Source organism: Uranotaenia lowii, chromosome 1, assembly GCF_029784155.1.
Source record: "Uranotaenia lowii strain MFRU-FL chromosome 1, ASM2978415v1, whole genome shotgun sequence".
In the NCBI taxonomy this organism is placed as follows: Eukaryota; Metazoa; Arthropoda; class Insecta; order Diptera; family Culicidae; genus Uranotaenia; species Uranotaenia lowii.
In genome coordinates, this window is record NC_073691.1 from 94,592,107 (window position 1) to 94,664,195 (window position 72,089).

Consider the following 72,089-nt stretch of genomic DNA (forward strand, 5'->3'; position numbering starts at 1 on the left):
AATAAATATGGTTTAAATATAGGTACCTATGTCTTTTTTGTTGCAAGGTAGATTGCTACAAACGGAATGAAACCTTTACATCTCCAAAGGAGAATTGGGCAAAATGAGGCGTTTAAAGTAATTTTATCAGAAAGCGGTGTATACCATTCGATTCCTCGTGTTTTTTTATTGCATAAGAAATTATCGTCTTCCAGAATTTAGTACAGTTCACGCGATCGTCACAAGAATAGGTAATCAGACTCGACTTGTCGGAGAGGTAATCAGAAGACTTGAGCTCGATTCCTGGTAGAGGCGATTTTTTATTCATATTTTCCGTATACCTAGCCATGCGGGCGATTCCTTCAGTCTGCTCTAGGAAGGCAGATTTCGAAGTATGACCCGAAGAGCCATGTATTTTGTTAGATCTAAGTTCTCCCGGGGGTTGTGGAGCTCGTGTTGCTGTTGACTCGCTTGCTAAAAACATTTGAACATCCGGTTCAATTCCGATTTCTTTTAGTAAATTCGGATAACGTTGCTACATTTTTTGTTTTTGAAAAACCTCATAAAAAGCATACAACGTGATTGTTGAGGTTTTAATCTATTAATAGGCATATAAAAAGTGGGCGGTATTGATGATTTTTTTTGAGAAATCACGATGACATAATGAGAAATGTGCGCATCATAACAGCCGGACACGAAAACTACGAATTTATTTCTGTTTTCATTCTTGTACTACGAATAACAGTAATATTTGAGATACTAGGAGTATTCAGTAAAAATGATGATCATGATATCAAAATAAAATTTAAATTCGAATTTGGAAAATCGGTTCAGTAACAAATGAGATACAGCGCTGCAAAGCAAAAATTGAACCTCTTTTAAAAAGTTAGAATATTATTTCCGGTAGTTCCAGGATAGCGCCCAAACGTCCCATGTGACCCTCAAATTTTTATATATGTTTGAAAAGTTTTATTTTTTAAAACTTGCACTAAATCAATCAGAAGATGATATCTTTTTTGATTTTTTTTTTTTCGTTCAGGGCAAAATTCAGACGGTCGGATAAGTATCGTCAATTTAACTTTAATACATTCGGAAACTAGAATTAATAACCTGATCAATACATTTAAAATAACGAAAATCGATTTATATATGTCATCCGGGGAACGCACGCAAACTCTGGGGTCAGATTGACCCGAACGGCAAATGTGTAAGTTTTTTTTCAGCATTTAAGTTGTGGCACTTCCGGTGGTCACCGAAATTTTCTTTTTTTGTAGGGTATGTATCTCGTGGTTTTAGTAATATGTTCCATTTTTTCCGATTTTTTTCAAAAGAGTTATAAAGTTTGCTTCCGGTAATATTGACTCGAACGGCTTGAAAAGGTTAATGTATTTCGCGTAATACGAGGTTTCACTTATCCGAAGGGGTTCTTCTCCGACTACCTCGGATAAGCGAGGTTCTACACCAAAAATAATAAAAAGGTAAAATTTACCGACAAAAAAAGGAATGCTCGTGAAATCCAAAAAAGTTAACTCACAACGAGGTAAAGTTTACCTGAATAGAACTTACAAAAAAGAAGGGATTCACCTAGAAAAAAGATAAATCCAAAAAAGGTACTTCTCGAGTTAAAACTACCTTTTACCGAGGTGAGATTGACCTGGATTGAGCTAAACAAATCTGTATAATTCAGTTAGAAAAAAGGTAACTATTTTCTGAAACGGTTTATTGAGGTTGAGCTGTTATTTCATTGCGGTACAAGTTTTGCATTCGTATGCAAAATGTGAAAATCGGAACAGTACAGTAAATGTAGATTAAATTTAATTTAGGGGTGCTAGTTCTCATAAATTTACTAGATTGGCCCAGTGAGCTTCGAAGTCCTCCAGCTGGCCAGATGAATCAAACGGAGAAGAGAGTGAATGTGCTAACCAATTTAGAAGGATTCGGCGGCCATGGTTGCGTGGGAGGACACGTAGAAGGCAGCGTTGATGTCCGAGAGGAAGAAAAAGTGTATTCATCCGACAAAACGGAACATCAAGGAAAAAAAAAACAAGTTGACCGACCGGATCGTCGAAAAGAAGAACTTTATTTAAAACATAGATCCCAAAACAACAAAAAAAAACTTAAATAAAAATCAAATTTTGAATGAATGTGTGTCTTTGTTTCCTTTTTATTATTCGATGACAAGCCCAAACAGAACCTTTTTTGTCAGTGAACGAGAAACCGATAGAATGTACCTTTTTGTTCAGTGAATCCCAAAATGGTAAAATTTACCTTTTTTGCTAGGTGAATAAAAACAAGGTAAAATTCACCTCTGCTAGGTGTATAAAATAAAAGTAAAATTTAGGGGTGGAAAAAACACCTCTGCCTTTCGGTAAATTTTACTTTTTTTTTATTTTCCGTGTACTGCATTATCAATAAATTTATTAGATTGGCTTAATTCTGTTAGTTTTAAGTAGCAAAAATGCATTGTTGTTCGAACGGGGGTTCGACTATATTAGGTTTTTTAAATTTATTCGTCAAAAATGGAGGATTGTATCACTATTTTAAATCACCACCTCTAAACATGTTTTTTTAGTTGGCCCCATGAAAAATGCAATTTTGGGACACCCCAGTGCGTGGTCTTTTTCCTTGTTTTAAATTTCAACGTAAGTGATGTAACAATTAGTTCTTCTTAAAATCCTGTGTGCGTAACTATCACGGTTTCAAATTATAACAACTGAAATAAGACTGTTAACGAAAGGAAATGGACACTTTTAAAGGCTATGTTTGAAAGAATATAAAATAAGTTCGGATTTTTTTTTCCTTCAAGGGATTCAACGAAATCTGGCCAGATGTCCTCCTTACTCGTACAATAATGAATTGATAAAATCTCTTCAACTCAATAAAATTCCATGAATCGTCATTATATCATACCATATTCGGGCAGGAAATTCAATACGTCCATTCAAGAGCGGGATGTCTATTAGTGGTCATTAGCAACAGTTAGTGTATAAAAGATGAGATCTTCCTACGGATATCTTCCAGTAGTGCAAGGATGAAACTGACGGTAAGCTCACGGAGGATTTTTGTGTCGGCCTTAAAAAGCACAACCCTAGTATATTCCCAGCTCTTGGCGATATGCGTTGCAACGGTGATTCTTCTTCAAAACGCGAACACATCGGTTGCCCGGCTGAAGTTCCCCGTTTCGGCTCCCTTGATCCGAAATGTAGTCCTACCGGAGCAGAAGGACCTTCAATCTATGGCTATGGACGAGGAATTCGGTCCGATGGATACGATAAGTTGTTTTCCGCCGGCGAATCGGCGCCATCGCTACGAGTGGGCCGGTGGTTTTCGTCAGAAACATATCCTAGAAGAGCTGAATTCCGACCACCGCGACCGGCTGTCCGACGACGAGAGTGAACTTGTGTCCAAGGAAGAATCTAACGACAGTGCAACGGTGGATGGATGGGATAATCTGATTGACAAACGGAATGATAAGCATCGGGAAGTGACGGCTGATGTGTACGCCCAATATCCGTCGTCGTGCGCTTGTCAAACAAAGGTATGTTCGAACCCGGGTTGTTCAAAACGAAATGTTTGGAAGCGAGTCTCGAAATGATACAACAAATAAAAAATTAATTCATTAGTATCATTAGGTACATATTGGTAAAAAACAATTTTTAATTCTGATAAAATAAGATGGTTGGAAAGCGAACTTTTTTTGGTGTGCGAAACGGTCATTTATAGCACTAGTTGCCTATAGCCGTATTAACTCTTCATTAATGATTAAAATTTTTTTTTCCGAAAAGTTATCTTGAGTTTGGCGGCTTGTTACTTTATTCTGATGCATCCAAATGAATTTTTTTCGGGGACCCCCAATGAATTCATGAAATCTTTAATTTTGCATAATTACTTTTTTATGCTCCTCCCTGAAAGCCCAGACCAAAAAAAAAAAAACTCCCTAATCAGATCTTGAGTGTTAATTAGAACCTCATTTAAAATCGCTATATCTTTCTTGTTTCTCTATAGATGTAGAAATTTCGTAATGTGACTCAAATATTAGACTCTGGTCAGTTAATATTTAGCTACAATTATTTATTTTTAAGTTAGCGCCGATTTGGTCTAGCGGACAGGCTGGCACAAGTTTCGTTTCGGTATGCCGTTTCGGTCTTGCCCGGTAACGGCAAGAAAACACACGCATTACACTCACTCCATAACAGTTCATACGAAGCCATGGGGTCCGGGTATGATGTTTGCGCTGCATTTGAGATTTGTCAAACTTAGTAATCTGAAAAAATGCATGTGAGCACATACTTAGGCAGAAACTGCGGTGAATCCGTGCACCCATGGTAGATAACCAACATACATACATACATACAACTATTTATTTTTAATTTATTCAAAGTCTAAGATAAAAAATCTGAAAAATATACTTCGGAAAAAAAGACGATAGCCCAAGTAACGTAGACTGTTTTATCAAACCATTCAAAAACTTCTTAGCCCTAAACATACCGACACTTTGTTTAAGTACCTATTTATACCGCCGGAGGTCAGGAGGTTTGGTGACCTATTTTTTCTCGTTAACATTTTTTCTCAAACAATGTACGAAAAAAATCATTTTAAATACTATATGATTGTTCATTATTAAGTTCTTTTACATAGATAGTTTTTCGTGTTAAATGGAAACTTTTGAAAATACATCTTAACCCTCATCCGCATTAGATTTCATTACCCTAACCAGCACTAGGAGTGTCAATTTGACACTCCAAGCTAAAATCATCATAACTCTTTTTATATCTAACCGATTACAATGAAACGCATCATTATTTCGTCTGTCGGCATCGCTCTCTGACCAAATCACCACCCACCGTACCTACTTGGAGAGAAAACAAACACCTTTTGCTGGACGCGCTGCTTGTGGTTCTAGAAATTCAGGAATGATTTTACGTTTATAATTTTCATATTTTTGTGAAATCTCACAGCGTAAATTGTTGCACCTCACTAGAATGTAGATTAAATTTGCTTTCCAATGAATATACATTTTATTGGTCCAAACAAAGTAAAAGCACTGAAAATCCGGGTACAACCTGACGGTGGACCACAAAAACAGATGAAATTTCAACTTGTGAAAAAAAGCGCAAAGTAGTCAACTTTGAAAAATTCCAGTAAACTCAACTTTTGTTGCATGGAAAATCTAAAGACAGCAAAATGTGTAACGTTTTGGCGAGGCATAAATTCGGAAAAAAAATCAAAACTGAACAAGGTTTTAAAAAAAATGTTGACTTAAGCGCCAAATCTCCAACTGCAAATTGAAAATATGCCAACACTCGCGTTTTGCCCGGCGGCTAGCGGGAAGTCGTGGTTCCACACCAGATTTGAAACTCAAAGTTCAGTTTCGATCGATCTAACACCTTTTAATATTTCACAAATGTACAATGATCTTTACAAGTTTCTTAATTGGCCAAGAATTAAACAAAAAAAAATCGCGTGAGATCTCACGGTCCGCCTCAGGAACGGCAGAGTCGGCTGAACCGGAATCCGTCGCTTTGTTTCCCGAAAAAGAGAATTCCAAAAAGGGCCAGTGATTCTGTTGAAGATCACTGCTTTTTCAACATAGCAACATTATTCACTAAGTTGTTTTAACTTACGTGGCCCTTTTGTGAATAGCTGCTTTGGCTGGCAAGAGCGATCGTACGAAGATTGGATCTCTTTCATTATCCAATTTTTTGGCAATGAAAATTGCCGATTCTGCGTAGAGCGGTCTATAAACGGGCGGAACGGGTCGACACCCAGATCGCTCCTGCATCCTCGTCCCGTGCAACGTGCTGAAACCAACACCTTGGTTAGCCATCGGCATGCAATCGTCCCACATAACGATTCTCGAGAATGGCAACACCACATGCAGCACCAAACTAAACGGCAGAACCAAACTAAACGGCAGCGCACTATCGTGGTCACACTCATGACCGCACGGGAGAAGGCCCAAATACTAAGTGAACTCGGCTGTTTTTTTTTTTCCAAGGATTTTTACTCTTTTGAGTAATTCATCCTTTTCCTCCGTTTCAACTGTATGTTTTCTCTTTTTTTTTTTTTAATATTTTTTGTATATATTTTTGTTTTTTTTTTAAATTTTTTTTTTCTTTAAATGTAATTCAAATATGTTCTGTGAGTTTGGTTTCCTTGAGGAACTTTAATATTTTCTCCTCTTCCAAGGGGCAATTTGAAAGCGCCTGACGAAGGCTGTCTGCAATCTCACAATTGGTTCGAGCAAGGTGGTATTGTGGGCAGAATAAAATTATGTGTTTGATAGTGAGGGGGGTATTGCAAGATACACATATGGGTGGATCTTCGCTGTCCATTAGGTGACCATGGGTGAGCCTGGTGTGGCCAATACGCAGGCGTGTTAGTATTCGCCTTTCGTGGAATGTTGGACGATCCTTCCAGGCTTCGGTGGTGTTTTTTATTTCTTTCAGCTTATTGTTCGGTAAATTGTTCCACTCATGGAACCATGCCAACATGATTTGCTTTTTTAGCCATTTTGTGACATCGGGGGATGGTACTGCTTGGTTTGGGGGATTGAGTAGTCCGCCAGCCGCAGCAAGGCGATCGGCCCTCTCGTTGCCAGGGATTCCTGAGTGCCCAGGGATCCAGCACAAAGTGGTGTTTTTTCTGAGGGATGCTGCGGAAAGTTCAGAGACCCAAGGGTGCTTGGCATTTCCGGCAGCGGCCGCTTTCAGGACGCTGGCGGAATCAGAGAAAATGACCGAAGGAGTCGAGGGACAGTGGTCACGAGTTGCTACCAAGAGGGCGAAAGCCTCTGAGCTAAAAACTGAACAAATAGTGGGAAGGGGAAGTGATATGTTGTGGTGATTGCTAAATATACCGCAGCCAACCTGCCCGTCGAGAGTTCTAGAACCGTCAGTATAGAATTTAGGAATGTCCCTGTATTTCCTATTGACGAGGTGATGGAATAGTGATAGGACCTTGGATGGATTATCTCCAGCTCTTATTTTGGAAAGCAAGGAAAGATCAATATTGGGAATTCTTTCGTTCCATTTTTGTATTCTGGGTTCGTTACGAGTGGCAATTTGTGGTAGGGACACGTGGATTTGTTCAAGAAGTCTTTCGGTGCGTAGAACTAAAGGTACCTCATGGGATCGATCGTAGGATAACTACCGTACTGTTTTTGTGGCAATATTTTTGAGTAGCACGTACCTGAAGGGCAATTGGCCACTTTCCGACATAAGCGATGTTATGGGACTACTTTTAAATGCCCCGCTAATTATACGTACGGCCTGATTATAGGCGGGTTCGAGTTTTTTGATGGTATATTCATAACCACGACTAAACAGTCCACAGCCGTGCAGCATCGTTGGCAATAACCAACCATGGAGAAAGAGGAAAAGGGATGTGCGAGATCCCGCACCGTTGGAGCTGCAGATCTTCTTGAGAATGTTGAGCTTTCTGGTGGCTGCCTTTCGGGTTTGATTAACGTGACAAGAGAACCTAAGCTGATCGTCCACCCAGACACCCAAGAGCCGAGAATTTCGTACTAAGGGGATTATTTTGTTCTGCATGATTAGTGGGGGCATTTTAGATAGCTTTTTTCTGTGGGGACCAAAGTGCATTAATTTGGACTTTTCCGGTGCAAAAGAAAAACCAACAGTGGGGGCCCATTGAGCAATTTTGTTTACAGCAGTTTGGAGCTTTTTGCGGGCGAGACGAGTAAAAGGGGATGTGGATATTAGGGTAATGTCATCAGCGTAGGCTAGTGTGTCGATATCATCGGGGAGAATGTCAAACATTGATTGAAGGCCTATCAGAAAGAGAGTAGGGGCAATCACTGACCCTTGCGGGACCCCATTAGGTATTTCGTTGGGAGATGAGTAAGCTCCGTCAATGTAAACTCTAGCTGTTCTGCCAGTCAGAAAGCTCTGAATGAACTTTCCCATTCTACCCGTTATTCCCCAGTTTTTAATTGAGTCTAAAATTTTGTGACGGCTGACCCGATCGAAGGCCTTAGATAGATCAAGTGTGAGACTTTCTGCGTGCCAGTTTCGGGATAGAGCTTTATCTAAGATGCCTTCGAAGGTAGTTAAATGGTCGTCAGTGGAGAGACCTGGGCGGAAGCCGAACTGCCGACAGTTGAGCCTGTTTGTTGATTCTAAAATAGAGACCAACCTTCGCTTAACCATCCGTTCAAGGATTTTCCCTGAACAATCCAGGAGCGTGATAGGCCGATAACTGTTGAGGTGGTGTAAGTTTTGCTGGGGTTTAGGAATGGGAATGATTAGTCCTTCCTTCCACTGGCTGGGGATGTTACCGCTGCCCCATATTCTGTTCAGGATGTTGAGAAAGATCGTTTTACCGATCGGAGGGAGGTTTTTCAATAAGGGATAGCCAATTTCGTCCAACCCGGCGGAACGCCCTTTTACTCTCTCTAGAGCTCTCTCAAGTTCTTTGAGGGAAAAGTCATTGTTATAGTCTAGGTTGAGTTGGGTGGAGAAATCTATAGGTAGGGTTTCAGAGGGGTTTGAATCGGGGGATGATACTGTAGAGAAAGATTGGCAGAAAGAGTCAGCTAGTAGGGAAGGATCATTTGAGTAATCTTGGTTAAGGAGCAGGTGGAAACGGCTATGTCTATTTGTCCCGTTAAGGCGTTTTATCTTATCCCATAGTAGGGAGGACGGGGTAGAAGGATTTATTTCCTCCACGAACTTAATCCAGCTATCTTTTTTGGCCTTTTTTATTGCCGAGCGGGAGGCTGAGTGTGCTATTTTATACTCTTTAAGAGCAACTTCTTTGTGGGGGTCATCATTTTGTAAGCGCCTTAGTAGCCGTAGTTTTTTGCGGCGTAATTTGATAATGTCCCGAACCTCGGAATTCCACCAGGGAACTGAAGGTTTACCTGGCATGCCACTTGTTCGAGGAATATTCTTTTTCGCTGTGTCATACAGCAGTTTTGAAAAAGACTCAATGTTTTGTGGTGGATCGTTGCGCATGCAGAGTTCGATATCTATCTGATATCCAGCCCAATCAGCCTCTTCGTATTTCCATCTAGGTCTGATGGCGGATGATGGAGTGGAGTGCTCTAACGTGATTAGGACGGGGAAATGATCACTACCATGGGAGTCGTCCATAACTTTCCAACTCAATTTAGGGCTTATGTCCCAGGACGCAAGACTGAGATCAATTGCGGACAGATTACCAGTGGAAGGGCAAATTCTGGTGGGGAGGAGGTTATTCAAGATGGTGAGACTGTTGTTGTTGGAAAAATTCTCCAAAAAGGAACCTTTCTTGTCGGTTTTATTTGCCCCCCATTCTGTTGAGTGGGCATTAAAATCTCCCATAATAAGGACTGGTTTGGGTAGTTGTTCAATAATATTTTCCAGTTCTTCAGAGAACACTTGATAGGATAGTTTTGGAGAGATATAGATAGAGACGGCTGAGATTTTTATGGGGGATTCAAGGCGAATGGCAATTACGTCGAGTGAAGAATTTATGGGTAGGGTTGTGTAAGGGAAACCAAGTTTGATAGCAAGGCCGGCGCCTTGTCCTGTCTGATGGAGGTGGAGATTGTAATCTTTAATAAAGGTTTTAGGGATTAGCTGAGGAGGTGCTAGCGTTTCTTGTAGTGCGATGAGAATGGGGGAAAATCTGGTGGAAAGAAGCTGTAGTTCCGAGCCGCGCGCTCTTAGGCCGTTTAGATTCCACTGAATGGCTAAGGGGACTTTGCTTCTGCGAGTTGGAGAATTTCTTTGATGGGGGAGGTTGGGGGGGAATTGGGAGCTAGGGTTTGAGGATATGTTGCTTGTAGGGAGATCTATTTGCGGGGAAAAGCTTTCGTTTGAACTTGAAGCCATTTTAGGATTGGTTTGGTTTTGACTTACCGATTGGTGGTTGTGGGTGGGGACGGCTGTTGTTGGTTTTGGAGGGTTCCGCATTGTTGATCGGATTGACACACTGTTTCTTGGGAGTACCTGTTTTCTTGTCATCTTTGGACCTTCGGTTGCGGCGATTTCGTTTAGATGCTTTGGAGGTGGTGCTGGAATGGCTGCTTTCGGTGACCATGGTGGTGTCTGAGTTGTCCGTCTCGGTTTCAGTTGTTGATTCGGTTTCATGGTTTGCTTGGAGAAGTTGAAGTTGGGCAATGAGCTGCGCTACCTGTTCTTCCAGCTGGCGAATTCTTTGGTCCTTCGTATTTTCTGCTGAGGCCATAGTGAGGCGTTGTTGAATTTTGCTTGGTTGTTGGGAAGTGGCTTGACGACTACGATATTCCTTTGCAGCGGCTCCTTGGGAGATTCCTTGATCCACCCGGATCTTCACTATCTCCTGTTCGTCCCTATGGACTGGACACAATCGACTCATAGCGGGATGGGTGCCGTCGCAGTTGAGGCAATGGGGTTCTTTGTTGCATTTTGGGTGTGCCGGAGATTCACCGCAGTTCAGACATACTTCAGTGTGTTCACATCTAACCTTTGTATGCCCATATTTTCCGCATTTGAGGCAGATGAGGGGCCGTGGGTAATATGGTCGAGTGGGGGTGCGTATATAGCCGAAATAAACAAAATCCGGGGCCACAGTTCCGCTGAATGTGAGGACCATTGAGTTTGTGGGTACCGATTTACCGTCGATCTTCTTGATGAAGCGATATACCTTGACCACTTTTTGATCGGCGAGATTTTCTTGAATTTCCTCGTCTGAAAGTCCCAAGACTTCTCGACAGGAAACTACCCGTTGGCATGTGTTCAGGGTTGGGTGAGGCGCAATGGTAATTTTTGTTCCGTCCAGTAATTCCGTCAGTTTACAGAGCTTGTTCATTTGATCAGTGCTCCTTATTTTCAGAAGGTAGGCTTCTCCATTGTTGATGGAGTTGGCCCCTTCAATTCGACCGACGAACCGGTCAATCGATTTTGAAATGATGAATGGGTTGGTGGGAAGTTGGTTGTCAGCTTGAGGGCGTAGAATCAGGAAGTTTAATTCGCCGTGAAGGCCTTTGGGGTCCATCCATGTTGGGAGAGTTCTTCCAAAATGTTGCTTGGAAGTTTGGGCTTTGTCGGCCCAGGGTGGATTTGCATCCACCATCCTACGGGTCAGCCACTAGAAAACTTTCAGCAGAGTTTTTTGGCCGGCGTAATGAAAAAAAAAAAATACTAAGTACAAAGTATGTCGGAAAGATGTCCGTGTTTTAGAAAGTCTAGCTAACAGACTGAGAGCGCTTAACGGAGCGAAAGTAAATACAACCGTTCGAGAGCGCGGTCAAAACGAGACTGTCTGTGCCAATCCAGAGAAAGTCTGAACTCGGCTGGCTGTAACTTTGTCCTCTTATAACTTCGGAACTCGTGCAGTTTTGCGTTGACGCTCGAGGTTTTCTTTTGTTTCGATTGTTCCCTGCTTGCATAGATATGTAGGTAATGACAAATGGTTTTTTTTTCCGTGCGAGAACTATCTTTGCTTCCAGGGGTGCCCAATCTGAACTGAACTTTGAAATGTTACAAATGTTAGAATTTTAATAGATTTTGAAGTCATATTTTTTTTCAAAAACTCTACCATCGCTCAAACAGTATTTACAAGCAATCGAATGAAAAGTAGGTTTTTCAGACCGCTTTTTGAACTTTTTGCGACCATTTCATTTAAGCAAGTGTTTTAAAAAGCTTATTCTTACAGTTTATATAGAAACACAAGTAAAAAAAAAAGTAATTATTGGTAATATTTTCGGACTTTCGACTTGACGCGTTTCATTAGGTTTTGTACAGGTGATTGATCACACTTCTTGGCCGCAGCATTCCAATTTTTTTTGAAAACCGCCATGGTCATGTTGGCCTTACCATCCTTCTTGAGAACTCTCTTGACGATAGCCCAATATCGTTCTATGGGGCGAAGTTTGGTGGATTAATATAATTCTCAACGAAATCTACATCGTTATCCGCATATAAGAGTGGATTTAGCGTAGTGGGCTGACGTCAAATCCGGCCAGAGCAATGTTGGAGTCGTATGTTTCTTATATAGTGGCAGCAACCTTTTCTGCAAACACTCCTTTTGGTATAGATATCAGCATTTGTTGTTCCTTTTGTAAAGAAACTCGCCGACTTTAATCCGCAGGAGCAGATTGCCTGCAACAGAAGCACTTTTTGGCGAAATTTTTCCACCTCAACGGACTCCTCGTGGAAACACATATCCTCCACAATAGCTGCAGTGTAGAATTGTGGTCTCGGAAGAGTACTGGAATCCTCTTTTACATAAGTTTCATCGTCCATGAGAGTGCATGCATCTGGCTTCAACATAATCCGATGATACAGCTTCCGGGCTCTGGTTTTTGCTCGTGATTTTTGTTCAGCCGTTTGATTGGACACTTTCTGCTTCTTGTATGTCTTCAAGTTGTTCCGCTTCTTGATCCGCTGTGCCATTCCGATCGATGTCCCAGCTTTTTTCGCCAAATCCCGTATGGACATCGATCGATTCCAGTTGATGAGGTTGATTACCTTACGGTTCAGATTTGGGTCTGATAGTCCTGGGTTTCTGCCTCTTCCTGGCGAATCATCGAATGTTCCCCGAACTTGTAAATGATGGATTTTGCGCTCGCCGGATGAATGCCAAAACGTTTCGCCACTTCATTCATCGAGACGCCCTTCTCTCGCATCCAAGTGTACAACACACGAATTTTAACTTTTTTAATTCGCAACATTTTGGGAGAAACGAATGTTTCAAACGTAAACAAAGCGCTTGATAGATCAAGATGCTACATACAGGTTAGCACAGTTGTGCGCGTTCACGCGTTACTAAGTAGAAGGCCCAAATATGTTTATAGTTAATTTTCGATACACTCCTTAGTTAATGACAAGATTTACCGCGCTTGTAAGAGTGGGTGGACCCTACTGTGCTGAGAGTCGTTAATGTTTGACTGGTTAGCATTTAAATATAAGAACAATTTTACTTTATTCTTAAATACGGTAAAGCTAGGTGTAATTTTTATTTCGTTTGGTAACGAGTTGAACATTCTTATAGCTTTGTTCACTACACTGTTTTGAGCAAATGAAGTTCAAATCGTCTAGTAAGGAGATTAACATGAGCCGAACTTCTTGTATAATGTGAACGAATTTCTGATGTAGGTGTAACATCTAGTTGGTGTTTAACACTAAACGTACCGGAGGCGGTCAAATGACGGTTTTTGAATTTTAAACGATGATAACGCCTTATATAATTGTTTTTTCGCAAATTTAACGACAGGACTATTTTTGTTTTTGAAATGCAAGTATTTTTGCGTTTTTAAATTTTTTTTAAGTGTTACGGTTTTTGAATAACGTATGTGGTATACCTATTCATACCGCGAGCGGTCAAATGACGGCAAACACCGTTTTCGCTAAAACTCCCTTGTTTCTCAACCGATTTCTACCAAATTTATAGTTTTGAAAAGCTTATAACTCGACTCAAATGTGTATCTCAGACAATTTTCAGCTACAATCAATAACTTTAAAGTTATTTACAGTACAAGAAAAAATTTATGAAAAAACATGCTTCAGGAAAAAGGTTGTAAATCAGTTATTAAGTGCTCGAAAAAAATTTCACTTAGTGCCTGAGAAAGCTGAAGTTAGAAGCTATATGTTGCACATATGGAAATTTTTTTAAAAAATTTTCTAAGATCATGGCCACAAAAAATCTAAAAAAGTTGTGTAAAACCCGTACTTTTCAATCAATCAACCGCCAAAGCTGTTCCTGTTACAGTAGAAAATTTTAAAAAAGTGAATTGAAAAGTAGACGTAATTTGTCACATTTTGGCATCTTTAGATTTTTGAAATACGAAGTACATAATTTATGACGACTTTTCAAAGGTAGCTGTTTTTCGAACTTTTTATCAATTTGGATTTTCTAAGACAATTCCTACACCTAACTCAGCTTTGCACTGGATTTTGAGTACGTTAACGTAAGGTTTAGGCAATAAAACTATATGCAAAAGAAAGCAAATTTCATACCGGTTCTAGTGGTGTAACTGCATTGGCGGTGCAATGCTTGGCAAAAATATGATAAATAAAACAGTGAACTAGTTTCTGAATTTTGAGAAGTCAGCACCAATTCTTGCTTGGCAGACGGGCGCAGTGGGTGGCAATATCTCAAAGCTATTTTGCACACGAAGACGGATGAAAAGAAACGAAAAAACAAACAAGCATTAGCTCAAATTTTCTAGTTTTACTTTCAGAAATATATTTATTATATTTTTGTAAAGCATTGCACCGCCAATGCAGTTACATCACTAGAACCGGCATGAAATTTGCTTTCTTTTGCATATCTATAGTGTTTTTGCCTAAACTATACGTTAACGTACTCAAAATCCAGTGCAAAGCAGAATTTGGGTGTAGGGATTGTCTCAAAAAATCCAGATTCATAAAAAGTACGCAAAACAACTACCTTTGAAAAGCCGTCAAAAATTATGTATTTAGTATTTTAAAAATCTAAAGATGCCAAAATGTGACAAATTACGTCTACTTTTCTATTCACTTTTTCAAAATTTTCTACTGTAACAGGAACAGCTTTGGCAGTTGATTGATTGAAAAGTACGGGTTTGACACAACTTTTTTACATTTTTTGTGGCCATGATCTTAGAAAATTTTTAAAAAAAATTTCCATATGTGCAACATATAGCTTCTAACTTCAGCTTTCTCAGGCACTAAGTGAAATTTTTTTCGAGCACTTAATAACTGATTTACAACCTTTTTCCTGAAGCATGTTTTTTCATAAAATTGTTCTTGAACTGTAAATAACTTTAAAGTCATTGATTGTAGCTGAAAATTGTCTGAGAAACATATTTGAGTCGAATTATAAGCTTTTCAAAACTATAAATTTGGTAGAAATCGGTTGAGAAACAAGGGAGTTTTAGCGAAAACGGTGTTTGCCGTCATTTGACCGCTCGCGGTATGAATAGGTATATAAAAAGTGTCGGTATGTTTAGTGTTAATAATGTTATTCAAAACATTATATGTACCGTGAACGGCCCTAATTCTGCGCAGTCCCAAACTCTGCGCATTTTCATATTCAAACAGAAATATTTCAAGATGTGATGAATTAAATATTCATGAAAAAAGCTGAATCTCTTCAGTTACTGTTTATCTTCAAAATGCTTCCAATTATTTTGAAAACTGATGAGTTGTTCGCGAGAAATTGAATAAATCAAAATAAATGTAGGAAGCAAACGTTGAAAAATGGCCGGCGTTAGCAGTACAGCTTAAGCGTTAGGAAAACAAAAAGATCAAATGAAACCGTTTTAAACAGAATTTTCTCATTGGAAATGCCTTTACGTGAAAGATAAAATCATTCTGAACATGACTGCAAAAAAATTTTTAGATAAAAATGGTTTTTCAAATCAAAACAATGATTTAAGCAATGCGCAGAATTTGACACCATTTGTTTACTTATGTTCCTAATGCGCAGAATGAAAAGCACCGGAGAGAACTGATGTTTAAGTTGCAAGGAATTGAATGCAGGGAGTTAGGAGACGTTTAATTACAGTTTTCTAATAAGTTTTATGAAGATAGGGTATCCGTAAAGTTGTTGGGAGTTTCTTAGGAATCCCTTCGAATCTACATGTTTTGTTGACAAAAAATAGAAAATCTTGATTTCCGTTCTCTATCGTGTTCGCGTGTTTATCGTTCAGTTCCAACTGTACAGACTGTTCCGACATACACAAGCGGTTCCGGCGGGCCACAAAATCGCCCCAGCTGGGGGAACTACGCGAAGCTTCTCTCGGTTCACCCGCTCACTCGCATTCGTTGACTTACTGATACTGAATGATATTAAACCAAATGAAGCAGCGCGTAGTTCCTCCCCCAGCTGGGGCGATTTTGTGGCCCGCCGGAACTTCTTCTGTATGTCGGAATAGTGTGCACTGCACACCAACGAAACAAGTTAATTTGACCAGATCCGGCGAAGAACGTGATCGATCAACAAATATTGGGTAAGCGAGCTGCAGGAAAAAGCATCTGCAAGTAACATATATCAAGTGTAAGAAATAGTGAAAGAAAGTGTCACACAAGGTTCAAAGATCCAAGGCTTGAATTAGCCCATTTTCATAATTTGCAATACTTTATTAAGCGTAAAACATGTTTTTAAGACTTTTTAATTAAATTCAATGTTTGTCTTATAAGTACGGAATGGTATATTGGTTTTATTTGGGTGCGCAGAATATGGGACATATGCGCAGAATTAGGAACAAATAGAAAATAGTGCGCAGAATAAGGGCCGCTCGCATTTTTTCCAAATGTTGTAAATAATCCACATTTTTGCTCCGAAATTGAGCTCTCATTATTTTTGCCGTTAAATTTGTTAGTTAACCTAACTGTACACGAAATTTTGAGGAAATTCATTGAAAGGTAAATTTTTTATAACTTAAAACATTTGAAAAATCCTTAACTGCGCAGAATTAGGGCCGTTCACGGTACACACTTAATCTTTTCTCCTGTGATCGGAACGATTTCGTCCTGTACATGATGGCTCTAGATATGGTGATCTCATATGCCAAATCGCCATTCCGCCATATTGAAAAAAGTTTTGACAGCTGGCTGTAGTGTTTACGAAAAAAGGGGTCCAGGGATGCCAGGTGTTAGTGATAAAAAATCAGATGGCAAAAAAGTGTGTGTATGTGCAGAAGCCAATCGTAAACGAAAGATCAAAAGATTTAAAACCGTACTGGGGTTCAGTTTATTTTATTATATTTAAATTGAGTTTTCGGAAAAAAGCAATGATATGAGTATATTCAATGAATTAATTTGTATTCTAAACACTTTTTTTTAATAAAATTACAATACAGTTCGGCCTATCCGTATGTTCCGAAAAAGGAAAACTTTTCATTGACCGTTATGATAGAAAGGATCTTAAAGGGTGGAACAAACAACTAAAACCCTAAACTGGATGTTGCTTGCTCCTTATATATTCTTTTTACCTTATCCAAAGAGCTATTTTGTTTCCCTTTAATCGAAAAGTGTTGGATGAAAATAAACGTAAATCGGTTCTGCTAAAGGAATGCTATAAATTCTGCTATTGATAATTTTCATGATTAAATGATAAACGATTTTATGATTCCAAAATTTTATTTTCAAATAACTGTTGCATCATGTAAATACTGCTTAAGCCTTTTTTAATATTAACATATTCAGTTAATCTACCTTCACCACCACCCACGAGCAGCGCTGAGCTGAAGCTTTGCTGCACTTGAGGATGACTAGCAATTGGACAGCATCACCTGCAGAATCCTTCAGGGGCTCAATCCATTCCGGACAATCAACAGTCTGTAGTGGATCGAACTGATTCCCCAACCCACTCATCGGACTTATCGTCATGCTGCTCAGGCGCCTAACGTTGCACATATTTTCCTTTTTTAGCTCATCGGTTCCGTCATTCAAAAGTGCCAAAAACTTCATCTGGTTTTTCCAAATGCTACCCATCAGATCCGGATTACTCGATTGGATCTTCTGGAGCAGCGATGGCAACAGACGGGGGTCCTCCTGAAGCAGCTTTTTCATCTCGATGAAGATCGGATGTTCTTGCAGGAGGGCCAGCCGCTTCTCGGACGATGGAATGTAACGCCTCGCCATTAGAGTGCCCCAAATGACCCGACTTTTGAAAAAGTTATACGCTGCAGGCAAAAATTGATCATTGGCCTAGTACAAGATCTCATGCCAAATTTGGGCCAGATCGGATCACGTTTAGGGGTCGCTCAACGAACCTGAAGTTTGTATGGGATTTTGAAACATTTTGTTCGGGAGAAACATGAAAAACCAGTTTTTCATCAATAACTTTGGTTCCCGTCGGCCGATATCTTTCAAAAACGGGTTTTCGTAAAGCCTAGATTATGAAAAATATTTCATCCGAAGACTGCATTTCAATAAAAGTTAAGATAAAAAAGTTATAAGGCTTCAAAAATGGGCTAACTTTTTTAACGGTGGTATTCAGCACTGTTAATGAGGCGTCAATATGTTCGACCGCCTCAGCTCATTAATAGTGATGAATACCGTCCTTAAAAAAGTTAGCCAATTTTTGAAGCCTTATAGCTTTCTTATCTTAACTCTAATTGAAATGCAGTCTTCGGATGAAATATTTTTCATAATTTAGGCTTTAAGAAAACCCGGTTTTGAAAGAAATCGGCCGACGGGAACCAAAGTTATTGATGAAAAACTGGTTTTTCATGTTTCTCCCGAATAAAATGTCTCAAAATCCCATACAAACTTCAGGCTCGTTGAGCGACCCCTAAACGTGATCCGATCTGGCCCAAATTTGGCATGAGATCTTGTACTAGGCCTAGGATCAATTTTAACCTGCAGCGCATAACATTTCACAGGTTTTGAATTTCCCATACAAATTTGGGGCAGTCTACTCGCCATGTTACCATCCGATTCGATGACTTTCTGCTGCTTCTAGATAGCTCTTCAAAGAAAAAAGTGTTGAATAAGCATAAATTTGTCATAAGTAATGCAAAATTAATGTTACTAACCGCTACCGACAAAGCTGGCACCGTCGTTTATAGGTCCAACTTCTTCCAGCTTTGCTTACTAACCCGGAGCTCAGCCGGAAAATTTTGTTTCGATTCTATGAATTATATTTGCAAAAATCAAGGCGAAATCTTTGTCTAAGCAATATCTTGATGATTGGAAAAACTTCGTGTTTTACAAAAAATCAGAGCACCTGGCATCCCAGCCAGACAGCAGCCAGCCGAACAGCCAGCTGTCAAATTTCGGCTCCTCCTCCGCATCCAACCCTCGTCTACATTTTGCCAAAGTGAGACCACCATATCTAGAGCCATCATGGTCCTGTATTTTCAACAGCTGAAATTACAGGACAAATCTCGGGACAAAAAAAGTGCTCAGGAAAACAACTGTCAGATTGACCTATAGATTCTGAACAATGCTTTCCTGTAATTTTGGGGAGTTTTGGCATATTTCTGGGAGCTCGAAACGGTTCTCTCCTGTAATTGCTACACCCAAAATTCAGCCTCTGTGCCAATGGCGTGTAGTCAATTACATAGCATCATTGGTACAAGAAGATAACGCGACCGGTGCTGATTCGATTTGCTCCCACTGGCATTAATCTCCCAAGTTAACCGAATTGCGTATGTCTGAAAGAAACAAAATAAAAACGTTTGCACGTCCCTCCCTATCGCATCACAAGACGAAGAAGGATGGAAATAAATACCGGCCAACACCAGGCGGCCAGCGAACCGAGCACTGTGCGTGTGAATGTAGCAAAAGCAACAACAAAAATATCCTTCTAATTCAATCCACTGGCACCGGCAAACCACGGCCAAGCTGTGCGTGTGTATGCAGTAAAAGCAACAAAAAAAACATTCCTTCAATTCACCGGCAAACAACCACGCACCGGCCAAGCTGCCCGGCTTTAGCAGCTGTGTATATGAAGCGTGTGTATGTAATAGCAGGCGGTAAGCAAACACAGTTCTCATTCAATGGGTTTCCCGTTTCCTTCACTCCCGTTCCCTTTCCCGTTTCCATAACAAAACAAGCTGCCCGGCTTTGGCAGCAGTGTATATGTAGCGTGTGTATGTAATAGCAGGCAGTAAGCAAAGCACAGTTCTCATTGAATGGGTTTCCCGTTCCTTCACTCCCGTTCCCTTTCCCGTTTCCATCGCAAGACAAAGGAATGCATTGAAAGAAGGCCAAACGCCGGGAAGCCGCCGTTGTGCGTTTTTTTTCGATTGATCGGTGACAGAAAGCCTATGACAAATATCCCTCGTCCTGCATGAAGCTTGAATAGTACACTGGTTAAAATGCCGGTCTGGCAAGACGCTATGATTGGTAATTAGAGTTCGATTCTCACTACGGCGCTGTGGTTTTAATTTTTATTTTTTTTGTTTCTGGGATGAATTATCCAATAGGAATAGGTTTTTCTTGTTTCGCTTGAATGTAGTGGTCATCATTTTGGTTGGGAGCCGAGTCCTTATGCCAGTTACGGTTTTTCAAACATACCGTTTTCGGCACAGTGCACATTTCAGCGCATTATCGGCACAGAGATATGCTAAATAGGCATTGGATTTTTGCAACCTCTTCTATGGGTGTAGTGAATTCTATTGCCCTTTCCCCTGGTTCTTAATTCTTTTTATTTTTCATATAACCCAAATACTTTGATTCAGAAAAAAGAAACACAATTTTCGTTTGAACAAACTTAATATATTTTAAGCATTTTTACATATTACACTATTTTGCACTGTTCAACTTAAACACAGACGAAAACGCTCCTCTGTAAATAAAAGAAACAAAAAATTGATTAATTTTAATATTAAAATACTGGATTACTGCGAAACTTACCGACGCGCCGTGTATAGCATTCAAATCCTTGCGTTCCTTGCCAGGTTTTATCGGCCAAACACAAACCAAAGTTTCCAAGTCGTGTTGATAAAAATCCTGCACTAAAATCAATTTGCCTGTAGAAGAATTTTTCCACAAAGTTCTGTTGCAAATAATGTTGTGCCATTCTCCGCAGGAATCTTCTTAAGTTGCAACTATCCGCTCGACTAAAGACCACCGACAACCAATGTTAACCGCGAAAAAATGGAATTTCAGAAGTTTGGCGGCTTAAAATCTTTTGCACTGGTGAAAAAGAGATAACAAATCTTGTTTTTTTTTCATACAGGAAAACAAAAGAAAGAAAATTTGACCTATTTCACGGTAAACCGTGATTCAGGAGAACACTGTTCTGATATCATGGGGATAGTTCGAGTTCCTGTGCATTCGTAAGTAATTCAACCCCGATTACGGGAGAAACGAAGATTTACGAGGATCAGGATAGATTTCATTCGAATTTCGCGACATTTGAATACCTTTCCTGTGGTTCGGAGAGTCATGGTCCCGAGCGGAGAAAATGCAATCTAAGTGTGTAGATATAGAAACACAATTCGGGCATCATTAGCATATCCAAAGATAGCACTCTGAAATTGTAAAGCTGAAAAGTAGGGTGTAGTATAGGAAGGTTTCCTATAATCTTTATGGCTTGTTTTGCAAGATACGGATTTATACACCAAATTATGCTAGCAGATTGCTGTTGCTACCTCATTTTGGTCTCGACTTGCTGTTAATTAGAAATGACTGAAACCTTAATGATGCCTAATTTAGCTATCATAGAAAAGTCAACAGCACATAATGCTATCACTTTGCTGTTGATACCTAGTTTTGGTCTCATTTTGCTAATGCATTTTGCATTTTGCTTCAAAGTCTACTCGGGTAGGTTACAAATTCATGCTAGCATTGCTACCCCATATGGAGTTCATAGACGCAATACGAGGGTGGATAAAAGCAAAGTATATATTCCAAGCTGTAGTTTCAGTTATAATTGATCGTGTTTTTTTCAGCGCAAATAGATACGGTGTTATTTTAGAGCAAACTTTTTTTGTTTGAATATTCCATTTCATATTTTTGTCTTCAAACAGACCTTAATATTTCACTGTATTAACTTGTTGCAATAGAGATCCTCGTACAGAGATCTGTAGGGTTTGGGTATTCCTCGAAGATTAAATAATATGAAGTTGTTTTTTTTAGGTTCATTTCCATATGATTTGATAGGAAATAGTCGTCTAATATTTCAAGATCATGTTCTATCCTTCGTTTTAATGTAACCAAATCTTCAGAACTGTATAAGATTGTAGCATCATCAGCATAAAGCTGCAGTTTCCCTACTAGAGGCAACGTGAAAATGCTATTGATGTAAATGATAAACAACAATGGACCCAAAACGGATCCTTGAGGAACTTGATAGGCTGTAGAGAACTGGTAATGTTGTTAATTTTTACTGCTTGTTTTCGATTGTTTAGATAGGATTGCATAAAGAGCTGAGCATCATCAGAAAAACCCACATCAGAGAGCTTTTTGACCAGTAACTTAAGCTAAACTCCAGCTTTCTCAAGCACTAAGAGATTTTTTATTTCCAGCACACCGACAAGAATGACCTAAGCTGTTAAACGGTCGTTAAATAAAATAAACAAACAAACAAAATATTTCCAGCTCTCAGTAACTGACTTACAGCCTTTTTCACAAAGCATGTTTAAAAAAATTCTTCGACTTGGAATAACTTTGAATTAAATGATTGTAGCTGAATATTGTCAAAGAATCATATTTGAGTCACGTTACAAGCTCTCCAAAACCCTAAATTTTGTTACAATCGGTTGTGAAACAAGAGAGTTTAGCGCATAAAGTGGTGATTTGTCCTCCGGTGGTATAAATAGGTGTACCAAATACGTTTTTCCAGGGAGAATTAAATAAAATTAAGTATATTTTTTAATTCGATACATCGGTAGAATATTCAACAATTCCATGAGCAAAAGTCAAAGCGTAGAAAATGGGAATTGATTTATTTTTCGTATTTTATTAATTTTCATATATTTTTAATTTTAAGTAACACGATTTTCAGATTTTGTGCAATGTAGATAGTATGCAATGTCGTTGCATGCAAGGTTTTGTGTTTAATTTTGTAGAAAATTTGATTTTATGCCAATTCTTACCTTGAACCACTTGGCCACGTTTCAATAGAACGTATTTATAGAGGATTTCTGCTCGTTTCAGTACGAGCTGCTTGACCTGGGGTACACCCACTTTCCCCGCTACATCGTGAACGCGATTTGCCAGAACCGGAACATCAACAGCCGCAAGTGTTGGCGCGGATCCCGCTGTAAGGAGATTCCCTACAAGGTGCGCGTCCTGACGAAGCGTTCCGAGGTAGAGCCGAGCCCGACCGATGAGGATCAGGATCATCACGCGACGCAGCTGCCGGAACCGCTGAGAGATTTCTGGCGCTTCAAAACGGTCACCATTGCTGCCGCGTGCCAGTGTTCGATCTAGGTTGATTCCTACCTACACGAAAATGTACCATATTGTTTGGATATAAATTTTACGATCGCTTGATGGGATATGATTTTTGTTTTTTTTTTCTTCTCGATGACACCATACTGTACTGAATGTGATAAATTGATCAAAATCAAACACTTTTTAGTGAAAATAACTTTATTTACACAGTTCTGTTCTACTTTTGTAGAAAACTAGAAAAGTATTCCTGCTTTAACAGATGAATCTTTTGATGCAGATCCAGTCGCAGCTTATTTGGTACCATAGAAAAATGATGCTAACACATATAGTTTAGCTACATAATATTGAAATCTACTTGAAGCTGTGAGGATTCTTTCAGTTGCTGGTGCTGCCGCCTGCCAGAGGAGTTTTTTCGGGAGTCAGCGGAACACTGGCGGCATTCCGATCGGGAGTAGCCGTGCCTTGGAGTTTTTTGAACGCTACCGGAATTTCGAGCTCGTCAGAGTCCATCTCGTTCTCCGACAGAGACAGCGAACCGGCAGTGCGCATGATACGCATCGACGCTCCCTTGCTCATCGGTATCGTCGACGGTTCCGATGCGTACCCATCGTAGTAATCATCTTCGCTGGAAGAGTACCCTCTTTCTGGATATGTTTCCGGTACCTTGCATACAATTTGTGCCAGATCAACGAAGGTATACCTGAAAGAAAGAACACGAACAATTATTCTGGAAGGTTGCAATTTTAGAACATAAGACATACTCGTTTAACGAATGTGTAACTTTTTGTGGAACATTGTGTATACTCCACTGGTTGAACCGAGACAGCCGGCCGCACTTGGCCATATCTTCAAAGAACGATTTTCCGTGTTCAAAGCCAACATTCTTGATCTCATCAAAGCTTCCGAACGCTAGAGTTTTGTACGTATCTATAGGAGGTCGGATGTACACGCAATAATCGCTGTTTTTAACTTCCTGTTGAAGAGGAAAAAAAATCGAAAATTAAAAACCAAAAAAAACTAAGTGCAATCACCACTCACCTGAAGTTGCCTCACGCAGGACACATACGCCAGCCGTGACTGGATGTCCGGTAGATTCGGCACCTTGACCGGCGATGTGAACGGATTCCAACGCTTGTACAGCAACCACCAGCCGGAAAGATCGTCGCCGTAGTCGGTGAGGTCCGTATCGTCCTGGGAGCCGACGTCGATGGCAATGATGTGGGCGGCACCCTGCGCACGCATCACATCCGCTGTGGTGTCGGATTGAAAGTTGATATTAGATATGTCCTAGCATTTTTCCGAACGTTTTTTCCTCACTTAGGCTAATAGATCGGGTTTTGAAAAGCGGTTAAGCATTTTTGTAGAGGTTTGAAAAAATACCAAGAAAAGCTACGAATCAAATCACTTCTTTCCACGATATAAGAAGAATATTTTTCTTTCCTTCTTTTAAGCAGCAAACCCATTTTTTTACTCTGTACTGAGCGCCAAAAAATGGGATGTGTGCACTAAAAATAGGAATGCAGTAGAAGCCCAAAAATTCTGTCAAAAATCGCAAGGCCGAGGGCCGTAAGGCCCAATGGGCGATGGAATCGAAAAGTTATTCCTTCTCTCCTTAAGAGAAACACGTAAGATCTATGAAAAGTTGGGTGAAATTTCAGCTGCATCCCACTTGCACTAATGCAAAACCATCACCCAAACTCGGCAGCGCTTCCATCGCCTATTGACAAAAAATGGAAATGGATCCTAAAATCCGTAGGAAATACTGAAATTCGATCGGCATCGATTAATGGCCACGCTGGTCGTAAGGCTGCAGGCTGAGGGTCACCATTTCCTGATTGCAAACCGCTCAAATCCGTACATTCCACAAAAAAACCTTCGATTCGGCGGAGAGTTTTCAGATGACCAGATGCGAAGATGGTTTCGCCAAGACGAAAAATTTCGTACACTACATTAGCACGGCAAACAACGAGACGATACAATCTGTTGCCAGGGGCAACGTCTCCATGGTATTTGAAGAAGGTCCCATCGAAGTACGCGATATTACATGTGGTACATGTCATGCGGGTTACATGTGGTGTTCCGAGCCGGTCGTTGCGAGGTCCTGGTTGAAGATGGTGACGTAATTGCATCTGGATCCGAGAGAGTTGGTCTATACCGGCTGAATCAAGGGGAACCGGTGAAGTCGATTCCGGCGGAAACATCAGAAATGAAATTGTTCAGCGATGTGGTTCCAAATCAGCTTAGAGTCAACCCAAGAACAGACGGTCGAAGTGTGGTTCCGGAGCGCGAGTCAAAAGAAACCCTGCAGGATGATAATCCAGAATCTGGGCTAAGTGTGCCGTAGTCTGATGTTGCGCTCCCGCCGCAACTAAAAACAAGACCAGTTGTTGAGCAGCAAGGGTCGAGGCACAGCGTTTTCCCAGGCAAGTATAAAGACTTTGTTTATTTTAGTCCTGTTACTGGTCCTTTACACTACGAAAAGGAGAACGAACCAATAAACTGCACCTATGCTATGAACGTGCTTGCTGAAAACAGGACCTGGGACCTGGGCAGGACGGCGATTCAAAACAAATGGGTTTCCAAGTGCAAATGAAAATCCGCTGGTCGGTCCGGATGCCGATTGGGGAGGAGATCCAGATACTCGAAAATCCATCACCCGGTTCACTTCAAGACGATAGGAGGAGCGATATCTTGGAAGGCCACGTGTAAAATGAGCCTGGCAAGCGACCCCGGGGGGAATCTGGTGGCAGATTTCAAAAAGGAATCATAGGGTAAGGAGGAATGTTGAGTTTAGATATTTTCTTAGTAACCTATGACTCCGTTGTTAACATAAACAAATTTGTATCCTAGCAATAAGTTTTCTGTCGGGTAAAAAACAAGCTCGGCATACTTCAACCGTGTGTACTTGACTTATCATTTCCACTCCACTTTACAAGTATTAATTTATAAATAAAAAACAAAGTGTTACACTTTTTTTTTAACAATGAAGACCTAACCGAGGATGGCCGTGGAATCCTTCGACAATGGAGCAGCTAAACGACCTTAACCTTGCTGATGATTTAGTTTTGCTCGCCCAAAAACATCCGGATATGCAAAGGAAACTCGACGACCTAACCGAAAAATCCAAGGCAGCAGAGCTCAAAGTCAATGTCGGAAAGACCAAGTCGATGGATGGCAGTGATTGAATTTTGCTGAGCATGAATTGATCAACCTTCTCTCGCTCACTGCTTTACTCGGAAGCAAAGGTTGCTTTGAGGCAGCAAAAACGACAAAACCGATGATGCATACGCTCTCAATATGGCCCGCCTTCAAGGAGCAGTATACATTCGAGGCAGCGAATCCAGAAACGAATGGCTCTCACTCATCACCTGTTACAACCTTGAGGGAACCGAATTCAAAAGGCAGAGCAAACCCGAGTCTCCTCGTTTGTGCCTGGATAGAATGCGTGAGGTTTTTCTGCTATTGCTATTATTGCACAGCAACCGCACGCAGGCAGCTAGTTTTTTCGTTTCTTTTTCCTCCCCCCTCTTTGCACTATACGTTGCGGGCCATGCAACGCAATAAGTTCGGTTGTTTTTGTTGTTGCCTCAACCTTTGCGGCGAGGTTGAAGATGTTCTCCTCAACGACAGCTATCGGCTGGAGTTATTCGAGTTATTCAAATTCAACAACGTAAATGAGTATGTGTGCCTCGTCTTCTTCATGCATCATGTAGCAACCGAACGTTGAGAGAGTTCGTTCGGGGCAGCAAACGAATAGTGTCTCTCAGAGCAGATCCTCCTCATGGGGGGAGGTTTGAATGAATGTATATGTATCGTCTCCTGTATAGCTATGCGAGGCCTCAAAGTGTGTATTTTGAATGCCTCTGATGAGAAAATTGGTGAGGATTTCAATCACTGATGGATGGGCAACAAGTTGATAAAGTGGAGTGCTTTCAGTATTTTGTTAGCCAGATTACTCCTGATGTTGGTATCAGGCGGTATGAGTCTCCGAAACATCTGGTGATCACGCCAAACATCTCCAAGCACGAAAACCCCCCAAGCAACCAAAAGTCTCGTTAAAAAGGTCGAACACAGCTTAATCAGCATAATCAATGTGCTGAAGTTCGTTTTATTCAGCCCAAAATTTAAGTTCTTATTGAAATTTTGAAGTTCCATTACAGATTTGAACGGCCTTCTATTAAGCCGACAAGCAAACGTTTAATCAGCGAAAACAAAAAAATAATGCTCCTCTCCTTTCTTACTTTGGTCACCACCAGCCCATGTGGTGCTGCTGGTTTCTCGGCATCCATCTTTATTTCTCCCATCACCTCCCTCAATTGGTCTTACTACTTAATTGCTTTGTTTTCAACTTTGTTCGACGCATGTCAGCACGCAAGCCAGTTCTGCTACACAATTAATTGATTCGCTTACTCAAGCAATCAAACAACCTAATGGAAAAAATTAGTCCTGGTACAAGATTTGAACCCGATCCTCCGAGATGATAGCCAAACACGCTGCCACGACGCCACGCCTAGATGTTGCCTTACCGGCAGCTAAAATTCGAAGTGGTTATAAGCTTCCTAGAATACCCGCTAGGGCAGCCAGCAGCAGAGACGCATGTTGATTATGACTAAGAAATATTACGAAACGGCGTATAAATCAATCATCCGTTAAAATAATATCGGTTTAAAAAAAATGGAATTCCATGTTTATAACTGTTAAGCTAAAAATTATACAAATTCTTGAGTTTATCTTGGTATTAAATTAATGAATTGCTTCAACTGACTTTCAACGTGGTAAGTAAATACAGTTGGACGAAATTTTACAAAGTCAAAATATTAACTCTTTTCATAAACAATCATTTGCGAGTAACCTTTAAGTTGTTCTAAGTTGAAGTTTCAATATAAATTATTCATTTCAACAATTTCCAAGCTCCCAAAAATGATTTATTTATTATATGCCCTTTTGTGATGTTCGTTCACTTTTTATATTCATGAAATGGCGGAAATGTCTCAAAAAGGCTGTTTGAGGAACTTTTTGGAACTTCGAGGCTATAGAAGGCTATTTGAGACCCAATTTGTAACTTTTATTCTGATTAATGCGATTGACATGTCACAAAAAAGGCTATTTGAGGAACTTCTTGGAACTTGAAGTTCACAGAAGGCTATTTGAGGATCTTCTTGGAACTTGAAGTTCACAGAAGGCTAATTGAGACCTAATTTGTAACTTTTATACTGTGTGGGTGCGAATGACATGTCACAAAAAGGCTATTTGAGAAACTTCTTGGAACCTGAAGTCCACAGAAGGCTATTTGAGACCTCATTTGTAACTTTTATACTGTGTGGATACGATTGACATGTCACATGTCACAGCATGTTAATATCATTACAGAACAGGGTGAACAATAAAGGGCCCAAATTATTTCCTTGTGCACTGAAGTCGGAATGAAATCGGGAAATTCAGAAGATCCGATTTTTACAGCGAGACGACGATTAGTTAAGTAGCTTCTGATCCAGGCGCATAATCTCTCAGATAACCCCAGGAGTTTTAATTTTGAAAGTGAAATCAAGTGATTTACTGAATCAAATGCCGCAGTGATGTCCGTATAAATTGCGTCGACTTGTTTGCCACAATCCATATTGGATATGCAGAATGATGTAAATACTTCCAGGTTTGATGTAACCGAGCGTTTCGGGAAAAAAACCGTGTTGATTGTTCGAAATCCAGTTCCGGCAAGCTGAAAACATTACATCGTTGACAATTCTCTCTAAGACCTTCGAGCAGGTAGCTAGCGATGTGACACCTCGATAATTGCGCACCTCTTGCTTATCACCTTTTTTAAAGATTGGGCTCATGAAGGATGTTTTCCAGGAGACAGGAAACTGCTGTTGTTGTAAGGACTTATTGAAAATACCAGTAAGGGGCTTTACAAGTAAAGTGCAACACTTTTTTAACACACACGCAGGAATTCCATCCTGTCCAGCTGATGTAAAATATTTCAAATTTTTTATAGCATCGAAAACCATTTCCTCGGTAACAACAAACCCGTCGATATTTAAAACATCGGTGGGCAATCGTGTGACAGCTGCGCTAATTTGATCTCCAGTTGGCGATTGATTTGAAAATACACTGGAGAAATGCTTTGCAAAAAGAACACATTTGTCAGCAGGTGATTTAGCAACTCTGTCATCTAAGCGTACCTCCGCAGGTAGACCGGATTTCTTCCGTTTGTTGTTCACGAAATTCCAAAACTTTTTCGGGTTCCGACGAAGCTCACTTTGAGTACGATTTACATAACGGCGATAGCATAATCGGTTGTAGATTCGATATTGTCTGGTAGCATAGTTAAGTTTCATTTTAATGTACGGGCATCTAGAATTACTAAATGTTCGTAGAAATTTCGAGCGCAGCTGTTTCAACCGTTTTAAACGAGAATTGGTCCAAGGAGGTCTGAGTGGAGGGCGAGCCATGGGCACTGATTTGTCAAACACATCGTCCAATATTGCGCAGAATGAATTCACGGCTACATCCACACTAGTACATCGTTGAAGATTTGTCCAGTCCACTTCAGATAGAACTATGTTCATGAGATCGAAATCGGCCCTACGGAAGTCACGTGCAGATGGGTCGAAAGCCTCTACAAAAGCGACCGGATTCGGGAATGAAATGATGAACTCAAGCGGAGGATGGTACACGTCAATTGGTACAACGGCATCACTTGCTTCAATAACTGGGCTGTTCAAGATTGATTCGTCCGTGAAAACCAAATCCAACGTCCGATTTTGAAGGTTTTGTACACCATTCCGTTGATGAAGGTCATTCAATACAGTGCCGTCCAAAAAAGTAGCACTAGCCATATTGAGTACTGATGCAGAATCGACCACCAATTTGTTGCTATGACTTGGAACCCACAATAATTGTGGTTGATTAAAATCACCAAGAAAAATAATACCGCATGACGGCTCTTTCAATCTAGCTTCTGATAAAGTCTCAACATGCAAATTTAACACTGAGCTAACCTGACTTCTTTCAGGTGGGATATACGATAAACCGATTAAAAATGAACTTTGTTCATAGGAAACTTTTGCCCATAAATTTTCTATACTACTGCTATTACAAAAAGTGACTATGGACGAGCTAAACTTACTTGACACGGCTATGAGCACTCCCCCGCCCCGACTACGACAGCTATTAGAGCCATTTCTATCGCATCGAAACACGGTGTAGTCCGGACAGAAAAGTTGACTGGATGGTACTGTTGCGTCAAGCCAGGTTTCGGTGAAAGCGTAGATGTCATAACCGAGCTCTGATGTGGAGACGAAACATTCAGAGATTTTCGATTTTAAGCCACGAACGTTCTGATAGTAGAGGCGGAGTAGTGATAGTAGAAGTGGAGCCTTTATTCAGCAAAATTCGAACTTTGGAGGCACGAGTTTAAGTAGATATGAGACTTTTGGTTGCTTGGGCCGACTCTTCAAAACGTCAAATCTGTATTGTTGTAGGGGTGCAAAACTTGGTGCACATATGCGGCGACGACGTGAAAACTGCAAGTAATTGAGTATCGCTGCCTGCGGCGTATCTTCCACGCTTGGTGCCCTGGCTAATTGATCTCACACCACTCACACGTGGAACTTCATCGCCCGTGTCATTGAAAGACGCTAAAAATAGAGATTCGGGAACAAAAGTTGAGTGGAGTTCGATTGGGCACACGCTGCGAGGAAATGAGAACGAGAATTCCAGCGAGAGGTAAAGTCGTTTCACATAGAATCTGGTCGGACAGAATAGATCATTTCTCCGCAAAGAAATAACGTACAACAAAAGTAAAAATGTCATTTTGTAGGATTTTTATTGCACTTCAAGGAAAAAAAAAATACATAAAAATCATTCGTCAGCTTTTCGGATGAATTTGCGAACTTTTTTGTGATACCACCCGTCATTTTCTGCACAGTAGGGGAGATGAGGGCATAATGGTCACCCTAAGGAAAACGCTTATGTAACCATAGAGAACAGCTGTAATATGTGAATAACATCATTGTTTCGTCTTGAGACACTCAAATAGTCTATGGCCTAATTGGATGAAACTTGAAAAAGTAGATAAAAATGTTTAAAAATGCATTTTAAAAATTTTTGCCGAAAGCTGAAAAACAGTCACTGTAGAGGCATAATAAGAAACCCCCCGAGGCAGTATGAGCACCATTAATGAAGGCATAATGAGCGTTTTCTTCCGGGGAATCTAGCAGCGAATTCGACTCGATGAAGTCAACTGAGTAATAGAGCTACAGCTTGACTTGTATCGTCTGGCGATTTGGCCTATTGGTTAGATGTCGGAGAGGTAATCAGTAGGCTCGAGTTCGATTCCTGGTGGAGGTGGTTTTTTTTTTTTTCATTTATCATTCATGATCATGATTGCACTAAACGGTGAGGCGTAGATTCATCAAACAAAGCAATAAAAAAATAATCTAGGTCTGTTTGTAAAATTCAAAGAATTAACACATGCTCATTAGAGCGCTGCAAGCTTTGTATGGAAATTTCAAATTCTTAAATTTTTACACCTCCCATAACTTTTTTTGGTTGTTTTTGCTGCTAAAAATAGCAATAAAAATTTTGGAATCGATCCATCCAGTCCTGAATTAGCGCAACGTGTTTTAATTTTGCATGGAAATTTGTATGGGAAAACAAAATTTTCCATTCAAAAATCGCTAGATATGTTCTGAAAGTTCCAAAAAATATAACTTTGGATAAAAAATGTTCCTTGATTCTTGCAGTACATTTCATGTGAACAAAGCAAAAACCTAAATTGTACCCCAGGAAAGATATTCAATGTTTTAAAATTTTTTTTTTCAAAATTCATTTTTTTAATTATATTGTTTTTGACTGCTTGTTTGAAAGCTGTGTAACAGTAGGATGGAAATAAAAAATCTCAAAAAACTGCTTTGCATTGCCTGAGAATTTATTGACTTATAAAGCCTATGCAAAAACATTTCAAGCAATTATTAACAACTCTAGCAAGCAAAGTCTGCCATTTTTGAATACTTTTCAATGGATTAAGATTTTTTATTTTGAAATTGTCATAACTTTTTTCATGAAATTCTTCACTGCTTGTCATGCAAGCGAAAAATGAAGCTTAAGAATAGTCAAAACCAAAAATTAAAGACCGACTTCATTTCAAGCTTATTTGAATTTTCTGGATGATTTAATGTGCAAAAATTTCTTCTTCCATACAAATTCCCATACAAAATTGAAACGCGTTGCGCTAACTCAGGAATCAACCAAATCATTTCAAATTTTACACTGATGCTTGGTGACCCAAAAGGCATCGAAAAAACATATGGGAGCAAAAAGTCATTTTTTGCAGCGGTCTAATGCTCATACATTATGTTTCTGGTGTTTTGTTTCACGGATGATTCTTTGATGTTATAAGCCGTATAATGTAACAATAAAAAAAATCAATCATGAATGGTATGTGCAAAAAAAAAATCCCCTCGAACAGGAATCGAGCTCGAGTCTACTGATTACCTCTCCGACACCTTACCAATAGGCCAAATCGACAGACGAAACAAGTCAAGCTGTAGCTCTGTTGTTCAGTTGACTTCATCGAGTTGAATTCGCTGCTAGATTATACGGCGGAAAATGCTCATTATGCCTTCATTGATAGTGCTCTGTTCGCCTCTAGTGAACAAATTATAGTAAAAAAAGCGTTTAAAAATTGATTGAATTGAAAAATCAAAAATTTTATGATGTTGAAAATTGAGAAACAATGTGTAGATCATGTTGCAGTGCGTACATTTCAGATCAAGATGATTTAAAGGTCATAAAAGCTTAATTGGTGGTGCTCAAAAATTATAATATTTTCGTCACTTGAGAACCTAGCTGGTTATTATTTAATATTTCTGTAAATGGCCTGGATTCGACCAGACCTAACTGAACGCCAATTTGAAAAAAAAAGATATCTACTGCAGCGGATGCGAAACATGATAAACTACCTGTCCAATGAAAATCAGAACATTTTTCCTATTTTTTCTAATTTTATTAAAAAATTTCAATGTTGCAGACAGTGGAAATGGCAAAAATGCGTTGCGCCAAAGTGAACTGAGAGCCACCTTAACCCTCCAAAGCTGTTCGGGTCAATATGACCCGAAGCGTTCATTTCAAACATCTATATAATCATTCCAATATACTGAAGAACTGGGAATTTTGACAGACCAAGTATGTTCTACGAAAATAATGACCAAGTTACCGGCAAAAAACTAAAATTTGAGTTTTGAAAATCGATTCATTGGGAAATGAAATACAGCTAAGCAAAGCCAAAGTTGGATTTCGTTTTTTTAAAGTAAGATTTTTTTCACCGGAAGATCTTAGATTGCGGTCAAAACTTTCCTTGGACTCCAACATGTCTATACATTGTCGGATAGATGGATTTTTGACAATTTCAAACATCAATGAAACACTTAAATACAGAAACGCTGTCAGAAGTTATAAGTATTTTAAAAATAAAATTGATTTTTCGGACTTTTTACTTTCTGAACCAATTTCTGATAACCTGGTAATACATAACGACTTTATTTTGTAATTTTGAGTAATTAGAATAAATTACCTACACAATGGATATAATATCATCAAAATCGGTTAACATTTGCAGCCAGGAGAACGAAATCAAACTACAACTCAAATTTCCCCGAAACTGATATTTTGCGAACGGCTTTGGAAGGTTAAAGGTAATGATGAAAAGCATGTTTTGGTCATGAAAACTGATTTGGTTCGAAATAATTTTATATGTGTTGGTTTTTTCGATTCAAAACAGTTCTTTGGCTCGTTACGAACTAATATCTGATAAATTAAATGATTTAAAACGTTCCCGTGGCTTAAAACTTTGTATTTCGGATTTTAAGGATTTGTTAAAATTTCGCTCCGCCAGACTGAACCGAATCCCTTGAGTTTTGTTTTCAATTAACTCAAGGGGATGTTAGAATTTTTAACATTACTGTCGTTCAGAACGCAACCGGTAAGTAACAATCAAAGATATTCCGGATTTCAAAAGTGCGAAATTTGTATGGCTCGGTTCAGTCTGGCTCAACGAAAACATTTTCCAAGCATCAACCGTACTCGTTGGGTGCTGCTTGTAAAGCGCCTATTAGTAGGCTTCAATGTTTTGAACAAATTGCCCAGTCAAATGATAGCGCATGGCAATTTTTTAAAAATTTTGGTTCGACCAGAGTGAACTGGGTGCAAACATATTGCTATAAAAATTCAGTATACGGCTTATTGTGTGATCATAATAAGATCATTATAAGAGTCTACATGTGATGGTAAAATGATTAAATGAGATATCTAATAAAATGGTATCGATTGGTAGGGCTGTGAACTTTTAACTCGATTTTCTCGAAATCAAGTTTATGGCGTTCAGTTCTGTCTGGTCGAATCCCGACGAAATATGAAAAGGATCTTTCTTTTTTGGTGAAAAATTAATGCTATAGGTAGTACGAAACAAGTCCTTATGAAAATTTGTTTAAGAAAATACGTATTTATGTAGAAAAAAGGAGGGCTCATTATGACCTGGTGCTCGTTATGCCGTTATCTCCCCTACTGCTGGTAACCTCATTCGCCATCTTGTTCCACCACTTTTCCATTTGAGCGGGTTTTTTCATGGTTTTGCCACATTTCTTCAGTTAGCCCTTAACTATTGCCCAATATTTCTCGATGGGACGAAAATCCGGACAGTTTGGTGGATTGATACTTTTTTCAACAAAATCGATCTTGTTCTCCTTATACCACTTATACTTAACGACATCCCGGCTGTAGTGGCAGCTTACCAGGTCCGGCCAGAACTTCACCGGACCTTTGTGGGACCGAATGAATGGCAAAACCCTCTTCTGGAGACATTCTTCTTTGTAAACATTTCCATTCATTGTGTCCCCAGTGATGAAAATCTTAGTCTTCGTCCCACAACTACAGATCCCTTGTCAAATCAACAACTTACGAGCAAATTTATCTGCGAAAACAAACTTGAATCTACCCGCAACATTCCCTTTACGCTTCGCAAGGTAAAATTTGTTACCGGGTATTTGTCCAAAATCCATTTTGACGAAAGTTTCGTCGTCCATCAAAATGCATCCGTTGTACTTGCTCAACACTTTCTCGTACAACTTCCTTGCCCTGGTTTTGGCAACCAGGTTTTGTTTCAGCGTCCTGTTGGGGTGTTTGCTTGCATGATACGACCGCAAGCCTTCTCGCAAAACAAATTCGTCGAGCTGTACTGTGGTTCGTTTCGAACTTTTTCGCCAAATCTTGCAAGGAGATTCCAGGATTATTGTGAACTGATCGAATTACCTTTGCTCGCAGCTGTAACGTTGCAGCACCGAATTTACAGTCGATTTTGGATATTTCAGGAATTTCGCGATCTTTACTCCTGACCACGTCGGTTTCTCTACGTGAGTGTGCAGAATTTTCTCTCGCCTTTCGCGTTCCATCGTCGATAACTTTTGACTGACTGCTTCGATCTTGATGAAATTTTCACCACTAAGTAAACAAACCATCCGGATCAAAACACTGTCAATAGATTCGCGATGTGACAACTAGGGGCGCTGCAGTAAATGAAAAGATCCGACCAGATTCTATGTGAAACATACTTTAGGCTCAAAAGCTCGTGGCGGCGTAGTTGAGCCGCTGAAATACGCACAGCTACGGATTTTGAGACCTTCTTCGGATCTACGGATCGATGCTCGATAACTACGGATTTTCAGCATTTCATACGGATTTTCTACGAGTTATCGCAAACCGTTGGAAATTATATTATTATTATTATTATTATTACTTTTATTAAAGACATTTTACCATTAATATGGCATTCGTGTCTGTAAAGGAAATTATATGGATAAACGTCCATTTTTCGCAGGCTCAAGCCCAATCGGCGCCGGATGATTAGCTAATAGGTAAGTAATGCTTGGCAGCCAGGAGTGTCGGAGTCATGATCATATGGCAAAAAAGGTAAAAATTGTTTCTGAAAATTGAATAGCGAAGGAACCCGTAGATTTGAAAGATATTTTTGAACTGATTTTAAAAACAAATCTATTAAAAGACACTTAACACTGCCTGCCTTGGACAAATTCTTTTTAGGGGAAGCATAAGTTGATCGATTCTGTAATATAACAAACGCTTTAAAAAGTTGATCAACTGCACAATTTTAGAATAAAAACCGCTTTTCAAAACCGATCGATATTGAATTATAGATCAATGAAATTTTACAAGTAATTAGCATATATTAGTAGGTATTATCTTTTGCAATCTTCATTGAAAGGTTATCATCAGTAGGTAAGATAATGCGCTTATAGAGAATCAACAGTATTATAATTAAATTGCAAAAGTGAGGAACAACTTAACATTAAATGAGGCTTTAGAAAAAGAAAGCGGGGAACAATTATAAAGAGAATTAAGAAAAAAAACATAATAAAAGAAAGGCACAACAATTACCTGGCACGTTATTAGTGTAACAACCGTCTAACAGTAGATGACCATCTCTATTATCACAGATAGGAGGAAATATGCCCGCTACGGACATACTAGCACGACAATAACGCCACAGTGTCCCTACAGAGAGGGAGGCAGGGTATTTTTTGATGTAGGTTTTTCGGTTTCAGATGGGGAAAGAATTGAATCATGAGCTTGGTTGAATAATGCAGCAACAATTTTTGGGGTGATTATTTGGAGAAAAAAAAAACCTGTCTCAAATAAGTACACTACACGATCGAGCAAATAACACTAGTTTACAAAATTTAAAAAAAATCGTGAACTTGATTAACTGACCAACATTTTTAATGTAAAATCGGGCGCTGAATCCGAAAATGAAATTCAAAAAAATCTCAGTAGAACCGTTTTTGAGTTATGCTCCAAATATGAAATTTCGAAAAAATTAAAAAAGTTCTTGTACTTAGATTAAAATATCTCGGACGGCATAACAGTAATTTGAAATCCCTCTTTTGCATATTGAAGGTGAATAAGTTATCTATCGATCATCTGAACACTGTTTTTGCGTTTGACCAACAGTATTGTTGATATTAGTGACTTTATGAGAAAAAATATTATAAAAAACGCATTTTTTTAGAGAAAATTTTGTTTCAACGAAAGTTTTAGACTCGATGGTAGCATTTAAAAAATCTGATTTTCTTTTGCGCTTTAATATCTATTTAAAACAAAGACTTTAAGTGGTTATTTATCAAAATCGGTTGAAAATTGAAGAAGTTATGGCTCCTTTACCATAACTGAAATTTTTGGAGTTTTTAATAATTTAACGAACCGCAGTACACTTATCATAGTATAGGAAGAATGGAACATGATAAATCTCACTCGCTCTAAGTCAAAATTATGTATGAGCTTACCAGAAGGCCACATGCCAAATTTCAGGAAGATCTGACCATAGGGAGGGGTTGCTTAAGTCTCAAACGTGAATAAAATTTTGAGGTATTTTGCCCGGAAGGAACGAAAAATACTGGTTTTTCATCCATAACTTTTTTCATCACTAGCTGATTGTTTTTTATGGTTGATTTTCTCAAAGCCTAAGTTAAGACAAATATTTCACCCGAAGACTGTAACTCGATTGGATTAGAAACAGAAAAGTTATTGCGGTTCAAAGTCCGCAAATTTTGTCCAATACGCAATGAGTACTTTTTACGCATTGCGTTTTATACGACAATTTTCGACCAAAATACAATCTTTAAACCGCGATAACTTTTCTGTTTCTAATCCAATCGAGTTACAGTTTTCGGGTGAAATATTTGTCTTAACTTAGGCTTTGAGAAAATCAACCATAAAAAACAATCAGCTAGTGATGGAAAAAGTTATTGATGAAAAACCAGTATTTTTCGTTCCTTCCGGGCAAAATACCTTAAAATTTTATTCACGTTTGAGACTTAAGCAACCCCTCCCTATGGTCAGATCTTCCTGATATTTGGCATGTGACCTTCTGGTAAGCTAATACATAATTTTGACTTAGAGCGAGTGAGATTTATCATGTTCCATTCTTCCTATACTATGATAAGTGTACTGCGGTTCGTTAAATTATTAAAAACTCCAAAAATTTCAGTTATGGTAAAGTAGCCATAACTTCTTCAATTTTCAACAGATTTTGATAAATAACCACTTAAAATCTTTGTTTTAAGTTGATATTCAAGAGCAAAAGAAAATCAGATTTTTTAAATGCTACCATCGAGTCTAAAACTTTCGTTGAAACAAAATTTTCTCTAAAAAAATGCGTTTTTTATAATATTTTTTCTCATAAAGTCACTAATATCAACAATACTGTTGGTCAAACGCAAAAACAGTGTTCAGATGATCGATAGATAACTTATTCACCTTCAATATGCAAAAGAGGGATTTCAAATTACTGTTATGCCGTCCGAGATATTTTAATCTAAGTACAAGAACTTTTTTAATTTTTTCGAAATTTCATATTTAGAGCATAACTCAAAAACGGTTCTACTGAGATTTTTTTGAATTTCATTTTCGGATTCAGCGCCCGATTTTACATTGGAAATGACCTTTAGTTTACTGAGTTCAAAAATGCTGTAAACTAGTGTAATCAATGTTCCTAAAAGAAAGATCAACGGAATCTAAAAGTGGTGGTTTCCAATTTGTTTTGGCTGATCAATGGAAACAAAACTAGAAACAATTTTAAACTATTGAATTTTGTTCTGAGCGTATTTTTTTTTCTATAAAATTGGACTGTCAGTTATCAAAATGTTCTCTTTTTTCTTCGTTCTGTCATTCACGCTAAAACCAAAGAAAAAAATATTTCATCTATTTTCAAAATATTGTTATACACTGGTAGAGATGATCTTAGCTGAAGGTGGGAGGAAATCTTTGTGTGTACGGTGTCTTGCGGAAGGATAAACGAATATTTATGAGCTTAAAATTTAGTTTCTAATATAGATATGAAAAGCGGTCTACAATTGGCCAAAAAGCGTGAAATGGAAACGGAAGGGTGGGAGGAAATTTTCAACTTTCGATGGGATAATAGAAGAATCTACTGTGTATAGTAGTATTACCTGTATTTAGAAGGAAAACCGAAAAGTCACACTATAAGGAAAGATGTAGCATCGTTTCAAACTTACATTGCTGCTGCTTTTGTAGAAAAATTAGAACAATACCTATGTATGTAGGAAAACCATATTTTACCAAACTCCACGACTTCACACATAGTCAATTCAAAATTGTTGAATAAAACACTTGTTTCTAATGCTTATGTATGTAGTTCTACTGGGATTTTTCGAAGGTGTTTGATACTGTGTCGCACACCAGATGCTGCTTCACCAACTTTACAGACTGTATAGATGCTCAGTCAGATTCAGATTATGAAATCATCAATGAATGACACAATAGTAAAAACCGACGAGTTTAGTAACTTGAACAATCGCCCAAACTATTTCTAAGGCAGTCGAGGATAAGCTTTGGATTCCTTCGCGGTAACAAACTACGGGTCTTCGAGGCCATCGCGCCTCTTCTTATGTCTAACCCTGTGAATTGTGTCGCGAAACAGTCTGACGAGCTCTCAGGCTGACATGTCGATGGTTCTCCGGTCTGATACTCATCCATAATTTAGCTTCGCTTAGTATTGACTCGTCCGATCTACCAGTGGCTCTGCAGTTTCTGATTCGATAACCTTCTAATGATTTCTGACTGGTTGACATTCCTTTTCTCCTGGCTCGATGACCGTCCATTGAATCTTGCTTTGCTTTGTTTTTTTTTTACTTTCCATCTAAAGGGTGATACGATCAAAATTTGGTCAATATCAACTTTACGTATTTCTTTCAATTTTGCATTTAAAAAACCTGAACACCCCTCATTTTGAAGGTGTGTGTGTGTGTGTAGAATTTTGCTCCTATTTTGAATCCGAGCTACTCGCACGCAAAGCTGGCGAAATCGCTAAAAGTTGCCAAATCAACCGTTACAAATGTAATTAAAGTGTTTGGGGAACGTTTGTCGACAGCCAGGAAGTCTGGATCTGGGGGAAATCGAAAACCGGAAGCCGTTGAGAAGACAAAGAGAGTTACCGGTAGTTTCAAGCGAAATCCTAACCTCTCTCTCCGAGATGCCGCAAATAAGCTGGGTGTATCGTCTACAACCGTGCATCGAACCAAAAAACGAGCCGGACTATCGACTTACAAGAAGGTAGTGACTCCAAATCGCGATGATAAACAAAATACGACGGCAAAAGCGCGATTCCAGAGGCTGTACACGACGATGCTGACGAAGTTTGACAGCGTGGTAATGGACGACGAAACCTACGTCAAAGCCGACTACAAGCAGCTTCCGGGACAGGAGTTTTATACGGCAAAAGGAAGGGGAAAGGTAACAGATATTTTCAAGCACATGAAATTGTCAAAGTTCGCGAAGAAATATCTGTACCTGTGGCTTGAAAAGCAGCATTCTCATAGCTTCTGGGACTGTCAACCAAGAAATTTACGTGAAAGAGTGTTTGAATAAACGTCTGCTGCCTTTCTTGGAGAAACAGGGTTGTTCCGTACTGTTTTGGCCGGATTTGGCATCTTGCCATTACGATAAAAAGGCCATGGAGTGGTACGCCGCCAACAACGTGCAGGTGGTTCCCAAGAACAAGAACCTTCCCAACACGCCAGAGCTCCGCCCAATTGAGAAATACTGAGCTGTTGTCAAGCGGAACCTAAAGAAGACCAAAAAAACTGCTAAGGACGAGCAGCAGTTCAAGGCAAACTGGCTTTCTGCGTCGAAGAAGGTGGACAAGGTGTCTGTACAAAATCTGATGGCAGGGGTTAAACGTAAGGCCCGGCAATTCGGATTTGGAAAAGCGGAAGCCTAACTGAATATTTTTCCTGAATTTTATACTAATTAAACTTGAAAAAGAAATTTAATTTGATTTTTTTTAAATAAACGATTTCACAGATTTACACGCGTTTTCCCTTGACCAAATTTTGACCGTATCACCCTTTATTACAGAGTACTTTTGGTTGTGGAAAGAAGTAGACAACCAAAACTGTTCTGTGGTAGAAACTGGAACATGTAACTTTTTTTTTAAATTTGTTTATATGAAACGGCTCAAGACGGGAGACGCAAGTATAAACGATTTGGGAGGTTTATACTTGCGGTTGTGTGTGCGTGCGTGGCGACGAAAACCAGAGGATAGCTGGCGGTTGGGTCCAGCGTGATGACGTCAACAGACGTTCGACCTGGTCGTATTGTATCCTTGTGTCTACGGCAGTGGGTATCCCCGGCGGGTGTCGGATAACGCGCGGGTGCGGAATGACGTCTTCCACCTGGGCGGCCACCAGTGTAGCTCGGTGGCGGCCAGGGGCTCTTATGCTCGGTCCCCGAGGTTCTCGGACGTTCCTTGGCGGCGAAGCACCGAATGCCAAGGCGCCCGGTCACAACGAACAGTACCGGACCCTTGGTCCAGCCCCTAACATCCCCTGGCGGCGTAAAGGACTGGATGCGCAGAATTGTCGGGAAACCAACAATCTGCCCAATAACGCCTTTACCGAACAGTGCCTTTGTCGAGGGCTAAGGGCACTTCCGGAACGAAAACTGGATTTAGGGTGACGGCAAGTCTGGAGAACCTCCTGAACACGTGGGTTGACTTTTCCACGGAGCTGGGTGCACAATGACAAAATCCTCGTGGCTTCATCCTCGACCCGCCAGCTAACCTGCCACGCTACGCAATTTTGCCGGGCTTTTCCTCTCCTCTCTCTTCAAAAACGTCAGATTTCGAACAGCGTTGCCAGTTGCACTGCCCAAACTTCAGTTTTCCGCCGAATTATGCTGTCAGCGTCAGAGGGATAGGAATGAAGGACGAAGGACCCAGGAGTTGAGATAAATAATCTACTCTTTCTAAGAATACAATTCAAAATTCGTTTGCCTTCAATTCCCGATACGTTGTTCTCCCAGTTGTTACGGAGAGCCCGTAACAGCTGATGTCCTTCGTCAGATGAGGACGAGCGACACCAGCTGAACACGTTCCGGTGAGATGATCATCGAACTTTGACGTGGCTCAACGGTAAAAAGCGCGGAGTATAGAGTGCTCACGCAGGAGATAGACAGTGGGACGGCGGAATTCCGTGCCCTGAGCACCACAGTTGCCGTCAGGATTAAGAAACTTGATGAGATAGCTACAGAGGTAGAGGTCAAAAATGTGCTGATGGACTTGTGCAAGATCGAAACGGACAGATGCGGGAAGGTCCTCCCAAATCCGGAACTCAGGTGGTGTTTGCGAAACTTCCGGTTGCGGCAACAAACGCCGGACGGCTAAAGGTGGGGTGGTCTATCTACGAGATAGCCATCCCCCAGCAACCGGAAAGGTGTTTCCGTTGAGTCGAGTACGGACACCTATCGTTTGCCTGCAAGGGCACTGATAGAAGTGGGCTGTGCTGGCGGTGCGGTAAAGCTGGCCATCAGGCGGCTGGATGTACAGCAACCAGCTGTTGCGGCAGATGGCATTCGAGAAAAAGTTGGATTAGTGGCAGACCCGTATCGTAGGACCTCGGATGGCAATAATTAGGTAATCGATAAAATCAAACTGGCCGCAATATGGGTTATAGGAAGATACCTCATACAAAAGGTTGTGTCGGCTAAAGAGAAGGCTTCGTGATAGCCAAAGTCAACGGGATCTTCGTAGCTGCTAAACCCCCCCCCCCCCTCCTCCCCCTCCGTAGGTGGTCCTTTGGAGAGGTTCGGCGTCATGGTGGACAAAATTGTTGAAGGTCTCACGGGTAGAAGACCCGTTGTTGGCAGGAACTTCAACGCGTGGGCCATACAATAAGATAGTCGCCTTACAAACCCCAGGCGTCAACTTCTACTGAAAGCCCTAGCAAGGCTGAACGTAGACCTGGGGAATGTAGGTGATACAAGGAACGTGTAGCTTTCTGTAGTCAGGACTGAACGAACGACTGGAGGGTGAGCGATGCGTTCACCGATAGCGATCACTTTGCGGTAGAAGAGGAACGACAACAGGAGCATGGCTCTGAAATACAACACAATTTGACCGGAACGTCTCCATCGAAGTGTTAAATTGGAACGGGACTTGGAAAACCTGTCCGCGGAAAACCTGACGAGGGTACTCGCAAGCGCATGTCACGCTGCTATGAGGCCGTCTACTGGTGGACGAAGGAAATCGCTAGACGATACATGCAGAGAACGAGATCCCCGTCAGCGAGAGAGGAGCTAAGAGTGCTCTACGCAATTGCGAAGTCTGCCCTCTGCAGGGAAATCAAGGCGAGCAAAAAGGCACGTTTCAGGCGAGGACGCCAACGACGCTGACACCTAGACGACTTTTACAGAATTGTTAAGGCCTAGACGCAGAGCGGGGATGTGCCGAAGGAAATGTGTCCGAACAAACTGCGCGAAATCGTCAACGAGCTGTTCGCACAGCATGGGGAAGTCACATAGTCGAGGGTCGCATATGAATCGGATACGCGTGAGGAAGAGCAAATTTCGCTGGAGGAACTGCGTGACATTGCTAAGTCCCTCCAGTTGAACAAAGCTCCGGATCCGGATGGCATCCCTAACGTAGCAGTGAAGGCCGCGCTCATGGAACTCCCTTAAATGTTCCGGTCATCACCGCAACAGTATGTGGATGCGAGGGTCTCCCCAGACGTGTGGAGGCGGCAGCGATTGGTGCTCCTGTCAAAACCGGGTAGGCCACCAGGTGACTCATCAGCTTATCTTCCGATTTGTCTCCTGAATACTGCCGGAAAGGTGCTAGAGAAAGTGGTCCAGAGCAGGATAAAGCTCTACACGGAAGGTACGAACAGCCTATCCGATACACAGTTTGGTTTTCGGAAAGGCCGCAGCACGGTGAATGGCATTCGACAACAGGATGACAAAAAAGTCCGGTAACACTTTTTTGGGGTCCCCTGTAGCCTACACGTTGCATCTCTCTGGTACCATCTATATGTCAAATGGAAGGGCTTACTTTGCTGCCCAAAGTGGCAAAGTTTAGTTTCTGTACAGTTTGTTTACATTGAGTTGTGAGCCATGGCAGAGTTAAGAGCAGCTGTTATCGCTGAATATGTGAGAGGGTACAAACCCGGACACATATTCAAACACCTAAAATCAGAATCAATCGGAAATTTGTGTACTGGACCATAAATCGGTACCTAGAGACCGAGGGAACCAAGGGCAAGGCACGATCTGGACGACCAAGGTCTGTGAGAACTCCAAGGCTGAAAAAGATTATACGAGACCGTGCCGATGGAGCACGTGCGCGCCGCTTGCAATGACTTTCCGAGAAGTCTGAAACTGGTTCGATCAGAGAAAGGTGGTGTAATTCCGAGATATCGTCTGTGAAGTATCTTTATGCGTTACTGAATAAAGCTATGAAAGTCAGTTTAAGATTTTCTTCTTGTTCTTCGAAATATTGAGACTTTCCTGTGTGACCGGACTTTTTTGTCACCCTGTAGTCATCGAAGGGGCAGACGAAGCCAAGCTGAAGAAGAGGAGAGGAGACCGGTTCTGCGCAGGGGTCACCCTTAGTCAGCGATTGCGTCGACGCTGATTCGTATGAGGATTCCGGCATATATCTGTAGGATGGTGGAGTGTTACTTCCGTAATCGCCAACTACAGTATATGACTAGTGAGGGACTGGACTCAGTGAGTGTCTCGGCAGGGGTTCCACAAGGATCGATATTTGGCTTTTCGAAAAACTGCTAAGACTGCGTCTCCCCCAATTTAATCAATGGTGAGGAGGATGTTTTAAGCAATCACCTTGGCGTAAGAGTCAATTTCATTAGATCACTTTTTACAACTTAAGTCATGAAGGATTTAGACCACCTGAATTGTAGAATGTTATATTGAATAACAATATCGAGTTTCTGAATCCTTTGGACTGAATATAATAAGTATTTTAAATGTTGATGCTTAACTTCAGTTTTTAATGCATAATTTTTATGTTTAAAAGATCCGTAAGAGAACATTTTGGTTCCATTGAACACTTAATCAGATCTTTGACTGTGGCGTATGCTACTGTTTTGTTTCGACTCGTAGTCAATTCTCTTAACCAGAATACTTTTTTTCGACTGTTTCCTTTAAAATCTGCGCAACTACTCGTTAATAATTCAGTACCGAATTTTTCAAATCGATCATTATTCGGTTGTAATGCTTTTGGCAGACATGACATGACTACATAAGCTGAACGTTTCAAAATTGGTGAAAAAATCATATCGTTTACTGGATATGGCGATATAACTTATCACCTCCAATGTTTTCGGAAAGTTAATCGTAGATCGAATGAGAAAAAATACACACATATAATTATGTACAAACTAAAACCAATTAATCGTTGATTCAAACTTGCAATTACATTTTTGTTGCTTGAGATGGTTATTTACTGTTAGAAGGTGTCCGGCTTTTCTTTTCCACACGGTAAAAAACAATAATCCAATTGAAAAAAAAATGAGATCAATGTTAATTTTAAAATTTAAGAAGCGTTAGAAAATGGTAAGTAATACAAAAACAAATATGTAACGTGTGTGTGTTAAAATTGATAACTGTGATGAAAGAATCGGAAAGCAGGAAGTAAATGCAAGCGCTTTTGAATGTTATACATATTGTCGAAAATTAGTAACCGAAAAAGAAAAGTATGCTATTTCCGAAATAAAAGAATGGAGAAATGAAGAAATAATAATTACCTGGTAAATTGTTACAGTAACCTCCGTCCAGCAGAAGGTGTCCGTCTTTCGGATCGCACAGTGGCGGCATGTATCCGCTTAGCGACATCGATGAGCGTACGTAGCGCCACAGCGAGCCTGAATGGTTTAATTATTGTTGTTTGTTTTTTTTTTTTTGAGTGGGGAGTTTTTTGAATGTTTGAAAATAACAGAATGTCCAAACAGAAACCTTGCTTTCAAACGATAGAAACATAGTTAAAACTCAACACAAAAGAGTGACATAACAATCGAAAGAAAAAAGAGAGAACTTTGACAAATGCGCTAATGCACTAAACATCGAATACTTTTTTGACGATGTGGCAGTCAATCTAGATTTTGCTTTAATATTGAGGAATATCTCAGAACATGTGTTTTTCGTGTGTACAAATTGTTTCCCTGTCTGAAGGAATTTTGGTTGAAAGTGAAAATTTATGATTATGGCAATCATAAATTTTCTCAAAATTCAATAATGGTTTGATAACAATCTATTTGATGGCTAATTATTGAACTATTTTGCAAGCCTTGTTATGAAACCACAAAGAAAATTTAAAGAACAGAAAGTTGGATAAAGAAATTGGTTACCGTGAGTATGGGTCCGAGCGCAGCTTGCCGATATATCAGTGGTCAGCGTGAAGTACGGTATCCACAGATCTTCAATACACACGTCGCCAAAAGTTCCGCGAATAGTTTGGTTGAAATCTCTGCCGGAAAACATCGATGTCATAGGGTAGGTCAAATCCAACAACTGACGGCCCCATTGGGTCATTTTCTGCAAAGCAATATGAACGTGAGATTCAAAAAAATTGAAATAAACAAAAAAACGGCCACACGCACCTTGCACCATTCGCGAGCCTTCTGCGTGACGGTTGTGATGTTTTTTTCCGCACACCACAGGGCTCCCATAAAGGCACCTATGCTGACACCGCCGACCATATCGATCGGAATTCCAGCTTCCTGGATGGCTTTAAGCATACCAACGTGAGCGGCCCCGCGAGCACCTCCTCCACCCAACACTAGCCCTACAGAATTTCCGGTTAACCACCGAGCAAGCCGTGAGAAGTCCGAATGAATGTTCGGCTCCGACATAAGCACTTTACTGTAAAGATCGTTCTGCAAAAACAAGAAGACGTAATGAAATGTTAACATAGGAATTAATATAAACAAAAAAAAAATACTAACAATTCTGTATTGACTTCTTCTCGTGAACATACGCTTGGGGCACTGGATGTGGTGGTGTCGAGAAACCCAGGCCCGCATATTCAACCAGTTTGTGGTGTTAGTGGGTCTGGCCGCACCCTCATGATGCAGGAGAACCAACTCTTTGGCCGTACGAATCGCGAGTCTATCAATCTCTTTTTCGAGTTTTCCAATGATCGGTGGGCGATCTCCCAGGCCAACGATAAGTATAACGTCAGCCTGCCGCAAGCAACGTTGCGTCCATGGTCCAAAGGTAGAATCACACTGATACAGTGCAATGTTGTGTCGATCTTCTTGCTGGCCTAGCCAACTGGTCAATCGATACTCGTTGGATTGTTCCATAATGTGGGGGCCAAGAGTTTTGCGAACTACTTCCGAAGTAAGACGCAATGTGGTCCCAATGGCACTGAGCGAATGATATAACTCGTAAGTAAATGCTGTCAGTGGTACGTCTTCGCTTACGCCCATGATGGCCACAGTAGAATAGCGGTGCTGTATTTGTTGAGCAGTGTCAAACGGCACTGTTGGCATTGAGCTTCCAGTAATTGGCCGCGATTGCATTGAGCCCAAAATACGGTGGCTCAACAGACTGATAAGTTGAGTTACCACAATGGGATATTTAAATTTAATTGCATTGAAAAGTCCTTCAGGTAGTTTGGCAAGCTCGGAATCACGTACGGCCATCACAGTCGTAGTTCTCGTCGTTTCCGTTATCATCTCAACGATGCCGATTAAGTCGCCCTTGCCGTACTCGCCCACGATTTCTTTCTTTCCGTTCGAATGAGTAATGACTGAACGCAGGCGACCGTTGAGCACTATATAGGTACAGTCGCTGTTTTCATCCTGCCGATAAACTGCCCGGCCTGCCTCCAGGAAGTTCCAATCAAGTGCGAAATCACACTGACGAACCAGGGGCGAAAGTCGCTTCACAATGCAATCAGCAATATCCAGCACTACAGCCGGTCGTTCACGCATGATGCTGAAACAAAGTCAAATTATAGATAAGTTTAACAGTTAAAAATATTAACTCTACATAATAGAAAGTCGCCCGTAGCTAATAACTGTTGTAATTCGTATCGGCACTTACTTGTAAATAACCTCCTTGCTAAGCAATCCCACGCGCGAATAATGCTTCGCCTTGATAGTGTAAAGGCTGCTTTCGCCCGTCAATACTGCCAATCCTCCAACCACATCCCCCGGGTAGATATTCACAGTGTGATTCTCGGATTTGTCAAGTTTCTCGTTGCAGCCCAGCTTCTCCTGGGGATACTGTGCTATCGTTAAACCTCCACTGATAACGAAAATTAACAAAACATCCTGAAAAATTCAAGCGGTATAGCTTATTTCTTCGATTTTGCGACAAAAATGATGCTTAAAAAGCTTACATCACTCCTCCCCTGATGGGTTAAAGTAGTACCGGGAGCTATTTCCTTCAGCACAATGTTATCTTCTACAAAGGGGCGGTCTTCCGCCTTCAGACCCAACTCTTTCAAGAATCCTTCGATTGCGATGGCCCTCATTACGGTGTCTTCCATCGGTTCACTTGGCAGTGCCGATGTACGACGGCTGCCCAGATGATCCGACAAATCAGCTAACATGTCCGGTTTCACTTGATCCCCTGCACCTCCCGCCGCAACCGTTGATGCGTTCGTGTGCCCACCTACCAGAGAATGGGATGGCATCTGTACGTCCGATGGAACCCTCCGATGGCCGGGACTGTTTTTCATGGGAACAGTAACTTTTTTACGTTGCGAAGAACACTGAAAAATATCAGTACTAAATTACAATCTGATAACGAGTGCATTTTAATCTATTTACCTGAATATATTCCGTACTCAAACCTAGATAATTGTGCAATGCAGTTATAGTAACTCTTTGCAAACGAATCATGATGACTTGAATTACTCTGACCAACAGATCAGGACTTTCATCAAACACTTCTTTAAAAGCGAACATTGGCAGCCGTATCACTTGTGAATTTTCCATTGCTCGTGCCGTTACAGTCTTGTACTGACTAGTATTACCCTGCAAAAAAAAGCAAAATGTAATTTTAAAGAATTTGAAAAAATAAAACTTGTGTTCGGGCATCAACTTACAACCAACACATCGATGAAGCTCAGTAACGATGTGACAGATTCTCCCTTGCGTACCACTTTTAAGGCAATGGAGCTTCCGTCCGGATTGTTTAGGAACACGTTGATTTGTCCGGATTGTACAATAAACACGCTGTCGTCCTGATCGCCAACTTTTATCAATGATTCTCCGGCTATTAAATTGATGATTTCAGTGTGTTTACAAATTTTAAGAAATACCGGTTTCTCGAAATGGCCAAAAATTCGAATACTCTGCAACATGTAGAGCGCATCCGGTGGGACTTTGTCGTTACCCTCAGCCGCTTCCTCGAGATACTCGGCCGGTGGCTCAACAACCTGCAGCTGGACCGTATCATTGTCACGACGCATGAGCAGACGTTTGGCAAACCGCATCACTGCTTTTCGTTTACGACCCTGTCCTCCGTAAGCCTGACCAGAAATGGATTTTACCTTCCGCAGCATCCGGCGACCGTAGAACATCATCTTGTCTCGCTTGCGGAAACGGAGCTGCGACGGATCATGCATTTGGAACAAAAGCTGGGCCGCCTTGTCTCGAAGTTCTGTGTGACGAGTTTTGGGAAAGAAAGTTTCAAAATTGAAGTTGGATATGAATGTTAACGAAGCTTTAAAACTTACTTTTCAAATATATTCTTCGCCAGCAATACAGTCCGAAAATTGTAGCAACTATCAGCAGAAGGACGCTTAGAGACCAGGCGAACTGAAAATAGAAACATCAATCAATCATATTATAAATAATTTTTAATGGAAGGTTTGTTCTAAATGTAAGCTGTGGTTGATGATAAATTTGAAATATTTCCCATGTTGATTAGTTAAGTTCTGTTTTCATTGACATTGTTAACTTCTTCAAAATCTTTAACCTGTACTTGATTTTATAGATTTTTCTTTAGAGTTGATTGATTAAGTTTGGTGCCATACCGAAATGCGTCCATAACAATATGGTTACCCTATTCTGAAGACAAAAACTTGTCACAATACTCACATTATTTTGCAGCTCTTCGGCTATGATTGTGTACCAGGAATCCTTCAAGATGGTTCCATAATCGGAATAGGACTTCTTAACCAACCCGACGATATCCATTGTGGTCGAATTGGCCAACTCCCAGTGGATGATATGACCAGCAAAGTGGATTATCAACCAACACCCAGACTCAAATAACAAAACTGTCGCCGTCAGTGGGCAACTTTTTGGATCATCATAAACACCACCGCACGGATCACTAATCGACTAGCAAACAGTTTAAAAATCGCCAGCACCTGTTCAGCAACCAATTTGAGCGTTTCACATTTAATTCGAAGGACGAAATCGATGGTTTTTCGACAGAAATTCTTTTTTACGCAGGAAAATAAAGTGATCACACGAACAACAATGAAAATCAGAATGACATTTCTCGATAAGAAAACTTCAGTGTTGCCAAACTGGTACACGCTCAGTTTTTGAAACTCAAATTATATTTATTAGTTACCTCAGAAAAGTGTTTGCACAATTGGGCTTGGGCCTGCTAAAATGAATAAAACTTGCTCTTTACTTTTACACAGATTTCCATAAGAATGACAGCTAATCGGAGTAAAATTGGAGTGAAGGCATATGAAAAATCGTATACCGGGATTGCGAGCGCGCCCATCGCCTATAGAACCTTTGAACTGTGATCAGAGAGGTTTTTGCTTTGGTGAAAGGTAGATTATTATTCAATTTAATTTTTCCTTATTGTGATACAACTAATAAGCATCATCCTCAATATATTTTTTTTCTCTTGGGCCTATTTGAATCAAGCCAGGACCAAAGATCTATAATTGAATGAGCGAATCTGTAAGAATTTCAACATGTAACTATGGTCAGTGATGAAACCATAGAGATGTAACTTTAAATTCATCTCATTTTGTAAATTTTGTTATTTTCGTTAATTTTGATTTTTTTTTGCAATTTTGACAATTTTGACAACTGACAGATTTGACAATTCTGACCGTTTTGAAAATTTCGAAAATTTTGACAATTTTGAAAGTGTTGATTGCTTTAACAATATATGCATTTAAGACAGTATTGAAAAATTTGGCATTTACGCAACTTTTACAATTTTGACAATTGACAATTTTGACAATTTTGACAATTTTGACAATTTTGACAATTTTGACAATTTTGACAATTTTGACAATTTTGACAATTTTGACAATTTTGACAATTTTGACAATTTTGACAATTTTGACAATTTTGACAATTTTGACAATTTTGACAATTTTGACAATTTTGACAATTTTGACAATTTTGACAATTTTGACAATTTTGACAATTTTGACAATTTTGACAATTTTGACAATTTTGACAATTTTGACAATTTTGACAATTTTGACAATTTTGACAATTTTGATAATTTTGACAATTTTGACAGTTTTGACAATTTTGACAATTTTGACAATTTTGACAATTTTGACAATTTTGACAATTTTGACAATTTTGACAATTTTCACAGTTTTGACAATTTTGATAATTATGACAATTTTGACAATTTTGACAATTTTGACAATTTTGACAATTTTGATAATTTTGACAATTTTGCCAATTTTGACGATTTTGCCAATTTTGCCAATTTTGACAATTTTGACAATTTTGACAATTTTGACAATTTTGACAATTTTGACAATTTTGACAATTTTGACAATTTTGACAATTTTGACAATTTTGACAATTTTGACAATTTTGACAATTTTGATAATTTTGATAATTTTGACAATTTTGACAATTTTGACAATATTGACAATTTTGACAATTTTGACAATTTTGACAATTTTGACAAATTTGACAATTTTGACAATTTTGACAATTTTGACAATTTTGACAATTTTGACAATTTTGACAATTTTGACAATTTTGACAATTTTGACAATTTTGACAATTTTGACAATTTTGACAATTTTGACAATTTTGACAATTTTGACAATTTTGACAATTTTGACAATTTTGACAATTTTGACAATTTTGACAATTTTGACAATTTTGACAATTTTGACAATTTTGACAATTTTGACAATTTTGACAATTTTGACAATTTTGACAATTTTGACAATTTTGACAATTTTGACAATTTTGACAATTTTGACAATTTTGACAATTTTGACAATTTTGACAATTTTGACAATTTTGACAATTTTGACAATTTTGACAATTTTGACAATTTTGACAATTTTGACAATTTTGACAATTTTGACAATTTTGACAATTTTGACAATTTTGACAATTTTGACAATTTTGACAATTTTGACAATTTTGACAATTTTGACAATTTTGACAATTTTGACAATTTTGACAATTTTGACAATTTTGACAATTTTGACAATTTTGACAATTTTGACAATTTTGACAATTTTGACAATTTTGACAATTTTGACAATTTTGACAATTTTGACAATTTTGATAATTTTGACAATTTTGACAATATTGACAATATTGACAATTTTGACAATTTTGACAATTTTGACAATTTTGACAAATTTGACAATTTTGACAATTTTGACAATTTTGACAATTTTGAAAATTTTGAAAATTTTGACAATTTTGACAATTTTGACAATTTTGACAATTTTGACAATTTTGACAATTTTGACAATTTTGACAATTTTGACAATTTTGACAATTTTGACAATTTTGACAATTTTGACAATTTTGACAATTTTGACAATTTTGACAATTTTGACAATTTTGACAATTTTGACAATTTTGACAATTTTGACAATTTTGACAATTTTGACAATTTTGACAATTTTGACAATTTTGACAATTTTGACAATTTTGACAATTTTGACAATTTTGACAATTTTGACAATTTTGACAATTTTGACAATTTTGACAATTTTGACAATTTTGACAATTTTGACAATTTTGACAATTTTGACAATTTTGACAATTTTGACAATTTTGACAATTTTGACAATTTTGACAATTTTGACAATTTTGACAATTTTGACAATTTTGACAATTTTGACAATTTTGACAATTTTGACAATTTTGACAATTTTGACAATTTTGACAATTTTGACAATTTTGACAATTTTGACAATTTTGACAATTTTGACAATTTTGACAATTTTGACAATTTTGACAATTTTGACAATTTTGACAATTTTGACAATTTTGACAATTTTGACAATTTTGACAATTTTGACAATTTTGACAATTTTGACAATTTTGACAATTTTGACAATTTTGACAATTTTGACAATTTTGAAAATTTTGACAATTTTGACAATTTTGACAATTTTGACAATTTTGACAATTTTGACAATTTTGACAATTTTGACAATTTTGACAATTTTGAAAATTTTGACAATTTTGACAATTTTGCCAATTTTGACAATTTTGACAATTTTGACAATTTTGACAATTTTGACTATTTTGACAATTTTGACTATTTTGCCAATTTTGACAATTTTGCCAATTTTGCCAATTTTGCCAATCTTGCCAATTTTGACAATTTTGCCAATCTTGCCAATTTTGCCAATTTTGCAAATTTTGCTAATTTAGACAATTTTGACAATTTTGACAATTTTGACAATTTTGACAATTTTGGCAATTTCGACAATATTGGCAATTTTGGCAATTTTGACAATTTTGACAATTTTGAAAATTTTGACAATTTTGTCAATTTTGATAATTTTGACAATTTTGACAATTTTGACAATTTTGACAATTTTGACAATTTTGACAATTTTGACAATTTTGACAATTTTGACAATTTTGACAATTTTGACAATTTTGACAATTTTGACAATTTTGACAATTTTTACAATTTTGACAATTTTGACAATTTTGACAATTTTGACAATTTTGACAATTTTGACAATTTTGACAATTTTGACAATTTTGACAATTTTGACAATTTTGACAATTTTGACAATTTTGACAATTTTGACAATTTTGACAATTTTGACAATTTTGACAATTTTGACAATTTTGACAATTTTGACAATTTTGACAATTTTGACAATTTTGACAATTTTGACAATTTTGACAATTTTGACAATTTTGACAATTTTGACAATTTTGACAATTTTGACAATTTTGACAATTTTGACAATTTTGACAATTTTGACAATTTTGACAATTTTGACAATTTTGACAATTTTGACAATTTTGACAATTTTGACAATTTGGCAATTTTGACAATTTTGACAATTTTGACAATTTTGAAAATTTTGACAATTTTGACAATTTTGACAATTTTGACAATTTTGACAATTTTGACAATTTTGACAATTTTGACAATTTTGACAATTTTGACAATTTTGACAATTTTGACAATTTTGACAATTTTGACAATTTTGACAATTTTGACAATTTTGACAATTTTGACAATTTTGACAATTTTGACAATTTTGACAATTTTGACAATTTTGACAATTTTGATAATTTTGACAATTTTGACAATTTTGACAATTTTGACAATTTTGACAATTTTGACAATTTTGACAATTTTGACAATTTTGACAATTTTGACAATTTTGACAATTTTGATAATTTTGATAATTTTGACAATTTTGACAATTTTGACAATATTGACAATTTTGACAATTTTGACAATTTTGACAATTTTGACAATTTTGACAATTTTGACAATTTTGACAATTTTGACAATTTTGACAATTTTGACAATTTTGACAATTTTGACAATTTTGACAATTTTGACAATTTTGACAATTTTGACAATTTTGACAATTTTGACAATTTTGACAATTTTGACAATTTTGACAATTTTGACAATTTTGACAATTTTGACAATTTTGACAATTTTGACAATTTTGACAATTTTGACAATTTTGACAATTTTGACAATTTTGACAATTTTTACAATTTTGACAATTTTGACAATTTTGACAATTTTGACAATCTTGACAATTTTGACAATTTTGACAATTTTGACAATTTTGACAATTTTGACAATTTTGACAATTTTGACAATTTTGACAATTTTGACAATTTTGACAATTTTGACAATTTTGACAATTTTGACAATTTTGACAATTTTGACAATTTTGACAATTTTGACAATTTTGACAATTTTGACAATTTTGACAATTTTGACAATTTTGACAATTTTGACAATTTTGACAATTTTGACAATTTTGACAATTTTGACAATTTTGACAATTTTGACAATTTTGACAATTTTGACAATTTTGACAATTTTGACAATTTTGACAATTTTGACAATTTTGACAATTTTGACAATTTTGACAATTTTAACAATTTTGACAATTTTGACAATTTTGACAATTTTGACAATTTTGCTAATTTTGACAATTTTGACAATTTTGACAATTTTAACAATTTTGACAATTTTGGCAATTTTGACAATTTTGACAATTTTGAAAATTTTGACAATTTTGACAATTTTGACAATTTTGACAATTTTGACAATTTTGACAATTTTGACAATTTTGACAATTTTGACAATTTTGACAATTTTGACAATTTTGACAATTTTGACAATTTTGACAATTTTGACAATTTAGACAATTTTGACAATTTTGACAATTTTGACAATTTTGACAATTTTGACAATTTTGACAATTTTGACAATTTTGACAATTTTGACAATTTTGACAATTTTGACAATTTTGACAATTTTGACAATTTTGACAATTTTGACAATTTTGACAATTTTGACAATTTTGACAATTTTGACAATTTGGCAATTTTGACAATTTTGACAATTTTGACAATTTTGAAAATTTTGACAATTTTGACAATTTTGACAATTTTGACAATTTTGACAATTTTGACAATTTTGACAATTTTGACAATTTTGACAATTTTGACAATTTTGACAATTTTGACAATTTTGACAATTTTGACAATTTTGACAATTTTGACAATTTGGCAATTTTGACAATTTTGACAATTTTGACAATTTTGACAATTTTGACAATTTTGACAATTTTGATAATTTTGATAATTTTGACAATTTTGACAATATTGACAATTTTGACAATTTTGACAATTTTGACAATTTTGACAATTTTGACAATTTTGACAATTTTGACAATTTTGACAATTTTGACAATTTTGACAATTTTGACAATTTTGACAATTTTGACAATTTTGACAATTTTGACAATTTTGACAATTTTGACAATTTTGACAATTTTGACAATTTTGACAATTTTGACAATTTTGACAATTTTGACAATTTTGACAATTTTGACAATTTTGACAATTTTGACAATTTTGACAATTTTGACAATTTTGACAATTTTGACAATTTTGACAATTTTGACAATTTTGACAATTTTGACAATTTTGACAATTTTGACAATTTTGACAATTTTGACAATTTTGACAATTTTGACAATTTTAACAATTTTGACAATTTTGACAATTTTGACAATTTTGACAATTTTGCCAATTTTGCCAATTTTGCCAATTTTGCTAATTTTGACAATTTTGACAATTTTGACAATTTTAACAATTTTGTTAATTTTGGCAATTTTGACAATATTGGCAATTTTGGCAATTTTGACAATTTTGACAATTTTGACAATTTTGAAAATTTTGAAAATTTTGACAATTTTGACAATTTTGACAATTTTGACAATTTTGACAATTTTGACAATTTTGACAATTTTGACAATTTTGACAATTTTGACAATTTTGACAATTTTGACAATTTTGACAATTTTGACAATTTTGACAATTTTGACAATTTTGACAATTTTGACAATTTTGACAATTTTGACAATTTTGACAATTTTGACAATTTTGACAATTTTGACAATTTTGACAATTTTGACAATTTTGACAATTTTGACAATTTTGACAATTTTGACAATTTTGACAATTTTGACAATTTTGACAATTTTGACAATTTTGACAATTTTGACAATTTTGACAATTTTGACAATTTTGACAATTTTGACAATTTTGACAATTTTGACAATTTTGACAATTTTGACAATTTTGACAATTTTGACAATTTTGACAATTTTGACAATTTTGACAATTTTGACAATTTTGACAATTTTGACAATTTTGACAATTTTGACAATTTTGACAATTTTGACAATTTTGACAATTTGGCAATTTTGACAATTTTGACAATTTTGAAAATTTTGAAAATTTTGACAATTTTGACAATTTTGACAATTTTGACAATTTTGACAATTTTGACAATTTTGACAATTTTGACAATTTTGACAATTTTGACAATTTTGACAATTTTGACAATTTTGACAATTTGGCAATTTTGACAATTTTTACAATTTTGACAATTTTGACAATTTTGACAATTTTGATAATTTTGATAATTTCGACAATTTTGACAATTTTGACAATATTGACAATTTTGACAATTTTGACAATTTTGACAATTTTGACAATTTTGACAATTTTGACAATTTTGACAATTTTGACAATTTTGACAATTTTGACAATTTTGACAATTTTGACAATTTTGACAATTTTGACAATTTTGACAATTTTGACAATTTTGACAATTTTGACAATTTTGACAATTTTGACAATTTTGACAATTTTGACAATTTTGACAATTTTGACAATTTTGACAATTTTGACAATTTTGACAATTTTGACAATTTTGACAATTTTGACAATTTTGACAATTTTGACAATTTTGACAATTTTGACAATTTTGACAATTTTGACAATTTTGACAATTTTGACAATTTTGACAATTTTGACAATTTTGACAATTTTGACAATTTTGACAATTTTGACAATTTTGACAATTTTGACAATTTTGACAATTTTGTCAATTTTGACAATTTTGACAATTTTGACAATTTTGACAATTTTGACAATTTTGACAATTTTGACAATTTTGACAATTTTGACAATTTTGACAATTTTGACAATTTTGACAATTTTGTCAATTTTGACAATTTTGACAATTTTGACAATTTTGACAATTTTGACAATTTTGACAATTTTGACAATTTTGACAATTTTGACAATTTTGACAATTTTGACAATTTTGACAATTTTGACAATTTTGACAATTTTGACAATTTTGACAATTTTGACAATTTTGACAATTTTGACAATTTTGACAATTTTGACAATTTTGACAATTTTGACAATTTTGACAATTTTGACAATTTTGACAATTTTGACAATTTTGACAATTTTGACAATTTTGACAATTTTGACAATTTTGACAATTTTGACAATTTTGACAATTTTGACAATTTTGACAATTTTGACAATTTTGACAATTTTGACAATTTTGACAATTTTGACAATTTTGACAATTTTGACAATTTTGACAATTTTGACAATTTTGACAATTTTGACAATTTTGACAATTTTGACAATTTTGACAATTTTGACAATTTTGACAATTTTGACAATTTTGACAATTTTGACAATTTTGACAATTTTGACAATTTTGACAATTTTGACAATTTTGACAATTTTGACAATTTTGACAATTTTGACAATTTTGACAATTTTGACAATTTTGACAATTTTGACAATTTTGACAATTTTGACAATTTTGACAATTTTGACAATTTTGACAATTTTGACAATTTTGACAATTTTGACAATTTTGACAATTTTGACAATTTTGACAATTTTGACAATTTTGACAATTTTGACAATTTTGACAATTTTGACAATTTTGACAATTTTGACAATTTTGACAATTTTGACAATTTTGACAATTTTGACAATTTTGACAATTTTGACAATTTTGACAATTTTGACAATTTTGACAATTTTGACAATTTTGACAATTTTGACAATTTTGACCATTTTGACAATTTTGACAATTTTGACAATTTTGACAATTTTGACAATTTTGACAATTTTGACAATTTTGACAATTTTGACAATTTTGACAATTTTGACAATTTTGACAATTTTGACAATTTTGACAATTTTGACAATTTTGACAATTTGGACAATTTTGTTAATTTTGACAATTTTGACAATTTTGACAATTTTGACAATTTTGACAATTTTGACAATTTTGACAATTTTGACAATTTTGACAATTTTGACAATTTTGACAATTTTGACAATTTTGAAAATTTTGAAAATTTTGACAATTTTGACAATTTTGACAATTTTGACAATTTTGACAATTTTGACAATTTTGACAATTTTGACAATTTTGACAATTTTGACAATTTTGACAATTTTGACAATTTTGACAATTTTGACAATTTTGACAATTTTGACAATTTTGACAATTTTGACAATTTTGGCAATTTTGACAATTTTGACAATTTTGACAATTTTGACAATTTTGACAATTTTGACAATTTTGAAAATTTTGACAATTTTGACTATTTTGAAAATTATGATAATTTTGACAATTTTGACAATTTTGACAATTTTGACTATTTTGACAATTTTGACAATTTTGACAATTTTGACAATTTTGAAAATTTTGACAATTTTGACAATTTTGACAATTTTGACAATTTTGAAAATTTTGACAATTTTGACAATTTTAACAATTTTGACAATTTTGACAATTTTGACAATTTTGACAATTTTGACAATTTTGACAATTTTGACAATTTTGACAATTTTAACAGTTTTGACAATTTTGACAATTTTGACAATTTTGACAATTTGGACAATTTGGACAATTTTGACACTTTTGACAATTTTGACAATTTGGACAATTTTGACACTTTTGACACTTTTGACAATTTTGACAATTTTGACAATTTTGACAATTTTGACAATTTTGACAATTTTGACAATTTTGACAATTTTGACAATTTTGACAATTTTGACAATTTTGACAATTTTGACAATTTTGACAATTTTGACAATTTTGACAATTTTGACAATTTTGACAATTTTGACAATTTTGACAATTTTGACAATTTTGACAATTTTGACAATTTTGACAATTTTGACAATTTTGACAATTTTGACAATTTTGACAATTTTGACAATTTTGACAATTTTGACAATTTTGACAATTTTGACAATTTTGACAATTTTGACAATTTTGACAATTTTGACAATTTTGACAATTTTGACAATTTTGACAATTTTGACAATTTTGACAATTTGGACAATTTGGACAATTTGGACACTTTTGACAATTTTGACAATTTTGACAATTTTGACAATTTTGACAATTTTGACAATTTTGACAATTTTGACAATTTTGACAATTTTGACAATTTTGACAATTTTGACAATTTTGACAATTTTGACAATTTTGACAATTTTGACAATTTTGACAATTTTGACAATTTTGACAATTTTGACAATTTTGACAATTTTGACAATTTTGACAATTTTGACAATTTTGACAATTTTGACAATTTTGACAATTTTGACAATTTTGACAATTTTGACAATTTTGACAATTTTGACAATTTTGACAATTTTGACAATTTTGACAATTTTGACAATTTTGACAATTTTGACAATTTTGACAATTTTGACAATTTTGACAATTTTGACAATTTTGACAATTTTGTCAATTTTGACAATTTTGACAATTTTGACAATTTTGACAATTTTGACAATTTTGACAATTTTGACAATTTTGACAATTTTGACAATTTTGACAATTATGACAATTTTGACAATTTTGACAATTTTGACAATTATGACAATTTTGACAATTTTGACAATTTTGACAATTTTGACAATTTTGACAATTTTGACAATTTTGACAATTTTGACAATTTTGACAATTTTGACAATTTTGACAATTTTGACAATTTTGACAATTTTGACAATTTTGACAATTTTGACAATTTTGACAATTTTGACAATTTTGACAATTTTGACAATTTTGACAATTTTGACAATTTTGACAATTTTGACAATTTTGACAATTTTGACAATTTTGACAATTTTGACAATTTTGACAATTTTGACAATTTTGACAATTTTGACAATTTTGACAATTTTGACAAATTTGACAATTTTGACAATTTTGACAATTTTGACAATTTTGGCAATTTTGACAATTTTGACAATTTTGACAATTTTGACAATTTTGACAATTTTGACAATTATGACAATTTTGACAATTTTGACAATTTTGACAATTTTGACAATTTTGACAATTTTGACAATTTTGACAATTTTGACAATTTTGACAATTTTGACAATTTTGACAATTTTGACAATTTTGACAATTTTGACAATTTTGACAATTTTGACAATTTTGACAATTTTGACAATTTTGACAATTTTGACAATTTTGACTATTTTGACAATTTTGACAATTTTGACAATTTTGACAATTTTGACAATTTTGACAATTTTGACAATTTTGACAATTTTGACAATTTTGACAATTTTGACACTTTTGACAATTTTGACAATTTTGACAATTTTGACAATTTTGACAATTTTGACAATTGTGACAATTTTGACAATTTTGACAATTTTGACAATTTTGACAATTTTGACAATTTTGACAATTTTGACAATATTGACAATTTTGACAATTTTGACAATTTTGACAATTTTGACAATTTTGACAATTTTAACAATTTTGACAATTTTGACAATTTTGACAATTTTGACAATTTTGACAATTTTGACAATTTTGACAATTTTGACAATTTTGACAATTTTGACAATTTTGACAATTTTGACAATTTTGACAATTTTGACAATTTTGACAATTTTGACAATTTTGACAATTTTGACAATTTTGACAATTTTGACAATTTTGACAATTTTGACAATTTTGACAATTTTGACAATTTTGACAATTTTGACAATTTTGACAATTTTGACAATTTTGACAATTTTGACAATTTTGACAATTTTGACAATTTTGACAATTTTGACAATTTTGACAATTTTGACAATTTTGACAATTTTGACAATTTTGACAATTTTGACAATTTTGACAATTTTGACAATTTTGACAATTTTGACAATTTTGACAATTTTGACAATTTTGACAATTTTGACAATTTTGACAATTTTGACAATTTTGACAATTTTGACAATTTTGACAATTTTGACAATTTTGACAATTTTGACAATTTTGACACTTTTGACAATTTTGACAATTTTGACAATTTTGACAATTTTGACAATTTTGACAATTTTGACAATTTTGACAATTTTGACAATTTTGACAATTTTGACAATTTTGACAATTTTGACAATTTTGACAATTTTGACAATTTTGACAATTTTGACAATTTTGACAATTTTGACAATTTTGACAATTTTGACAATTTTGACAATTTTGACAATTTTGACAATTTTGACAATTTTGACAATTTTGACAATTTTGACAATTTTGACAATTTTGACAATTTTGACAATTTTGACAATTTTGACAATTTTTAAAATTTTGACAATTTTGACAATTTTGACAATTTTGACAATTTTGACAATTTTGACAATTTTGACAATTTTGACAATTATGAAAATTTGGACAATTTTGACAATTTTGACAATTTTGACAATTTTGACAATTTTGACAATTTTGACAATTTTGACAATTTTGACAATTTTGACAATTTTGACAATTTTGACAATTTTGACAATTTTGACAATTTTGACAATTTTGACAATTTTGACAATTTTGACAGTTTTGACAGTTTTGACAATTTTGACAATTATGACAATTTTGACAATTTTGACAATTTTGACAATTTTGACAATTTTGACAATTTTGACAATTTTGACAATTTTGACAATTTTGATAATTTTGACAATTTTGACAATTTTGACAATTTTGACAATTTTGACAATTTTGACAATTTTGACAATTTTGACAATTTTGACAATTTTGACAATTTTGACAATTTTGACAATTTTGACAATTTTGACAATTTTGACAATTTTGACAATTTTGACAATTTTGACAATTTTGACAATTTTGACAATTTTGACAATTTTGACAATTTTGACAATTTTGACAATTTTGACAATTTTGACAATTTTGACAATTTTGACAATTTTGACAATTTTGACAATTTTGACAATTTTGACAATTTTGACAATTTTGACAATTTTGACAATTTTGACAATTTTGACAATTTTGACAATTTTGACAATTTTGACAATTTTGACAATTTTGACAATTTTGATAATTTTGACAATTTTGACAATTTTGACAATTTTGACAATTTTGTTAATTATGACAATTTTGTTAATTATGACAATTTTGACAATTTTGACAATTTTGACAATTTTGACAATTTTGACAATTTTGACAATTTTGACAATTTTGACAATTTTGACAATTTTGACAATTTTGACAATTTTGACAATTTTGACAATTTTGACAATTTTGACAATTTTGACAATTTTGACAATTTTGACAATTTTGACAATTTTGACAATTTTGACAATTTTGACAATTTTGACAATTTTGACAATGTTGACAATGTTGACAATTTTGACAATTTTGACAATTTTCACAATTTTGAAAATTTTGACAATTTTTACAATTTTGACAATTTTGAAAATTTTGACAATTTTGACAATTTTGACAATTTTGACAATTTTGACAATTTTGACAATTTTGACAATTTTGACAATTTTGACAATTTTGACAATTTTGACAATTTTGACAATTTTGACAATTTTGACAATTTTGACAATTTTGACAATTTTGACAATTTTGACAATCTTGACAATTTTGACAATTTTGACAATTTTGACAATTTTGACAATTTTGACAATTTTGACAATTTTGACAATTTTGACAACTTTGACAATTTAAACAATTTTAACAGTTTTGACAATTTTAACAAGTTTTACAATTTGACAATTTTGACAATTTTGACAATTTGGACAATTTTGACAATTTTGTCAATTTTGACAATTTGGACAATTTTGACAATTTTGTCAATTTTGACAATTTTGACAATTTTGACAATTTTGACAATTTTGACAATTTTGACAATTTTGACAATTTTGACAATTTTGACAATTTTGACAATTTTGACAATTTTTAAAATTTTGACAATTTAGACAATTTTGACAATTTTGACAATTTTGACAATTTTGACAATTTTGACAATTTTGACAATTTTGACAATTTTGACAATTATGAAAATTTGGACAATTTTGACAATTTTGACAATTTTGACAATTTTGACAATTTTGACAATTTTGACAATTTTGACAATTTTGACAATTTTGACAATTTTGACAATTTTGACAATTTTGACAATTTTGACAATTTTGACAATTTTGACAATTTTGACAATTTTGACAATTTTGACAATTTTGACAATTTTGACAATTTTGACAATTTTGACAATTTTGACAATTTTGACAATTTTGACAATTTTGACAATTTTGACAATTTTGACAATTTTGACAATTTTGACAATTTCGACAATTGGGACAATTTGGACAATTTGACAATTTGGACAATTTTGACAATTTGGATAATTTAGACAATTTTAACAATTTTGACAATTTTGACAATTTAGACAATTTTGACAGTTTGGACAGTTTTGACAATTTTGACAATTATGACAATTTTGACAATTTTGACAATTTTGACAATTTTGACAATTTTGACAATTTTGACAATTTTGACAATTTTGACAATTTTGACAATTTTGACAATTTTGACAATTTTGACAATTTTGACAATTTTGACAATTTTGACAATTTTGACAATTTTGACAATTTTGACAATTTTGACAATTTTGACAATTTTGACAATTTTGACAATCTTGACAATTTTGACTATTTTGACAATTTTGACAATTTTGACAATTTTGACAATTTTGACAATTTTGACAATTTTGACAATTTTGACAATTTTGACAATTTTGACAATTTTGACAATTTTGACAATTTTGACAATTTTGACAATTTTGACAATTTTGACAATTTTGACAATTTTGACAATTTTGACAATTTTGACAATTTTGACAATTTTGACAATTTTGACAATTTTGACAATTTTGACAATTTTGACAATTTTGACAATTTTGACAATTTTGACAATTTTGACAATTTTGACAATTTTGACAATTTTGACAATTTTGAAAATTTTGACAATTTTGACAATTTTGACAATTTTGACAATTTTGACAATTTTGACAATTTTGACAATTTTGACAATTTTGACAATTTTGACAATTTTGACAATTTTGACAATTTTGACAATTTTGACAATTTTGACAATTTTGACAATTTTGACAATTTTGACAATTTTGACAATTTTGACAATTTTGACAATTTTGACAATTTTGACAATTTTGACAATTTTGACAATTTTGACAATTTTGACAATTTTGACAATTTTGACAATTTTGACAATTTTGACAATTTTGACAATTTTGACAATTTTGACAATTTTGACAATTTTGACAATTTTGACAATTTTGACAATTTTGACAATTTTGACAATTTTGACAATTTTGACAATTTTGACAATTTTGACAATTTTGACAATTTTGACAATTTTGACAATTTTGACAATTTTGACAATTTTGACAATTTTGACAATTTTGACAATTTTGACAATTTTGACAATTTTGACAATTTTGACAATTTTGACAATTTTGACAATTATGACAATTTGGACAATTTTGACACTTTTGACAATTTTGACACTTTTGACAATTTTGACAATTTTGACAATTTTGACAATTTTGACAATTTTGACAATTTTGACAATTTTGACAATTTTGACAATTTTGACAATTTTGACAATTTTGACAATTGTGACAATTTTGACAATTTTGACAATTTTGACAATTTTGACAATTTTGACAATTTTGACAATTTTGACAATTTTGACAATTTTGACAATTTTGACAATTTTTAAAATTTTGACAATTTAGACAATTTTGACAATTTTGACAATTTTGACAATTTTGACAATTTTGACAATTTTGACAATTATGAAAATTTGGACAATTTTGACACTTTTGACAATTTTGACAATTTTGACAATTTTGACAATTTTGACAATTTTGACAATTTTGACAATTTTGACAATTTTGACAATTTTGACAATTTTGACAATTTTGACAATTTTGACAATTTTGACAATTTTGACAATTTTGACAATTTTGACAATTTTGACAATTTTGACAATTTTGACAATTTTGACAATTTTGACAATTTTGACAATTTTGACAATTTTGACAATTTTGACAATTTTGACAATTTTGACAATTTTGACAATTTTGACAATTTTGACAATTTTGACAATTTTGACAATTTTGACAATTTTGACAATTTTGACAATTTTGACAATTTTGACAATTTTGACAATTATGAAAATTTGGACAATTTTGACACTTTTGACAATTTTGACAATTTTGACAATTTTGACAATTTTGACAATTTTGACAATTTTGACAATTTTGACAATTTTGACAATTTTGACAATTTTGACAATTTTGACAATTTTGACAATTTTGACAATTTTGACAATTTTGACAATTTTGACAATTTTGACAATTTTGACAATTTTGACAATTTTGACAATTTTGACAATTTTGACAATTTTGACAATTTTGACAATTTTGACACTTTTGACACTTTTGACAATTTTGACAATTTTGACAATTTTGACAATTTTGACAGTTTTGACAATTTTGACAATTTTGACAATTTTGACAATTTTGACAATTTTGACAATTTTGACAATTTTGACAATTTTGACAATTTTGACAATTTTGACAATTTTGACAATTTTGACAATTTTGACAATTTTGACAATTTGGACAATTTTGACACTTTTGACACTTTTGACAATTTTGACAATTTTGACAATTTTGACAATTTTGACAATTTTGACAATTTTGACAATTTTGACAATTTTGACAATTTTGACAATTTTGACAATTTTGACAATTTTGACAATTTTGACAATTTTGACAATTTTGACAATTTTGACAATTTTGACAATTTTGACAATTATGACAATTTGGACAATTTTGACAATTTTGACAATTTTGACAATTTTGACAATTTTGACAATTTTCACAATTTTGACAATTTTGACAATTTTGACAATTTTGACAATTTTGACAATTTTGACAATTTTGACAATTTTGACAATTTTGACAATTTTGACAATTTTGACAATTTTGACAATTTTGACAATTTTGACAATTTTGACAATTTTGACAATTTTGACAATTTTGACAATTTTGACAATTTTGACAATTTTGACAATTTTGACAATTTTGACAATCTTGACAATTTTGACTATTTTGACAATTTTGACAATTTTGACAATTTTGACAATTTTGACAATTATGACAATTTTGACAATTTTGACAATTTTGACAATTTTGACAATTTTGACAATTTTGACAATTTTGACAATTTTGACAATTTTGACAATTTTGACAATTTTGACAATTTTGACAATTTTGACAATTTTGACAATTTTGACAATTTTGACAATTTTGACAATTTTGACAATTTTGACAATTTTGACAATTTTGACAATTTTGACAATTTTGACAATTTTGACAATTTTGACAATTTTGACAATTTTGACAATTTTGACAATTTTGACAATTTTGACAATTTTGACAATTTTGACAATTTTGACAATTTTGACAATTTTGACAATTTTGACAATTTTGACAATTTTGACAATTTTGACAATTTTGACAATTTTGACAATTTTGACAATTTTGACAATTTTGACAATTTTGACAATTTTGACAATTTTGACAATTTTGACAATTTTGACAATTTTGACAATTTTGACAATTTTGACAATTTTGATAATTTTGACAATTTTGACAATTTTGACAATTTTGACAATTTTGACAATTTTGACAATTTTGACAATTTTGACAATTTTGACAATTTTGACAATTTTGACAATTTTGACAATTTTGACAATTTTGACAATTTTGACAATTTTGACAATTTTGACAATTTTGACAATTTTGACAATTTTGACAATTTTGACAATTTTGACAATTTTGACAATTTTGACAATTTTGACAATTTTGACAATTTTGACAATTTTGACAATTTTGACAATTTTGACAATTTTGACAATTTTGACAATTTTGACAATTTTGACAATTTTGACAATTTTGACAATTTTGACAATTTTGACAATTTTGACAATTTTGACAATTTTGACAATTTTGACAATTTTGACAATTTTGACAATTTTGACAATTTTGACAATTTTGACAATTTTGACAATTTTGACAATTTTGACAATTTTGACAATTTTGACAATTTTGACAATTTTGACAATTTTGACAATTTTGACAATTTTGACAATTTTGACAATTTTGACAATTTTGACAATTTTGACAATTTTGACAATTTTGACAATTTTGACAATTTTGACAATTTTGACAATTTTGACAATTTTGACAATTTTGACAATTTTGACAATTTTGACAATTTTGACAATTTTGACAATTTTGACAATTTTGACAATTTTGACAATTTTGACAATTTGGACAATTATGACAATTTGGACAATTTTGATACTTTTGACAATTTTGACACTTTTGACAATTTTGACAATTTTGACAATTTTGACAATTTTGACAATTTTGACAATTTTGACAATTTTGACAATTTTGACAATTTTGACAATTTTGACAATTTTGACAATTTTGACAATTTTGACAATTTTGACAATTTTGACAATTTTGACAATTTTGACAATTTTGACAATTTTGACAATTTTGACAATTTTGACAATTTTGACAATTTTGACAATTTTGACAATTTTGACAATTTTGACAATTTTGACAATTTTGACAATTTTGACAATTTTGACAATTTTGACAATTTTGACAATTTAGACAATTTTGACAATTTTGACAATTTTGACAATTTTGACAATTTTGACAATTATGAAAATTTGGACAATTTTGACACTTTTGACAATTTTGACAATTTTGACAATTTTGACAATTTTGACAATTTTGACAATTTTGACAATTTTGACAATTTTGACAATTTTGACAATTTTGACAATTTTGACAATTTTGACAATTTTGACAATTTTGACAATTTTGACAATTTTGACAATTTTGACAATTTTGACAATTTTGACAATTTTGACAATTTTGACAATTTTGACAATTTTGACAATTTTGACAATTTTGACAATTTTGACAATTTTGACAATTTCGACAATTGGGACAATTTGGAAAATTTGACAATTTGGACAATTTTGACAATTTGGATAATTTAGACAATTTTAACAATTTTGACAATTTTGACAATTTAGACAATTTTGACAGTTTTGACAGTTTTGACAATTTTGACAATTATGACAATTTTGACAATTTTGACAATTTTGACAATTTTGACAATTTTGACAATTTTGACAATTTTCACAATTTTGACAATTTTGACAATTTTGACAATTTTGACAATTTTGACAATTTTGACAATTTTGACAATTTTGACAATTTTGACAATTTTGACAATTTTGACAATTTTGACAATTTTGACAATTTTGACAATTTTGACAATTTTGACAATTTTGACAATTTTGACAATTTTGACAATTTTGACAATTTTGACAATTTTGACAATTTTGACAATTTTGACAATTTTGACAATTTTGACAATTTTGACAATTTTGACAATTTTGACAATTTTGACAATTTTGACAATTTTGACATTTTTGATAATTTTGACAATTTTGACAATTTTGACAATTTTGACAATTTTGTTAATTTTGACAATTTTGACAATTTTGACAATTTTGACAATTTTGACAATTTTGACAATTTTGACAATTTTGACAATTTTGACAATTGTGACAATTTTGACAATTTTGACAATTTTGACAATTTTGACAATTTTGACAATTTTGACAATTTTGACAATTTTGACAATTTTGACAATTTTGACAATTTTGACAATTTTGACAATTTTGACAATTTTGACAATTTTGACAATTTTGACAATTTTGACAATTTTGACAATTTTGACAATGTTGACAATGTAGACAATTTTGACAATTTTGACAATTTTGACAATTTTGACAATTTTGACAATTTTGACAATTTTGAAAATTTTGACAATTTTGACAATTTTGACAATTTTGAAAATTTTGACAATTTTGACAATTTTGACAATTTTGACAATTTTGACAATTTTGACAATTTTGACAATTTTGACAATTTTGACAATTTTGACAATTTTGACAATTTTGACAATTTTGACAATTTTGACAATTTTGACAATTTTGACAATTTTGACAATTTTGACAATTTTGACAATTTTGTCAATTTCGACAATTTTGACAATTTTGACAATTTTGACAATTTTGACAATTTTGACAATTTTGACAATTTTGACAATTTTGACAATTTTGACAATTTTGACAATTTTGACAATTTTGACAATTTTGACAATTTTGACAATTTTGACAATTTTGACAATTTTGACGATTATGACAATTTGGACAATTTTGACACTTTTGACAATTTTGACAATTTTGACAATTTTGACAATTTTGACAATTTTGACAATTTTGACAATTTTGACAATTTTGACAATTTTGACAATTTTGACAATTTTGACAATTTTGACAATTTTGACAATTTTGACAATTTTGACAATTTTGACAATTTTGACAATTTTGACAATTTTGACAATTTTGACAATTTTGACAATTTTGACAATTTTGACAATTTTGACAATTTTGACAATTTTGACAATTTTGACAATTTTGACAATTTTGACAATTTTGACAATTTTGACAATTTTGACAATTTTAACAATTTTGACAATTTTAACAATTTTGACAATTTTGACAATTTTGACAATTTTGACAATTTTGACAATTTTGACAATTTTGACAATTTTGACAATTTTGACAATTTTGACAATTTTGACAATTTTGACAATTTTGACAATTTTGACAATTTTGACAATTTTGACAATTTTGACAATTTTGACAATTTTGACAATTTTGACAATTTTGACAATTTTGACAATTTTGACGATTTTGACAATTTTGACAATTTTGACAATTTTGACAATTTTGACAATTTTGACAATTTTGACAATTTTGACAATTTTGACAATTTTGACAATTTTGACAATTTTGACAATTTTGACAATTTTGACAATTTTGACAATTTTGACAATTTTGACAATTTTGACAATTTTGACAATTTTGACAATTTTGACAAATTGGACAATTTTGTTAATTTTGACAATTTTGACAATTTTGACAATTTTGACAATTTTGACAATTTTGAAAATTTTGACAATTTTGACAATTATGACAATTTGGACAATTTTGACACTTTTGACAATTTTGACAATTTTGACAATTTTGACAATTTTGTCAATTTTGACAATTTTGACAATTTTGACAATTTTGACAATTTTGACAATTTTGACAATTTTGACAATTTTGACAATTTTGACAATTTTGACAATTTTGACAATTTTGACAATTTTGACAATTTTGTCAATTTTGACAATTTTGACAATTTTGACAATTTTGACAATTTTGACAATTTTGACAATTTTGACAATTTTGACAATTTTGACAATTTTGACAATTTTGACAATTTTGACAATTTTGACAATTTTGACAATTTTGACAATTTTGACAATTTTGACAATTTTGACAATTTTGACAATTTTGAAAATTTTGACAATTTTGACAATTTTGATAATTTTGACAATTTTGACAATTTTGACAATTTTGACAATTTTGACAATTTTAACAATTTTGACAATTTTGACAATTTTGACAATTTTGACAATTTTGACAATTTTGACAATTTTGACAATTTTGACAATTTTGACAATTTTGACAATTTTGACAATTTTGACAATTTTGATAATTTTGACAATTTTGACAATTTTGACAATTTTGACAATTTTGACAATTTTGACAATTTGACAATTTTGACAATTTTGACAATTTTGACAATTTTGACAATTTTGACAATTTTGACAATTTTGACAATTTTGACAATTTTGACAATTTTGACAATTTTGACAATTTTGACAATTTTGACAATTTTGACAATTTTGACAATTTTGACAATTATGACAATTTGGACAATTATGACAATTTTGACAATTTTGACAATTTTGACAATTTTGACAATTTTGACAATTTTGACAATTTTGACAATTTTGACAATTTTGACAATTTTGACAATTTTGACAATTTTGACAATTTTGACAATTTTGACAATTTTGACAATTTTGACAATTTTGACAATTTTGACAATTTTGACAATTTTGACAATTTTGACAATTTTGACAATTTTGACAATTTTGACAATTTTGACAATTTTGACAATTTTGACAATTTTGACAATTTTGACAATTTTGACAATTTTGACAATTTTGACAATTTTGACAATTTTGACAATTTTGACAATTATGACAATTTTGACAATTTTGACAATTTTGACAATTTTGACAATATTGACAATTTTGACAATTTTGACAATTTTGACAATTTTGACAA

At 35.0% G+C, this 72,089-nt stretch overlaps 2 protein-coding genes across 4 annotated transcripts; one reads left to right on the forward strand and one right to left on the reverse strand.

Annotated features, from left to right (window-relative positions):
- The first annotated feature begins 2,942 nt into the window (after positions 1-2,942).
- On the forward strand, positions 2,943-22,849 carry LOC129738967 (uncharacterized). Its single transcript, XM_055730324.1, has 3 exons — positions 2,943-3,022; positions 3,083-3,517; positions 22,506-22,849. The coding sequence occupies exons 1-3, from the start codon at positions 3,011-3,013 to the stop codon at positions 22,779-22,781; spliced, it is 723 nt and encodes a 240-aa protein (XP_055586299.1). The 5' UTR covers positions 2,943-3,010; the 3' UTR covers positions 22,782-22,849.
- A 76-nt stretch (positions 22,850-22,925) lies between these two features.
- On the reverse strand, positions 22,926-50,081 carry LOC129738952 (neuropathy target esterase sws). 3 transcript variants are annotated; one of them, XM_055730301.1, is made up of 13 exons: positions 49,679-50,081; positions 49,315-49,396; positions 48,682-49,238; positions 48,404-48,610; positions 47,971-48,345; positions 47,673-47,902; positions 46,568-47,564; positions 46,223-46,498; positions 45,971-46,157; positions 36,192-36,308; positions 23,784-23,995; positions 23,507-23,718; positions 22,926-23,445 (listed from the first exon to the last, which is right to left on the reverse strand). In XM_055730301.1, the coding sequence occupies exons 1-13, from the start codon at positions 49,775-49,777 to the stop codon at positions 23,121-23,123; spliced, it is 3,876 nt and encodes a 1,291-aa protein (XP_055586276.1). In that variant the 5' UTR covers positions 49,778-50,081; the 3' UTR covers positions 22,926-23,120. The 3 variants fall into 3 exon arrangements, with proteins under 3 accessions (XP_055586276.1, XP_055586267.1, XP_055586286.1); XM_055730292.1 differs by lacking the exon at positions 36,192-36,308 and adding an exon at positions 45,371-45,487; XM_055730311.1 differs by lacking the exon at positions 36,192-36,308.
- Between the last annotated feature and the right edge of the window lie 22,008 nt (positions 50,082-72,089).

What these genes read in the sequence shown, in the direction of transcription:
- LOC129738967 (XM_055730324.1), top strand. An exon ending in CGTGCGCTTGTCAAACAAAG is followed by an intron (nt 3,518 to 22,505) that starts GTATGTTCGAAC and finishes TGCTCGTTTCAG; the next exon opens with TACGAGCTGCTTGACCTGGG.
- LOC129738952 (XM_055730301.1), bottom strand. Translation starts at nt 49,777, where the DNA reads ATGGATATCGTCGGGTTGGTTAAGAAGTCCTATTCCGATTATGGAACC. An exon ending in GCGAAGAATATATTTGAAAA is followed by an intron (nt 49,239 to 49,314) that starts GTAAGTTTTAAA and finishes CTCGTCACACAG; the next exon opens with AACTTCGAGACAAGGCGGCC. An exon ending in TGAGTACGGAATATATTCAG is followed by an intron (nt 48,346 to 48,403) that starts GTAAATAGATTA and finishes GATATTTTTCAG; the next exon opens with TGTTCTTCGCAACGTAAAAA.